The sequence below is a fragment of the Chenopodium album genome, chromosome 20 (assembly GCF_948465745.1).
Source record: "Chenopodium album chromosome 20, dcCheAlbu1.1, whole genome shotgun sequence".
Taxonomy (NCBI): domain Eukaryota; kingdom Viridiplantae; phylum Streptophyta; class Magnoliopsida; order Caryophyllales; family Amaranthaceae; genus Chenopodium; species Chenopodium album.
In genome coordinates this window covers 22,302,211-22,374,299 of record NC_137853.1, presented here as the reverse complement: position 1 = coordinate 22,374,299, position 72,089 = coordinate 22,302,211, and the positions used below count along the sequence as shown (strand labels likewise).

The window sequence follows — 72,089 nt, the reverse complement described above, 5'->3', positions numbered from 1 at the left end:
ATTACCCATGGTTTGATTTTGGCTCCTTTGTTGACCATAGTTATCATAACCTTGATTATGACCCCCATGTCTATGGCCATGACCATGACCATTACAACTATGATGGTTATAGTTCCCATGAACCCCCTGGTATCCATGATTTCTACAACCTCCATTTTGGTTATAATTATCATGATTCATATGATAATTCATATTTCCAACATTCCTTTGAACATCAATTCTAGGTTCACAAGCATGATCATTGATATAATTCACATGTTCCATTTCACTTCCATCACATTCATTACAAGGAACATTTGGGCACATAGAAGCATTATGATCATTCATTCCACATAATTCACAAGGCCAACATTCCACAATCATGCAACAAGAAGAAAGATTAGAGTTAGAGTGAGAAGATGTACCTCTCCCCTTAATTTGGGAGGGAAGAATTGGAGCTTGGAAAGGGGGCTTCTCAAGCTTTTCTTTGAGAGACATAACTTCTTTCCCTAAATCCGCAATCAAAGTAGTCAAATCATTGATGGCACTAAGTTGTTCGATTGAGTAACCCTTGCTTGTTGGTTCTCTCTCCACTTCTTGCCAATTCATGTAATGACGAACCAATTCATCAATTGCATCAACCACTTCTTGTTCCGTTTTGTTCATGATTGGGCCTCCGGCTCCGGCATCCAAACTTGCTCTCCCATGAGAACTCAACCCACCATAGAAGATATGTATGATTTGATAGGTAGGAATCCCATGGCGTGGAAACTCTCTTTGATAATCCTTAAATCTTTCCCATGCTTCATAGAGACTTTCATTTGGCTTTTGCTTGAACCCTTGAATCAAAGCTCTTGCCTCCGTCGTCTTCTTTTGAGGATAGAAACGGAACAAGAAAGCTTTGGTGACATCATCCCAAATTCTCAAAGAATTGGGCTTCACTTCTTTGTCTAGCCATTCCAATGATCTTCCTATGAGAGTGAAAGGGAATAACTTAAGACGGATAAACTCTTGAGACACTCCATTGACCACGATTGTGTTACAATATTTTTCAAACTCCTTAAGATGGTTCAATGGGCTCTCATTCTTAGCCCCACTATATTGTCTCCTCTCAATTAGGCTGATCATTGCAGGCCGAATTTCAAAGTCAATTTCTGGTGTTGTAGGTGGAGCTATGCCGCTCTCATACCTATATGCACCGGGCACTCCTAGTTCCTTAAAGGCAACTCTTGTATTTCCTCCCATGGATTGGGATCTATGCATACAAAACTCAAAGAAAATATTAGTAGCACGGCTACAAGTGTAGCCTTAAGTGTAAAATCTTTTTGTATTTTGCAAATAGAGTGGAATAGACACAACAATAACATGCACTCAAAGCACCATTCCCCGGCAACGGCGCCATTTTGATGGGATGAAGAACGGTAGGTCGTTGGGCTACCACCCCACCCAATCAAACAAAATTTGTAACTCAACAAACCCCTATAAAGTGTAGTGGTAAGTCAAGGTCGAACCCAAAGGAATGGAGGTCGAATGTATATTGCCTAAGTCAAGCTATTCTGAAGTCTAGTAAGGGTTTATGGTAGAAACTAGAGCTAAGCTAGGCAATGCAAAAAGCTTGTACTAATCAAATGCAAAGGCACTAGGGGAATGGATCCACATGCATCAACAATGAAGTTCAATCAACTTGGGGAATCAACCAATCAAGTCAAGCAATGTGAGGGAAAACCGAAATTGCAACCAAAAGAGCACATCATGCTATTCTCCTAGAGGTCTAATTAGCGCCAACTACATCAAACACTAGCTAGGAAACATCACAAGATATCTCAATCGAGTAAATGTAAGCCACAAATCAATGGTCCGTATAAATGTGAACTCACAATGCAATCTAGTGTGAATAATAAGGGTGATCAAGCCTAATCAAGCACACACATGCACAAAATCAATCAACCAATTTAATCACATTATCAACTCAATCAGTTTCCCCCAAATTAATCTCAATTCATCATCAACACATGTTTCACCACTACCCTAGCAATAAAACTACTCACAATCCATGAAAAACATCAAAATCAAAGCTAAACTAATCATCATACCCAAATTCATCAATTGAAATCAACAAATTCAATCCAAATCAATCAAACTATTAATCATCCAAATCAAACAATAATACTAATGAAATCAAACATTAAATTGCATTAAAGAGTAAAGAATCCTTACAAACTTGATAGAAATCAAATTAAATGTAGCAATCTTCAATCATCAATCATCAAACCCACATTTTCTCTCTCTAAAAAGCTAAGAACTAGTGTTTTTCTCTCTCTAAAATCTAATCTAATCTAATTCTCACTAATGAAAAATCTAATTCTCTCTCTAAAATTGGAAAGAAATAACTATCAATACAAAGGGGAAGTTAGGATTGACGTCCAAAAATAGACCCACGCCGGTGCGGGCGCTCGGAGGAGAGAGAGAAGTGCGCACGGGAACACACCCAAAAAGGTGCGCCCGCACGCACCTGGTGAGGACAAGGTAGGCAGTAACTTTCTTGAAATTCTTGAAGGATATAGGCTATGATAAGAGCATATGCAAGGCCTTGAAGCAAGCTCCTTGGATCCCCCTTTGACTTGAAACTCCTTGCACAAGCTTTAGGCATGAAAAACAATGAAAGATCATGGAGAGGAAGCTCGGGAATCCTTGGACAATCAATCACAACCTACAAACAAAGGATAAAAAGCAAGTAAAAGAGAAAAATAGCAAGTAAACTAGAAAATGCATAAAATAAAGAAACTAACTACAAAAAGCATAGAATGAAAAAAATAAGAATAAAACTAAGGATAACTAAAGAAAAGAGTAATAAAATGAAATAAAATTCATCCAAAAAGGGACTAAATGACTGCCATAAATGCCACTCATCAAAAGATCAAAACTTTAAACCTAACATGGTACTAACATGAAATTAGAAAAGAGTAAAAGCACCCTAAACATAATACTAGAAAGCATAAAAACATCCTGACATGATACTAGAAAGCATTAAAAGCATCCTAACATGATACTAGGAATCAAACAATAATAACATGCTTTCTACATTGAAAGAGAGTAATAAGATTACATACTTTGAAGCCTCGTACCTCTTTCTAATAACAAAATACACAAGTTAGTAAACTTCAGTGAAAATAATAAAGAATAACTAAATAATTAAATTGAAATCAAATTAAATAAAGTTTTGACTAGATTTGGACCAAACCCTCAGAAAATATTAAACCTTGCACGTCTAGGGCGAAGGCAACTTCAAACTTGGCTAAGAGATTCTAAGTCTAGTGAATGCGGAATATTGTATTTTGTAAAAAGGTTGGTTTAGAAGAGAGAGAGAGATTAAGAATTAAGTAATTCTTGATGAGAGTTGATGAAGAGAATTGATGAATAAAAATAGAGGTCGAGGACCCTATTTATAAGAAAACAGTCCGGAAAATCATAGAATTTGATAAGGAATAAAACTCCACGCTGTCGCCAGAAAACTAGACCTGTCGCCAGAAATTTATCTTGTCGCGAGGCGACAGAGACAGTTTTTGCGGATTTTGTTTTTATCATATCTTTAGATCTAGAAGTCCAAATAAGTCATATAATATGTCGTTGGAAAGATCTTGAAGCCCACTTTCTAATATTAGAATCAGATTAAAATCTTTTGTAGATAAAAAGATATGGCCGAAATAGTGAAAGGGTGTCAATTTTGGATAGAGTTTCGTATTCCTTTCATATCTTTTTCGTTATAGCTCGGATTTAATATTATAATATATCATTGGAAAGATAATTTCAAGATCTATTCAACCATATAAAATTTGGATAAAAAATATAAGGGACGAAAATAATATCTGACTATCTTTGAACATCTTTAAATCCGAATAGAATTTGGAAAGTTTTAAAAAATGAAAGTTTATATTCAAATCAAATTCCATGATCTTATCTTTTCAAAAAAGGATAATTAAGATATTTTAGAAACTTATAGAAGATTCTAATCAATCCTAATTAGTTTAGGAATAGGATTAAACCTTTGGACCCTCCACATGATCATTGGGTCATAGGTAAAATCCGGTTTGGGCCCAATTTAGTATTTTGGCCATAACTTCCTCATTATTCATCGGAATTGGGCTTATAATATATCGTTGGAAAGGTCTTTTCAAGCCCCACCCAAATACACCATTATTTTACCCTTATAATGGACCAAACTAAACTGGATTGGACGTTTTCATAAAATAGAGTGGGTTTTCGAAAACAAAAAGAAAGATTTTTAATAAAAAACTACCGCAACACAAGACTTTTCACACTTTCACCTCATTCGATTATGGTTCGACGTGACATGTATTCATCGCTGGGTTTGGTTTTGGGGAGACACAAATGGGTGTCTACACATACCTTAACAGGAAGTTGGATGTTAATTTCTCTTAGAATTTGGTTTAATATGGCTAAATTCGACCATGAAACCTCTAGATCTAGAGATTTCATGGTCGAATTTAACCATATAAACCATTAATATAAAGGAAATAGAGAAGATTAGAGAAGAGAGAGGAGATCCGTGAGGAAAATAGAAAAGTGAGGAGATCCATGAGCTTAAATACCGTGAGTTCTTTAGAAAATAAGGAAGAGTAGAGAAGAGGAGAAGAGAGAGGAGATCCGTGAGTAAAGAGAAGTGAGGAAAGAGAAGGAGAAGAGAGAGGAGATCCGTGAGTGAGGAAAGAAAAGAGAAGATGAGAGGAAGAAAGGAGAAGAGAGGAGAGGAGAGGAGAGAGAAGCAAAAGAGAGGCGGTAAGAGGGGGGGAGAGAGAGAAATCAGAAATAAAAAGGGGGAACGAGCGCCATATTAATTAGGGTTGTGGGGGGATTTGTTGTTGTTTTTTTTTTTAAACTTAAATTCCGTCGGAAAAAGGTTAAATTCCGTCGGTAACTTCTGATGGAAATTAAATCCGTCGGAAATTTCCGAAGAATATTAAATCCATCGGAAAATATAACATTTCCGACGAATTTTTCGTCGGAATTAAAGAATTTTCCGACGGATTACAATTTCGTCGGATCTTCGACTGAAATAAAATCTGTCGAAAATTTTGTACTTTTCAACATATTTTATTGTCCGTCGAAACCGTTCCGTTGGAAATGACCTGTTTTGTAGTATTGTAGCATGTCACTAATAAAAATTAAAGCTTTATCCCTAACATGATACTAGAAAGCAAATAAAGCATCTAACATGATACTAGAAAGCAATAAAAGCATCCTAAACATGATACTAAGAATTAGTAAAATCTAAGCATGTTTTCTAAAAATGCAAATACAAGTTCATGCCCTAGATAAACGAATTTGGTTTATCTAATGCATTTCTTGTAAATTGTTGGGAAAGCATGCCCCTTATTTCAAGAAATTTGTACAGTTCACCATTTGCACTGTTAGGCAATATTTGGATGACAGGTTCAAAGCCCGTTGGTTGCTGTTAGTTGCCATCTGACGCTTGTTAACTATGGTTAGTTACTGTTGCACATTTCAAATTTTAAGAAGAGCAATAATATATATTGTTGTACGGGTGAGCTAAAGAGGAGAATTGAAGTTGAGCCCCAAGTAAATTCATCATCATATCTCCTTTCTTCATTTTCTTTCTTGATTTTATTATGGTTTGATGTATAATAAGTTGATTTATCTTGTAAGCTAATTAGAATTACTCAATTTTTATTGTAGGTTGAAATGGTATAGCCTCTATAGCGATTATCAAGGCCCAAGTAAGTTCATCATCATATCACCTTTCTTGATTTTCTTTCTTGATTTTATTATGGTTTGATATGTAGTTGATGAGTCTATTTTTTTTATATATTTTTATTCCCCGTCCCACGGTCATATTTGTGCTTATTTGAGTTCTACGAATATAATTTTATTACTAATATACGTTTTCTAGTAAAACCTATATTAGTAGAGTTGGTATTATTTTGTAGGAAGTTACAGATTTATGACAATTCCCGAGCGTATTAAGTCACTTCGAAACATTGGAGTCAGATCGTGTTTTATGATCGTAGATTTAAAGTCAGCACTGAGCTAAATAAAGTTAGTTTGGTGATTAAGGGCCCGATTAGAGGAGAGAAGGGTTCAAAGTTCTTACAAGAAATATGACCAAACTACTATTAGGAAATTAAACTCATTAAAAAGGGTCCAAATACAAGGAGGTGCAAAGCCCAAGTGAAGATGTTCAAAACCCGTACAAGAAAATGGAGCTGCAGGGCTTGATTTTTGACCGGGCCCGATCGGGTGGCCCAATGCCCGATCGAATGAGTATGCTGCAAGGTGTTTTGTCAGCTTTGATTGAGAGTTTTATAGTTAGTGGGATTTGTGGGCTTTTTCTTATGAATAGGAGTAGTAGTTGGTAGTATAGGGGAGGTTAGATTATTTTCTTTAAGCATTAGCTTTAGTTTTAGTTTTACACAAACTATTGGGTTAGTCCAGCCTGACCAAATAGTTTGTCAGTCCATCTATTGATTTTTGTAAGACATTAGACCACCTCCAATGGTGAGACTCAACTTTGAGTATTGAAATACAAAATGAGTTGTTTTTTTACCTTCAATGGTGAGACCATACCTACTTCTCAATTTAGCAACTCCAGTGATGTCTAAATTCCCAATGGTGAGACTAAAATAAAAGTTGAGTATCTAAACAATATTGTAGGATTAAAAAAAAAAAGCTAAAACATAAATAAATTACAAAATATATTAGAATATTAACATGGGACCCACACTTTTTGTCAAATGAGACTCAAAGTTGAGTATCTAAACTTAGCAACTTTCTTTTGGAGTTGCTAAGTTTAAATACCAACTTATTGGTATCCTTTGAAAAAATACCCTCTCTTTCCTAAAAATACTCACTTGAGTCTCACCATTGGATAGGGTCTTACAAACTTCTCACACCCTCATTTCTACTCACCACCACCAACTATACTCCCACTCAATCCTACTTCACTTTCTCTCTCCTCCCTCACCTTTAACCCACCCCTATTTTCTCTCTCCTCAACTTCCTGCTAAATTACTCCATTTTATTTGTTCATAGTTCATGTTTGAATTAAAAATGTGAAGAGGATGGTAAGGATAGTGAAAATAAATATTGTTGATTATATTTGTTCATGATTTATGCTTGACTTGACTTGACAATTGATTGAGATTCTCGGATTTTTCGAAAATAGCCTAAAAAATAGATTTGGGGCTTTCTGTTGTGATGTATAATTGTCTAAATTAATTGTTCTATATGATTGTATGTTAAATTGTAAGGGTTTTGATAACAAATGCATGTATTTTGGTTGAGAAATGACCATGTTATGTTATATCTATGAGCTTAGTACGGGACTATAGACACCCATTTATGTCTCCCAATACCAAACCCAGTGACGAATACCTTTCGCGTCGAACCATAATCGAATGAAGTGAAAGTGTGAAAAGACTAGTGTTGCAGTTAGTTTTTATTAAAACCTTTCTTTCTGTTTTCGAAAACCAACTCTATTTTATGAAAATAGCCAATCCAGTTTAATTAGGTCCATGATAAGGGTCCAATAATAATGTTGTTGGATAGGGCTCGCAATGAGCTTTCCAACGATATATTATAAGCCCGATTCCGATGAATATTGAGAAAGTAATGGCCAAAATACTAAAATGGACATGGTTTGATCCTTACATGCGGCCCAATGATCTAGAGGAGGGCCAAATGTCCATTATTATTCGTAAAGCTATTAGGATCGATTATAGTCTTCTAGAATTCTCTAGAAGGATCTCTTAAATCCTAATGGATTGATAATGGTGTTTTCATGAATTTTACATGAAATAAAATATTGTTTTATGTAAAATTACATTTTTAGCCTTCGTACGGACTCTTCAGATTAATTTTGATCACTAGGTGGACTCCGTGTGGAAAGCACGTGAAAATCTAAGCTGTCGCCAAACGACAGGCTTGTCGCCACGCGACAAGGCTTGTCGCGTTGGTTTTCTAGCGACAGCGTAGAGTTTTATTCCTTATCAAATTCTACTTATTTCCGGACTATTTTCTTATAAATAGGGTCCTGAACCTCCGTTTTTATTCATCAACAATCAATTTATTCTCTCCAAATCTCTCTAAGTTATCTCTCTCTAGTTTTTTACAAACACAATACCGCACTCACAAGATCTAGAAACACCTAGCCAAATTCGAAGTAGCTTTCACCCTAGACGTGAAAGGTTGATACCTTCTCAGGGTTTGGTCCCAAATCCAGTCTAAACTTTTTAACTCTTTCTTTCAATTCTTTGATTTAATTCTTTGATTTATTATTTCTATTGAAGTTTACTAACGCGTGTATTTTGTTATTAGAAAGAGGTACGAGGCTTCAAAGTAAGTAATTAGCTTACTCCCTATATATTTCAATGTAGAAAGCATGCTTAGATTCGTTTAATTCCTAGTATCATATTAGGATGTTTTTATTGCTATCTAGTATCATGTTTAGGGTACCTTTCCTTCTTTCTAATACCATGTTAGTATCATGTTTGGGCTAAATATTTGATCTTTATTGTGTAGTGACATGCTAGGATTTGTTATTAATCATGTTAGTATCATGTCTAGGATCTTACTATTATTATTAAGCTTTATTACTATCATTATTGTGATGATGATTATTATTATAATTATTATCATGTTACTTGATATATATTATTGTTATTGCTTGATCACGCCTTTTATGCATGTTAAAGGGAATTTGTACTTGAAATTACGCTTAATAAGATAATTAATAAATTGGTTTAGGCTAATATGATTTTAATTCAAGTGATCGCCAATAATAGTTTTATTTGTGCATTAATGTTCAACCAACATAGAGTAAACAGGTTTAGGATTAATCTAATGATTGCATATTAGTTAGAAAGCGCACATGAATACGAGTAGAACAAAGTAGAAGCCTATTTTATAGGGCGAGTCCTTTCTTTTGTAGATTGGATTCGTACCCTCATCCCCGAACCCTTATTGGTTCCAGACCTTTTGGAGTTGACGATCTCATGGATCGTTAAGGGGTGTAACCTTCACCTCGTGATTGGTTTACAAGTTCCTAAAACTTGTTGGCGACTATTTTGCTGTCTTTTCCTTCCCTTTTGACGCCACCATACTTAAGTGTATGATCACAGTGGGGTTCAAGCTTGGGGTTAATGCTTGAAATATTCCCTACAGTGGTGACTCCACCGGGGAGGATATCTATTTTAATTCCTGAAATTTATTTTGGCAATGATTTAGAATGAGCGGATGAGACTCGAAAAATTCTAAGTATTTCATGTGCGTAATTTTAATTAACATTATTGTCATATGCACAAAAAAGGTCCTCATAGGATAGACCATCCGAAATGAGTCAAAAACATAGGATTTTTACATGAAGGAAATTTGAGAAATATCTTTCACAACTAGAATCGAAATAATACTGCAAAATCTGGAAAATTCTACGAACGTAGATACCTGCTGAGGTATGTAGGAACTAGCGCCTAGAAAACAGTTCCTGTCGCCTGTAAAGAGCTTCTGTCACCTGGCGACAAATCTGTCGTTTGGCGACAGGGGTTCTTTTGCGGCGACAGTCCCTGCAGTCTGGTGCCAAGTTCTTCCAATACCGAGCCAGAACTCTGCTTTCTTGTTTTGACTAGTTCTAGCACTGTTGGCTCGATTCTACTTCCTGATTCAGTTTTTCTCTCGTTTCTGAAACCCATATGTGTTCTACATATGGACATAACCTTCTGGGGGTTCACTCTCCATCTACCTAATCGAACGCTCTTGGCAACGACGGGTACATCCGAGTTTGTGAATCCACCAAACCGTGGAAGCAAGTTTTTTAACTTACGGGGTCCCATCCATACGCGCCAACCCTTTTAAAGGTAAGGCTTCCGCGCGATGCATCTGGACTCATAACCATGGACCCTCTTTGACTAACCCATATCCTTGAACTTTAGAGAACTAGAGCCATGGTTAGGTTGCAAACTCATTCCATCATGTTGTGACTACTTGAACTATTTGTGCATCTTTACTTGTGCATACTCGTTATGTGACTAAAGTAAACGTTTGGTTTTACTTGTGATCATGAATAAACAAACCAATGACTAAAAGACATTGCCAAATTAATTGATTAATTAATTTGAACTAATGAATAAGCCTTAAATCGAGTCATAGTTCCTTTAAGTCAACCCGGATTTTTATTCCCGTATACTGCACAAGTGTCAACTTGTTTTGGTCATAACTGGAGTTCTAGGAAGAATTACGAGTTGTGCAGCCAATGGATCTGTAGCCCTGAGTTTTATCTTTAATTTTGCGTTGATGTCGTCCCAATCAGAGTCACAGATCAAAAGTTATGACTAAATACCAAAGCCTGTCCAGTTTAATTCATATACGTAAAGTCTTAACTTAGTCTTTGCTCGAGTCTAGTCACATAGTCTAGCCACATGGTCATGACACAAGTCTTAACATGTCACCTACAATCACTAGTCTTAGCACACACTTTGTGTATCACCATGACCATGTCTTAGGTTCATGCATGAGTCGTTTTTTCCGTCATTTGAGTTGAGGGTCCATTCCATTTCTATTCCCTTTCATGTTCTCTTCCTACCTATTGCATGTTGAATAAAGCTTGAGTCAAGATAATAAAAAACTTACCCCTAATTTCCCTTTCCACAATACTTAGTCAAGGAGAGAAGGGCGATTAATCAAGGACAACACCTTTGTTCAAGTACTACTTTTTGATAAACCAGTCAGCCGAAAGAGAAAAGTTTGGAAGATAATGGCAACTAAAGAAGAAGTCAACGAACTCAAGGGACAAGTGGCTAACATGGCTGAAATGTTGAAGAATTTGACTCTTCAAATTAATGACCCTGTGCAACAACAACAATTGGAGCTCATGCAAGAAAGCTTGAGCAAGATGTCTAATGACTATAGATTCCAGGACATTAGCTCCCAAGGGGTCTTGGTGGACAAGGATCTCCTTCCGTAGAAGATCAATGCCAACGACATCCCAAAATTCAAGGCAATAGATAGCCCTTATTTTCATTTAAGAGCCTTTGAGACTTCAATGAATATTAAGGGAATAGGCAAGAAAGCTTTTCATTCTTCGTTCTCACTATCTTTAGAAACCGTTTGTCAACATTGGTTCTTCTCTCTTAATAAAGAAAAAATCTCTACTTGGGATGGAGTACAAAACGCTTTCATTGATAGTGTATAGGATAGCTCCCGCTGAACTATCGCCCAGCCCCCAAGGTGCGCATTCACTGCCGAGGGAGCAGCTAAAAGGGGCCCATCAGCCCGATGGAGTCAGCCGCAGGGCTGACCAGGCTGAACTCTCCACGAAGGAGATAGTACACCTATAAATAAAGGGCAAAGTACAACGGAAATGAGGGTTAGACACTCAAGTTATTATACTTTCTATATCTTTCTAAGTACACTTTCTCTCTCTAAAACACTCACTTACTTAGGCATCGGAGGGGTGTTCCTTGGAACACCCCCGAGGGCAGTTACGTGTGCTGCCGTGTGCAGGTTATTGACGGGAACCAACTAACCCAGCAGAACCCTTGGATCCATACCTGGAACAATTGGCTCTAGAAGGAGGGGAAGGATCATCTAACTTGAGGTTCGCCAGCTCAGTTAGGGACTAATTGACAAACCACCATGGCCGGAGAGGAAGCTGTGCAAACACCCATACCCAAAGCCAATGAGACCAACCAAACATCACAAAAAACACCGTCGGTAACCCTCGATCCAAAAGGATCCGCCGAAAAACCTAGATCCTCTATCTCACAAAAATCCAATGTCACCGGATCGACGTCTGCTGCACCCAAAGCAACAGCAAAACCAGTTGATCCGATAGGATCCAGTACAATTTTCAAATATGGAATGCCGTAAACAGGCGCGAACAATGAACCCATCGTTTCAACACCAGCAACCCAGAAACCGCAGCCCGTAAACATGCCAGCCATCCTGCAGATTCTCTCTTAGTGCAGCTAGGAACAGTTGGCAGCGATGACATCAGTCCTCACTAACTTTGGCAAGGGGACGAGGTCGTCACCAGTAGCAAGAGCTACAGAACCAGAGGTAAAAAAAGGCAACAATTGCAACCCTCACTCCGGAGCAGATTGAGCTCGTTCACTTGAGGAAAAAGGTGTTGGAACTGGAGGCTAGGAACCTAAATCGAGAATGGAGCGTGGAAGAAGTATCCCAAGCTGGAGGTAGTCCGGAGAAGCGAGTTCCACGCAGTAGGTCACCAATCTCTCAGTGGGGTCCGAGCCCGGATATGGAGAAGCGAGCAAAGATCCAAGTTATTCCGGATGATTCCCCATTTTGCCGGGAGATTCAGGAGGAGCTGATGGAGAAGATAAAAGTGCCAAGCCGCAAGTATAATGGAACCACAACACCTAAGAATCATATCTCGGCCTTTGAGAACCACATGTTGCTCTACACCATGACGGATTCAGTCTGGTGCAAGGCATTCCCACTAACCCTGGAGGGGGTGGCACCGGAGTGGTATGGAGCCGTCCCAAAAGGTTCGGTATATTTGTATAATCAGCTGAAAAGGATGTTTATGGAGCATTTTGTCACCTTGGTAGACCCAACTAAGATGACGACTAAGCTGATGCCACTAGTTTAAGGGAAGGATGAACCCTTGAGGGAGTTCACCACCAAATTTATCAAGGATGCAACAACCATACCTAATATGAGCTAGGAGGTAGCATTACTGGCAATGCAGAGCGGTTTACTGCCAGGCTCACCTTTCAGAGAGTATATGGGGCGTAAGTGCCTCAAAACGCTAGTTGAAGCGCTACGTAAAGCGCATGAGTTCATTACAGCAGATGAAACTGACAGAGCAATGCTGAGTAGGAAGGCACCAGGCGACTCAATTAAGCGGGCAGAGGTCACCTGGGCAAAGAACACACCAAGGGATGACCATCCGAGCAGAGCTGAGCAAAACAGCAGAGAAGCGGATAGAGCCGTAGGGGTGGGAAGGTCCGATCCAAAGAGAGGGGAAGGTCTGGAAGGTTCGACCAATATACCCAACTAACCCACTCAAGGTGTCATATCTTCAGCGTGAATAATGACGACGATAAGTGGCAGAGACCACCAAGAATGGTCAATAGGATCGTGATACCAGCAAGTGGTGTGACTTCCATAGGGACCACGGCCATACCACCGATGAGTGCACACATTTGAAGGATAACATAGAGAATCTAGTCAGGAGAGGATCGTGAATCAGTTTAAGCAGCGCGACGATGATCCTCCCTGAAGAAGGGACGAGGATAAGACAGGCCGCGATGACCGCACAGGAGGTCATAGCGGTCCCACTGGGGACACGGACAGAGATAGTAAGCCAGAAGGCAGAGTATATGTGATCAGTGGAGGACCGGTGCATGGAGGAACAATGAATAAAGCACGGGCCGACCTGTGGGCAATGATACATCAGATAAACTTCAATGAGAAGCGCAGATGGCCACCCCTTCCCCCGTAGCCACGAGCTACATTTGACGAGTATGACCAAGAAGGCATAATTTACCTTTGTGATGATCCTCTGGTAGTGACAATGAGAACTGCAAACTGGGAGGTGGACAGGGTATTGATAGATGGAGGCAGCTTAGCCAACATCATATACATCAGCGCGTTCATCAAGGTGAAGTTGGACATGAAGGATCTGAAAAGGGTGAGTTATGAAGTCGCCGGGATTAATGGATTAGGGTTGACTCCGAAAAATATAATTGAGCTCTAAGTTCGAGTGGGGGAAAGGTAAGAAAGACGTGATGTTCGGGCAGAGTTCCTCGTGATAAATTCTCCTTCGCCCTATAACATGATCATGGGAAGGCTGCTCATCCACAAGATAGGCGGAGTGGTATCCACCTACCACCTTGCCATGGCCTACACGACTAATGAGGGACGATCAACAAAGCTCAGGGGAAGCCAGAAGACAGCTCAATAATGTTACATAACTGCCTTAAAGCAGCCTGCAACGACCAGACAGCAGCCAACCTCAGAACAGAGGTCCATTGAGCAGGCTAAGAGGAAATCAAGAAAAAGGAAGCGCGAAGAATATCACAGGGAAAAGGATAAACAGAAGTTAGCAATGCAAAACTTTGAGCCGGCAAAAGAGGAGATGGCTAGACCACTTCCTAGTGGGGAGCATGTCACAGTTGAGCTCACAGAAGGTGACCCCTTGAGAATGGTAAAAATTAGGAAAGACATCGATCCTGGAGTAAGGGTACACCTCATAGAGCTACTGAGACAGAACAAGGATATTTTCGCATTCTCCGTATATGAGATGGTTGGAATTGACCCTGCAGTCATGGTCCATAGGCTGAATGTGAAGGAGAATATTAAGCCGGTCAGGCAGAAAAAACGAAGCTTCTCCACAGAGAATAATCAAGCATTCTAGGTTGAAGTGGAGAAACTTTTGGAGGCAGGATTCATTGAACCTTGCGATTACCAGAGTGGTTAGCCAACGTGGTCATGGTGAAGAAAGCAAATGGCCAGTGGAGAATGCGTGTTGATTTCACAAATCTCAACAAGGCATGCCCAAAAGATTGTTACCTGCTGGCACGGATTGATCAGCTGGTGGACTCAACCAGCGGGCACCACATGCTTAGCTTCATGGATGCCTTCTCAGGGTACCATCAAATCAGCCTACATGAACCAGACCGGCAGAAAACCGCATTCATCACCGAAGGGGGAGTGTACAATTACATAGCTATGCTCTTCGGGCTGAAGAATGCAGGGGCAACCTTTCAGAAGACAATGGGCAGGGTGTTCCTACACTAGAAGGGTAGAAATGTTGAAGTATTCGTTGACGACTCAATTGTTAAAAGTGTCACGCAGGCAGGGCATATCATAGATTTGGATGAAACATTTGCAACCCTGAACAAGTACAAAATCAAACTCAACCCAAAGAAATGTGTCTTCGGAGTGAGCTTGGGAAAATTCTTAGGTATCCTGATCAGCAAAAGATGAATAGACGCAAAATCCGGAAAAGGTCGAAGCAATCCTAAGCCTACCGAAGCCTAAGTGCATTAAAGACATCATGCGGTTGACAAGCAGAATGGCCGCGCTGACCAGGTTCATCAGCAAGTCAGCAGACAAGGCTCTGCCATTCTACCAGCTACTAAAAGGGAACAAAGAATTTAAGTGGGGAGCTGCAGAAAAAGAAGCTTTTGAGGCTATTAAGGAGCATCTGACTAAGCTGCCAACAGTGATAAGCCCAGAGCTAAGGGAAAAATTGTAGCTGTATATTTCTGCATCGATTCAGACAATCGTAACCGTTCTACTAGTAGAAAGACAAAAGCAGCAAAGGCCATACTTCGTGAGCTACGTACTGACTTAAGCAGAACAAAGGTACCCATTGTTAGAGAAGCTGTCCTTCACAGTGGTAACAACAACTAGGATGCTGAAACCTTATTTTGACGCGCACGTAATACAAATCCTCACAAAATCACCCGCTCGAAAAAGAGTTACAGAAAATGGATGCATCAGTCAGACTCTTAAAATGGGCCATCGAGCTTTTTGAGTACAAGTTTGAGGTCAAACCTAGGGCAGCCATCTACAAGCCTTAGCAGATTTCATTGTGGAAGCCTCTTATGAGGAAAAAAAAGATGCCATTGGGATTTGGAAGGTAGAAGTAGATGGGTCTTCAGCCCAAATAGGGAGCGGAAAAGGAGTCATAATGACATCCCCAGAGGGAAATATATTTGAGTATGCCATAAAGTTCAAGTTCAAAGCATCAAACAACGAGGCAAAGTACGAGGCAGTGTTGGCAAGCCTGTGTATGATTATCGTAGCCGGAGCCTGAAAAGTACATCTGCAAACTGACTCTCAGCTTGTCGCCAGCCAACTGCAGGGGGCGTATGAGATTAGGGAAGCCACTATGTTGAAATATGTAACTAACATAAAGGAACTGGAAGCTCAGCTAGTCCACTTCCAGATAGACTTGGTTCCCAAAGCAGGAAACTCCAAGGCTGGCGCTTTGTTAAAGTTAGCCAGTTCTACCCTGCTGAGCCTCACGAGGACGGTAATGGTAGAAGTCCTGGACGAAAGCAGTATCGCCGAAAAAGAGCAAGTGAACTGCATCGGGTAGCAGCGAGTTTGGTACACAGACATTCTGGCAGACAAAGTTCATGGCTCGTTTCCAGATGATGAGGTGCAAGCTAAAAAGGTTAAGAAGGATGCCAACTAGTACGTGGTAATGAATGGGGAGCTTAACAAGAAGGGCTTCTCGAAACAACTGCTGAAGTGTATCCTAGCTAGAGTGGGAGCAAGAGAAGATCATGGAAGAAGCACACTCAAGGATATGTGCCAACCACATTGGTGGAAAAGCATTGGGAGTAGAAGACCTCATAAGAGCTGTGTACTGGCCAACTCTGACGCAAGACGCAATGGCATATGTGAAAAAGTGCGACAAATGTCAAAAATATTCCCCAGTCATAACCAACCAGCAAATGATCTGACACCGATCCTCAGCCCGATCCCGTTCGCTCAGTGGGGAATGGACATATTAGGACCTTTCACCACTAGGTCAGCGGGCAGGAAGTATCTCATTGTGGCAGTAGATTATTTTACCAAGTGGATAGAGGCTGAACCCACGAAGTACATAAAGGCAGTCCAAGTAAGGACATTCATATGGAAGAACATCATCACAAGGTTCGGTGTCCCACAGTGCATAATCTTTGATCATGGATGTCAGTTCGACTGTGACACCATCAAGGATTACCTGGATGAAATGGGCACCAAGTATGCAATTGTCTCAGTCTACCACCCGCGGAGTAATGGCTAAGAAGAAGTAGCGAACAAGCTGATCTTAACAGCCCTACGGAGGAAGCTGGAGGAACATAAGGACCTATGGGCTGACCTAGTCCCAGAGGTGTTATGGTCAAATAAAACCACTGAGAAAGAATCTACTGGTAAAAGCTAAAAGCCTTTTCACCCTAGCCTATGGAGCTGATGCAGTTGTCCCAGTAGAAGTACAAATTCCCATCTTGAGGATACAACACTACGAACCATAAGGAAATGAAAAGCGCATGCTGGAGGAGCTAGACTTCCTGTCGGAAGTGAGGCTAAAAGCAGCCCTCAAGCTAGCAGCCCTGAAGAGTAGGATTTCCAAAGCTTTCAACATAAGGGTCAAGCACAGAGAGCTCTTGCCTGGAGATTTGGTCCTCAGAAGGACAGCAGAAGTAGGAAGAGGAAATCAACATGGAAAGCTGTCAGCAAACTGGGAAGGTCCTTTCATCATCCACGAGCAGGTGGGACCAGGTGCATTCCTCCACGCAGATCAAGAAGGTCAGGTCTAAAGAAATAGCTTCAATGCTGATGTGTTAAAAAAAATATATTTTGTTTAAAAGGCATGAAATTAAGAAGGAACGGAGATAGCTGTTTCAATTTTGCAAAATCCTTGTTTAGTTAATGTTATGTTAACTAAGGCATTTGAGCCATTTTAATTCAATGAAATACAAGCCTCTACGTGAGGAGTATATTGCATAAACTTGTCTGAATGTACCATGCTTAAGCATCACATACTAACGTGCAAAAGTAAAAAAAAAAATAAAAAAAATAACAAGCAAAATGTGCTGAAAGGGAAAACACTTTAGCATGACGAAGTAAAACAACGCAAAACGGCAAAAGATCATCCCTCCCTAAAGTTTCACCTTCCCTGCTCAAAGTAAAACAGACCTTGGGGACGCATGGGGGGAGGCCTAGCACGTTCAACTTGAGCAGGGAGGAACAGTAAAACGGAGAGAGATAAGCTACGCGGGCAACACTAAGGTTCTCTTAGTCCCACCCAGCTCACCTCTTTGTGGGGAAGAGGAGGAGGAAATAGACATATGATAAGCCCTTACGAAGAGAAGTAAGTGGCACAAAATAAAAAGTCGCAGCATAAACAAGCTGAACGACATAAAATAAGTCACAGCAAAACAAGCTGAATGACACAGAATGAGCAGCCAAAAAGCTGATCGACACAAGTAAGTCTCAGCAGAGCAAATGAATAATGCCCAGACAGGCAACAATCTGAAAAACTAATTAACATGCAAAGCAAACCTCTATCAAATTTAATAGATTACATAATGCATAATCATCTAGAGCAAATAGAGCAGGAAGAGTAAAGCTCATCGAAGTTCCTACTAAGCATAGCGGAGAACAAGAAAGCAAGAGAGCCTTCAGCAACCAAATCAGGAAAACAGGGAGGCCCAACCTACGAGGTTTCACTGAATGCAACAAAGAGACTACTGTGCTAAGGTCGAGGTACTGCTACACCTTGGCCCAGCAGCAATTCCAGACAAACGCGCAAGCTACGAAATAATCAACAGACAAAGTAGCAAAAAGATCACCAAATACATACAACATAAAGCTGAACCCCTGCCCACCAGGGCAGAGTAAACATTCAGCAAGTTAATTAAATATATGCAAGGCTGAGCCCTCGTCCACCAGGACAAGGAAACACTCGGCAGAGAAAGTTAGAAAAATATAAAGTCAGGTTAAGCTGGACAGGCCAAACAACAAAAGATAAAGTATTCAGCAAAAGCATAGGAAAATATAATCTTTGGCGGCTATACACCCCAAAGATAGCTACAAAAATTACTTTGTTACTACAGATCTGGGTGAGGGAAACTCAGAACAACCACTTGAGTAGGAGGGTGACAACCGCCATAGACTTTATTGATCACCAGCCAAAGACTCCACTCTAATAGCCGCAGCAACGTTAAGGCAGAGAGGAACTTCCAAGTTCAGCACAGCTTGGTCAGGAACCTTGCAGCTAACAACACGAGGATGATCAACAGGGAGCTTAAACAAACGAGCATCGCCTACAGCCTCAACCTAAGCCCAGAAGGTGTTGAAACGAGCCTGCTGCTTTTCACCTTCACCATACAAGCTGCTCACACACTGAGATGCAGCCTCCCATCCACCAACATGGCGATCAGCCAATAACTTAGCAAAAGCAGGGAAGAGCGCAAAAGCTCTGAGTGCCTCCTTCCTGGAAGCTTCTAGCTCGGTTATGTGTCCAGCTCGCAGATCTGCAATCTTTGCCTCCAACGTCTGCACCCTTGCCTGAGAGGTCCCCAATTGCTCTTTGCAGCTTTTTAATTTGGTCTGAGTGAGCTGAAATTCTCCCAACTGGAGCTGCATGGCGTCCACCCTCTCCCTCAGAGGAGTTACCTCACTGGCCATAGCATTCCTCTCGGCCTGAGCCTGCTGAACCTCCAAATTCTTTTGAGAAAGAATTATGCCCTGATTCTGATACTCCTTCTCCACTGACAGCAAGGCATTGGATAAATCTCTAACATTCCTGACAAGCTGCAAAAAGGGCAGAGAAAGAAAGGAGTAAGTCAAAACAGGAATCAATTGAAAATAAAAATAAGACAAGGCAATAATAAAGGACTAAACAAAGAAGAAAGAAAAACTAGAAACAGAGAACAAAGAAAAGCAGAAACTAAACTTCTACAAGTCATGACAAGCCGTAGCAGCAAGAAGGGTGACTAAGATGCGCGTAGAATCAGCTGGAAGACAAACTCCCTGTGTAAGACGGTACCCCAAAGTACCACCCTTCCGGGGGTCATACATGAACAGAAATTAGTTAGCCCTCACATTCATCTCAGGCCAAATGGAGCTGTTTCGGGTGTACTTCGATGGGAATATCCGAACCATTGACTGCACTTTCGGAGTCTCGGGCTGCCTGCTGGGGTCTTAGGCTGCCTGCTGGGACCTAGGGCTGAACCTCAAGAAACTCCTTCAGCACTGCTGGGGGACCTACAAGAGAGAGAACGTAAACTGCCCTCAGGGGTGGTTTCGAGGAACCCCCCTCCGATGGCTAAGTAAGTGTTTGCCTTTTGGGAGAGTATAAAGCTTAATAAGCTTAAAGAGAGAGAGAGAGATTGATCCACCCCTTTTATGTGGCATATGTGAGGGTATTTATAGTGTATGATAACCCTAATTTCAGTGGTCAGCCTGTGGCCGACTAACTCTGCTGGGCTGGCAGCCGGGAGCTTGTGACCGACTTACTCTGGTCGAGCTGGCAGCTGGGAGCCTGGAGCTGACTCACCTTGGTCGGCTGGCAGTCGGGAGCCGGGAGCTTGGAGCCGACTTATCCTGGTCGGGCTGGCAGCCGGGAGCCTAGAGGTGACTCACCCTGGTTAAGCTGGCAGCCGGGAGCTGGGAGATAGTTCAGCAGGAGCTATCCTATACAACTAGCCCCTCAAGAGGTGGTATGAGTTCACTCATGCCGACTCTTTGCTTGTCGGAACGTTCTTTTTGACTGAGCCCAGCTGGAAGGAATAGCTCGGCGGGAGCTATCCCCTATAACTAGCCCCTCAAGAGATGGCATGAGGTTCTTTTCATGCCAGTTGTTCTGAGCGTGTAGCCTTATCGGCCGTGACTCAACGGATCGTCTGGCCGAATTAACCTGCACACTCCTAGCCCCTCAAGTCTCTATGGTGTTGATGCGCTCTGGAGACTTGGGAGGTCAGGTTCTGTTATTGTTGAGTCTATTGTCATATTGTTTGTGTGGTGACGTTGGCTCCAGTCTTGAGAAATTACGAGCTCGCAGAGAGGAATTTGGATCACTCCCACTGAAGTCTGATAAATGACGAGATTGTAGAGAGGATTTTCGATCAATCTCGCTGAAGTCTGAGAAATGATGAGCTTGCAGAGAGGATTTACGATCACTCCCGCTGAAGTCTGAGAAATGACGAGCTTGCAGAGAGGATTTTCGATCACTCTCGCTGAAGTTTGAGAAATGACGAGCTTGAAAAGAGGATTTTCGATCACTCCCGCTGAAGTTTGAGAAATGACGAGCTTGCAGAGAGGATTTTTTATCACTCCCGCTGAAGTTTGTGAAATTATGAGCTTGAGCAAGGAATTTCAATCACTCCTCGCTCCAGGCTGAAAAAATTACGAGCTGAGCTTGAGCGAGAAATTTTTGTCATTCCCCGCTGCATGCTGAAAAATTATGAGCTGAGCTTGAGCGAGAAATTTTTGTCATTCCCCGCTGCACGCTGAAAAATTACGAGCTGAGCTTGAGCGAGAAATTTTTGTCATTCCCCGCTGCAAGCTGAAAAATTACGAGCTGAGCTTGAGCAAGAAATTTTTGATCACTCCCCGCTGAATGCTGAAAAAAATTACGAGCTGAGCTTAGGCGAGGAATTTTGATCTCTCCCCGCTGAATGCTGAAAAAATTACGAGCTGAAAAAATTACGAGGAATTTTGTCTTGGCCGTGACCTTTTGCGTATGCTCCTTACTTAATTTATGTAAGGGCTTGTGCAATGGTCTTCTTTCAGTTTGTTTTGGTTGTGACCTTTTGCTTGTGCTCCTTACTTAATTTATGTAAGGGTTTATGCAATGGTCTTCCTTCAGTTTGTTTTAGTTGTGACCTTTTGCTTGTGCTCCTTACTTAATTTATGTAAGTGCTTATGCAATGGTCTTCCTTCAGTTTGTTTTGGTTGACATGCTGAGGAATCGAGTGGAGCAGAACCAAGAGTGCCTTGGTACCATTCGACTCTATCCTTTTTGCCTACAAGAGTGTCAAAGAGAAGTACCTAAGAGATCCTTGGTACCCCTCACTGACTCTCTGCGATGTGTGACCGAATAGCTATCCTCCTGCTCGCACTTAGTTTAGGGAGTGAACTTTGAACTAGAGCTGACGAAACTAATAAGACATGACAATAGGACATGACCCAGACACGAAAAATCGGGTTAATTTAAAACACAGGTATGAACATGACACGACACGATTGTTGCTGCTTGTTGTTGTAGACTTCTAGAAAATACTTGTCGTCCCCTTTACAGAAGCGAGAACAGTGAGGAATTGTTGCTGCTTGTTGTTGTAGACTTCGATCACTGAGGTGGACTTGGTTAAGACCAGGTCTTGGCTGAATTTTGACATGCTCATGCTGGACTTGATTAAGACCAAGTCTTGGATACTTTCTTCATTTTTCGCTTTATATTGAGCTAGAAATTCTTAAGATCCCCACTTTGGTGAGTAAGAATTGATATCATGTTTCTCACTTTGATCTGTAGGTTTCCATTTCAATTGTCACTTGACTTGGTGCTCTTTTCAACACTATGTCACCCAGTAATCCTTTATATCTGTTATACACAAACATTTGGCATAAAAGAGAATTAGTGTAAATAAATTATAGAGAACTCAATGAGCTCCTTTTTGAACTTTTAAGGAAAGAAGCAGCTCTGTATAGCTTAAGTTGTTCTTTTTTGGAGTAGAAGTAGTGTTTTCGAGCAGGATCGATTGTTGTAAGAACCAGATCTGCTAGTGATATGAATCGGAGGGAGTCATTCCACATAAGAAAACCCTCAGAAGATGGAGCACTGTAGAGTTGCTCCCCTACTCCTAGCCCCCCAAGTCTTAGATATGCTACAACGGTTCTAAGACTTAAAGGAGGTTGATGATTTGTGGCAGCCTGGAGTTGCATTACTCTCTTCTTGCTAGTGCAAAGTTAGATTTCTTGGCTAACTGGGAAAATTTAGACTATCTTGCTGAAAACTCTAGTTTTTATTGAAAAGTCTAATTGGCTTGCTGAAGATTTTCTGAGACACCAAGTTACTATGCTGAGATTTTGATTTTTTCTACTGAAAAATCTTAACTGCTTTGATGAGAGTTGTACTTTCTTGCTAAAGCATCGGAATATCCTTCTCGCTTAAAAAATTCTGATTTCAGCTGGAAAACTCGATGTATCTGCTAAAATTTAAAATTTTTCTAGCTGAAAAAATTTGGCTGACTTGCTGAATAATCTGATTCTTCATGCAGAGGAACTTTGTCCTCTTGCAAAAATTTCAAATCCTCTTCTGGGAAGCTTACAACCTCGCTGAAATTGTTATTTTTATGTTGTAAATGCTGATTTTTTCTGTTGAAATTTTGCGAGGATATAACTTTTTTTTCTTGAAAATCTTCTTGTTTTTTGAAACTGCTGATTATCCTGCTTGCTAAAAAGTTCTTAAATCCTCTTGAAGCTTTGATTTTCTTGCTGAAAAACCTGACTGACTTGGTGAAAAATCTGATTTCTCTTGCTTAGAAACCTTACTGCTTGGCAAAATTCATGAATTGTCTTCTGAAAAGCTCACGAATTTGTTGAATTACTATTTTCCTATTGGAAAAACTGAGTGCTACTGCTTAGATTTTCTGGCAGTATTGATTTTTCTTCTGAAATTTCTGATTTCATTGCTGAGAATTTGTAGTTTCCTACAGAAAATTCTGATTTTTCCGTTGAGATATTTTAATATTTGTGCTGAAAAATCTGTTTGCTCCAGCAACAATTTTGAATTTCCTACTGAAAATTCTAACTATTTCCCTCTTTGATGGGTTTAGATTGCTTCTCTCCTGATCATTCATTCTTGAAATGCTTGATAATTAGAGACTTGTTGTTGTTGATGTTTTCTTCATGCCTTCCTGAGGTGCCGAAGATTCTCTTTGTTCTTTTCCTTCATTTGAAGTCTTCTTTGCTTCATTTTGGATTTGCTGATGAACCGAGCTGCTGCTCTTCATGAGGTATCTTATTATCCACTAGAAACGCCGAATGAAAACCAGTCCCTTCTGAGTTCTGTGCCATACAGCTTGCTCCTAGTCTTCAGCTGCTGCTGTATGCTCACAACAGTTATTGCCTGAGCTTGCTGTTGCAATAGTTATTTTTTTTTTTTTTTTTTTTTTGCTGATCATATAACTTCTCATAATTTGTTGTATAGCTTCATTTGCCTTCGGACTTACTGTCACTGCTCCAATTTCTTGATTTGTGCGGATTCCTCTGTGCTTTTCATCCTCTCCACTAACTATTATACAAAATTTTGTATCAAGCCAAGTGGGAACCTACTGCTGCAAAGCTCAACTTTGTGCACTGAGACGTTATGCTGGCTGGCAGGAAAACTCTTACAGCAGACTACTTCTGTCGATCAGAATAGAGCAGGTTGTAGGTACCTTTGTTTTCAGTCTTCGCGATCATGACATCCTAGGGGGTCAAGTATCGCTTTGACATTTAATCAAGCAAAAATATACTCTTTCTTCTACAAAAATAGCTATTGAAAGAGGTATAAGCTCTTGTAGAAAGAGCTGATCAGAATTTGAGGGCTCCATAATTTGTAGAATTGGCATCATCATTGGTCTTGGCAGTAGAAATTTTCTCTAATCTGATAGGATACAGTAAGTATCACATCTGGCAAGCAACTTTATTAAGGAATTGCGACTGTAAGCAACAGGATCTGCAAGCTTTATTGGTCACATTTTGCTACTACAGCTGCTTCTGTATGCTGCTCTTTAAGATCGCTTTCAATCGTCTTGCCATGTTGTAGGTGAATAATTCCCGAATCTTACAGCAACTCTTTTCTTTCCCGATATCTTATTGATCGCAAAATGTAAGATTGTAAGGTTTTATTTGCAAGATTCTTTATAAACCTTCTTTGCTAGAACTCGCAACAACTAAGTGGGAGCTTGATTACGCTCAGATAAAAAGCAACTGATATATCCATTCTCCCTCAAAATTCTGGTTATCCACCAGCGATAGTGCGCTCATTGGGAGCTTGCCTTCTTGCTGACACATGCTGCTGCAGTATTTTGCTAGGCTACTGCAGGGACTGTTGTTAGGCACCTTGCGCTGACTAGGAGCTTCTCTAGCTCACAAAGTGACAATAAAATTTATTGTACTGTTCACTCTGCCCAGATTCATCATCAAATATTTATTTTTATTTCTCATTCTTGTCTGAAATGGACAGACTTCCTAGGCCGACACTTCAGCTTGGCTAATAATCCATGTGCGGAGCTTTTTCATGAGTTTTGACATAGCTTCAGCTTTCAAATTTTTGCCAACAGAAGTCACGAATCGTTGGTCAAGGCCAGGACATATAACAAACACTACTCTAGGCCGAGTGATTATACTTCAAAAGTCTTAGTTGTCGAGCTTTTAAATTTATTTGCAAGACTCATTCACCATTGCTATTATTACTTGAACTAGCTGCTGCAGCTCTTCTTGCTGATCTGAGATCTTCTCAAACTGCCAGAAATTTTTATAGATGAATATAATGACTTGGCTCTGTGTGCTTCAGACTCCATGCTATTGTTTGAAGATGAATAAAATTCTCCGGCGCTACAACAAGGAGCCGGCTTTGGTGGGCCAAAAATGTGTGCGCCCGGCTCTGTCTACCAAAGCCCGGGAGCAGATTATGGAGCCGGAGTTTCTCAAGACTACAACTGAGCCCTTAGGGGGATGGGTCTCACATAGTTGTACCAAGAAATTGGATCCCCCATCCGGATTTTTTCACGGACGAGAGATTCTTGTCCGCCTGCGGGCTGAGTCCTATGTTCCCACAGGGTAGATTCACTCACCCAAACGGCAGTTTGCTATCTGCATTTTCACACTTCAATGATTTTTTGGATTATTCTTGTTCTAATAACTTTTCTTGTTTTTTGCAGAGGAAGCCAAGAGGATGGTTGATCCGGATAAGACTCCTGCAAAGTCTGCCGCACAACTCCGCAAGGAGTCGGTGCTGGCAAAGAAAGCCTCCATCGAGGCTAAAGAGGCCAAAAAAACCGGGGTAAGATCATCTTAGCTTTGCCTTGAATTTTTCAAGTTCTTTTGATACCGGATGACTAAAAGTCAACTTGTTTTGCAAGCTTCTACTGGCCTCCTTTCCCGCTCTGTCACAAAGGTCTTAAAATGAATTGGGGATGAGCAACTAAAAACACCGGCTGCTTAAGCCGGGAGGAAAAGCTCATCGGTCTCCAGCTCTGCTGCCAAAGACCGCCCAACAACCGGAGGCAAGGGCCCTGCCGCCATGGCGTCTCTGAATGAAAGCTCGGAGAAGGCTGGCAAGAAAAAGCCGGATGCCCTAGAGGCATCGAAGAGTGGCGAGCCACTCAAAGCTGCAGGTGGTGCTGCAGCCGGAGGAGAGGAGACGGCGAGAGTCGACTCCAAAGGTAAGATTGAGATCCCTTGGCCGCTTGATTTTATGCGAGTCAAGACAATGGTTGACCCTTCCAGGGGTTCAGTAAGCAGCTGGCAAAGAATGAATGTCAAATACGCTGCTAGTCTCTCACCGAGTCCTTGTGGTGCAGATGCTACTTCTGGGCCCCCGGACATGGCGGGGTTCGCAAAAAGAAAGGTGAGGACTCTCACCCAGTCGGAGGTAAATGATGTCGACTTTGACTAAATTCTGGGGCAGCTGGCAGAGGTAAGTTGGACTTGCCACTTATCTTTCATTTCATTTCATTCTTCTTCTTTTTTTTTTTTTTTTTTTGCTAAGTGTTTGATTTCTCGGATGACCTTGCATAGGTTATGGTCCGGGTGGATGGGGTTTGGGTGCCGTTCCGAAAAAAACAAGATGAGGTAAATGATGCCAAGAAGAGGGCTCAACAAAACCTCAACTCTGCTGAATACGCATATTATATGTTTGATCTTGCAATTAAAGCAGTGGAGGTGAAATAGGAGGAGCTGGTCAAGACTCTGACGGCTGCCAACGATGCGGCTAACACCGGATCAATGACCTCGAACTTCAACTGAAAAATGTCGGCTCGGACCTTAAGGCCTTGGAGGGAGCTAACAAAGAGAATGCTGATCTCAGGAAGGAGAACTCACGGCTGGTTGCCGAGGTTGTCAGCCTGCAGAACAAGCATAAGAAAGAGCTCAAGGCTGAACAGGAACGGCTCGTCTCTGAGAACGAGCGGGATAATGAGGTCCCCCTAAAGGTGGCGTGGCGACTCCTATACCTAGAGGTAGAATTTGACGTCTACAAACTTCGGTATGACTACGCCACTGCGGCGTGTGATTCCAAGGTTCTCGGGGATCCAGCTCCGCCTCGGTTCAAGGAATGGGCAGCTGAAATGGGCGCTGAGGTTTCGGATACAGAAGAGCCGGACCTTGACAAGCTGATGGGGGAACAGGGAGATAAGGATATCCAGCCTGAAGAGGCTGTTGTTCCGTAGGAAGTTCCCCCCACAAGCCAAGACTAGCCGGAGCAGCCCACTGAATAGCTCTCCTCAATCTCTGCGGTAGTATGCCAACCAACCATTTTTTTCTTTTTTCAGCGGCAGTATGCCAACTTTCTTTGCTTTTCCGGCCTGTGCACCGAGTATGTGTTGTAGTTTACCGACTAAGGAATCGGGTTGACAATGGTTTTTTTTTCTCTGTATACCGGATATCTATCCGGCTAACAATGATTCTTGTCCTTGGGCCATTTAATCTATGAAGTATACCGACTCAGTCGGTTTTTCTTATACTTGCACAATTTTTCAATTTTTTCACTTTTTCACTTTTGCATATATACTTGATATATACTTGTGATTTTGCCTATCTTATGAAAAGCATGCGGCAGGTATAAATCCGGCTGTCCTTGCCCCTGGGCGGCTGTGTGGTTGATTTCATCTGAAACGGATTGATTGCCTTGGAAACTTCTCATACTTAAAAGAGTATGAGATGTTTGTAAGACAATCAATCACAATGGTGATTGCCCTAAACCAAGTACCCAGTCGGACAAATAACAGGCATACAACCTCTGCCCCAGACGGTATCGAACCGTCTGGGTGTTCCATTATAGCCATTATGCGAAAAGTTTTGCCCCAATAGAGGGAGTGCGCAGCTTAAAAAATGAAATAATCCCAAGTAAAAGCTTGTTATAGTACTCCGGCTGATGTCTGAGGACATCCGGAGTTTCACAGTCTTAAATCATTCTTAGGAAATGTTCGAGTCAGACGGCTATGAGTTGGCTAATTTAGCCGTTCAATCTTTGCCGCCTGCATTGGTACGTATAACGAGCAGGTAGGCTGTTCTCTGCAACGATTGCACCCGGAGGGGTGTCGCCGGACGCCTATATCCATGTTGGGATAGACGAATTTGTAAAAAAGACAACCATTTGGCCATTGGCCTCTGGTCTAGTTGGAGACCGACTGCATAGCCACTAGGTGGTTTTGTGCCTAGCTTAAGGATCTGGCCATTGGCCTCGTGTCACTATGGACATTTGACTTTGAATACTAAGTATCAAACATAGTTTGTTATCCGGCCATTGGCCTCATGTCATTTAGACATTAAATTTGCTACTAAACTTTACAATACTTGTAAGGAAATAAAAAGACAAACATAATTGAAACAAAAAGCACTTTTCATTAATACTCCTTGTTATAAAAACTTTATAATACTTAGATGTAACACCCCCAAATCTCCCTCTACGGAAATACCAGTATAATACGTATAATTATATCGTAGAGATAGACTTGGGCGTATTACCGCCACGTGATTACGCAAGACTACTCAAACTTACTAAATAAAACCAATACTTTGCAGCGGAAACTCAACTTTCTTTAATTAATACTTATAAAAATAGTAACATTGTGATGAGTATTATAAATAAAGACAAGACCAACATTCCTAAACTAGGTGAAGCAAATCCCAGGACTCCCATATGCTCATTCATGACTCCACCTGAAAATAGTCAACGCTGCTTACCATTACGATAAACAGGGCGAACGAAAACAAATAAGAAATACGTATTAGCAAATTATGCTAAGTACGATAAGTGCAAGATAATGTAAACTCAATTTATTTGCAAACATGCTTTTAAAATCAATTCCAATAATTAATCCAATAATTTCAAAACTCATGATTCAAAACCAATTCCAATGATTCAACATTCAAAATAATTGATAAACCAATTCCATTAAAAATCCCAAATTCCTTTTTGAACCAATTTCTTTAAATCCAATTCCTCACCCAAGTGTGCACACCCCCCAAGCTAGTCTCCGTATATTACAAGGCTATTCTTGAGGAAATACTAGGTCATACAAAGTCCATAGTCTTATCAATAAACCAAATCCGCATAGTGGGATTACTAACATGCTTATAAAGCTTTAATAATCTTTCAATGGTTCAATAATAAATCCTTTTAATATCCAATAATTCCAATATAATTCAAACTCCTTCCAAATACTTTCAAAATCAAAATCTTTTAAATAAATACTTGAGAATAAAATCTCGTATTAATACTTTTCAAAATCAATAACTCTTCTTTGAAAACCTTTTCAAATCAAATCCTTTCTTTAAACACGATAAGTAATTCAAACCATTCAAAACATGATTTTAAAATCAATCATTCAAAATACTTTTATCAATACCTCCAAACATAATTTATATAATAATCACAATTCAAATCAATTTAATTCAATCACCAATCAAATCATATAAAACATGTTATTCAAACCAATCACTTTCAAAGGTATCTAGCCACCTAACGTACCTTGATCCTTGCTTAGCAAACACACCAAAAGAACCTCATAGAGAACCTCAAGAATCTTGATAGAACACACCCTACAAATAAATATAACCTTAATCAATATAAGGTTAACAAATAATTAAAAACCCCCAACTATATGTACATGAACCTTTTAATTAATTTCTCATAAATATCATTAAAATATGATTTTATATAATTAAAACTACTCATAATAATTTTTATAAATCCCCCATAATAATAATAACAATAATACTTGAATGAGAGAAGAGAAGAAGAAAGGATAAGAAACCGAGGAAAAGAGAAGAATTGGATTTGCGTAGGAAATAATAGGCAGAACTTGCAGAGGCTATACCTCCTTCGATATAACTCCGAATTGGGTGATTCTTGAGCCTAACCTCAAGGATTTTTCGAGAGGAACAATCTTCTGTGAAACGTAAATACCCCAAAAACTGACCAGAAGTTCCCGAAAATTGGCTTCAAAGATAAACGGGATTATTTGTGTAAAATTGAGGAAAAGAAAAGAAGAGAATTGGTGTGAAGAATGTGAGAGGTATGAAGGGGTATTTATAGGCTAGTATAAGCATGAATTATGGTAGGAAAATGTAGGAAGAATTATGGTAATTAGGGTTTAAGAGATTACTTGGAGAAGTGAGTAAAGAATTAAGGAAAGTTTGGATATTAAGGTCATTGTGTATACTTGAATATGGAATGTATGTATGTCATGAAAAATAATAAGGAAATTAGAATTACTTGGGGAATAATCAAGAGGAACAAAAGGCTAGAGAATATGATGATTAGATACTAAAAAGATGGAGAATTAGAATTAAGGAAAATAGGAGATTCCCTTACTAGTATTTAGAAAGATTTTGCTCGGTTTAAGGAATAAAAATAATTGTGTAAATAATATAGAATAATTAAATAAATAATTAACTAATTAAATACCAATTATTCACCAATAATTAACTAAGAAAATCAGATTTTCTATACATAGAAAATCCAAATTTCCTAGCTAAATAAATGGGGATTTTCGGCCATTTAATATAATTAATAAAATATAATTTTGCTTTAATTAAAATATCCGAAATATGTAAATAATCCGATTTTTAAGATAAGATAAATGGATAATAATTCTTATCCAAAATAATGATTAGTTTTCAAAAATACTTTTGGCGCCAAAATTCAAATATTATTTTGGCTCCAAATAATAAATTTACTAAAATACCCTTTTTATAAAATAGTTCCTAATTAATTAATTTGGAAGATACGTATGAAAATACGGGGTATTACATTAAAAGTAGTACTTTTTCAAGTTATCCACATTCCAAGTTCTAGGCAGGCGTCTACCGTCTGGGGTTTCCAGGCGGTATGTGCCATTCCTAACTTCTTCATAAATCCGATAGGGGCCTTCCCAATTTGGCGTTCGCTTTCCAAGCTCATTGGCCCTACCGGTTGCCTCCATTTTCCGTAACACAAAATCGTCTACTTTTAAAGGGCGTTTGTGCACTTGTTTGTTGTAGGCTCTGGTCATTCTTAGATGGTATATCTCACGACGCAAGGCAGCATTGCCCCTGCAGTCCGGAAGGAAGTCCAATACCAACCGCATGGCCTCCCAATTTGCATCTTCCTCATAGAGCATCACTCTGAGCGTGGGCTCATAGTGTTCAATGGGCAAGACGGCTTCAGCGCCGTACACCATGAGAAATGGAGTTTCTCTGGTTGACCCTTTAGCAGTTGTCCGGATTGCCCATAGGACATGAATTAACTCTTCAGCCCATAAACCACCGGCTCTTTCAGTTTTCTTTTTAATTCCGTCTGAGATGAGTTTGTTGAATGCCTCAACCTGACCGTTTGCTTGAGGACGACCGACTGAGGCAAAGTAACTTGAGATCCCTTGATCTCCCAACCAAGTCTTGAGATGGGGCGTTTCAAACTGAGGGCCATTGTCAAATACAATACACATAGGTACCCCAAACCTGGTGATGATGTTCTTCTAGATGAAAGAGATGACATCCTTTGTCTTGATATTCTTAACTGCCTCCGCCTCCACCCACTTGGAGATATAATCCACATCCACCAAGATATAGCGTTTTCCGCCTGGTGCAGGCGTATAAGGACCCAAAATGTCCATGCCCCATTTAGCAAACGGGACTGGGCTGTGGATTGCCATCAGATCAGTAGCCAGGAGATTTATTAGCTTGCCTAACCTTTGGCATTTATCACATCTCTTCACAAACTCTTTGGCGTCCGCATCAAGGGTAGGCCAAAAATAGTGCCTATATGGGAGGCGCAATATCCCGCATGCAGCTCTTCGAGAACTTCTTTCCCCTTTTCTGGGGTAACACACTTCAACAAGGGCTTGAGAAATCCAGCCTTGAAGAGTTCTCCGTTTCTCAACTCGAAGTTAGCTGTTCTCTTCTTCATGACGGCTGCATCCTGTAGTGAATCAGGGAGCATACCGTCTGCAAGATACGCCGAGATGCCATCCATCCAAGTAGAACTTCGATCTAGAATTCCAATGGGCTCTTCATAAATACTTCTTTTTTCAAGAACATCCCAAAAGACTGACCGAGGCATATCATGGCAGGCGGAAGATGCCAATTTTGACAATGCATCCGCCGGGTGATTATCTGACCGGGGCACTTGACTCAGTCGGAATTCTTCAAGTGTCCCAGCCTCATCCTTGACAGCCTGGAGATATTTGATCATAGCCGGATTAGTTGCTTCATAAGTGCCCTCATACTGGGTAACAACCAACTGAGAATTAGAGTGGGCGTCAATCTTTGTTGCCCCTATTGCCTTACACATGCGGATTCCGACCAGCAGGGCTTCATACTCTACCTCATTATTTGAGGCCTGAAACTTGAACCGTAGTGCATACTCATATTTATCTCCATCTTGAGATTCACAGACAATGCCTGCACCACAGCCGTTCTTCGTAGAGCTCCCATCTACATACACCTTCCAAACCTGATCAATATTTTCCGAAGGAACCGGACGAGTCATTTCATCAATGAAGTCGGCAAACGCCTGACCTTTCACTGCCTTCCTTGGTTCGTAGATGATTTCAAGACTTTGCATTTCAATAGCCCATTTTAACATTCTTCCGGATAACTCCAGAGTAGACATCGGCCGCTTAAGGGGCTGGTTGGTGTAAATGACAACCGGATGTGCTAGAAAGTAAGGCTTCAGCTTTTTGAAGGCCATATATAAAGCAGGACCAAATTTCTCCACCATGGGGTATCGGAGTTCAACATTCTTTAACACATGGCTAATGAAATATACCGGGAGCTGAGCGTCGTCTCGCTCAGCAAGGGAACGGCACTGAGGGCATGGTGTGAGACGGCTAGGTACATATACAACTTTTCTCTAGGCAAAGGACTGACAAGCCTTGGCAAAGAGTGCAAGTGTTCTTTCAATTTATGGAAGGCCGCCTCAGCATCATCTCCCCATTCAAATCTAGTTTTCTTCCTGATTGCTTGCAAGAAGTAAAGTAATTTGTCACCTGACCGGCTGAGGAACCTCCCCATGCGGCCAGGCAACCGGTGAGTCTCTGTATTTCCTTGACAGTGCGGGGTGACTTCATGTCAATCACCGCCTGTATCTTCTCAGGGTTAGCCTCTATCCCCCTTTGATCAATCAGGAATCCGAGAAACTTCCCAGAGTCAACACCAAAGACGCATTTCTTAGGATTTAACATGACCTTATGCCGCCTGAGTGTGGTGAAGGTTTCTCGGAGATCAGCAAGGTGATTTTCCTGCTCCTTGGATTTGACTATCATGTCATAAATATATGCCTCTACGTTCCTCCCAATTTGATTAATGAAGACTGTATTAATCATCCGTTGGAACGTAGCTGGCGCATTCTTCAAGCCAAACGACATCACAGTATAACAGAATAACCCCTGATCAGTGACGAAGGTCGTCTTCTCTTGATCTTTTTTCCACAGGGGTATCTGATGGAAGCAGGAATATGCATCCATGAAACTCATCAAGGCATGACCGGCTGTTGAATCGACAAAACTGTCAATTTTTTGAAGTGGATAAATATCCTTTGGGCATGCCTTGTTGAGGTCTATGTAATCTACACACATCCGCCAGGTACCATTCGACTTCTTTACAAGCACAACATTCGCCACCCAGTCGGGGAAATTACATGGCCGAATGAACCTGGCATCCAGCAGCTTTTTCACTTCGGCAGCCGCCGTCTGACTTCTTTCCTAGCCATGATTTCTTTTCTTTTGCCGGATGGGCTTCATTTTTGGATCCACGGTGAGTTTGTGGTCAGCAAGATCTGGGCTGATGCCTGGCATCTCTTCCACTTCATAGGCAAAAATGTCTTTGAATTCTTTCAGCAGAAGGTGCAAGTCTGCACCGATAGCAGCATTAGCAACCGTCCCAACCTTAACAGTTCGCTCTGGACGGCTGTCATCCAGAGCAAGATCAATACTTTCACCAGCCGGTTGGGAACGGAGCTCCTCTGACCGTTCACTGTCAATGATTGCTATTTCTTTTCTTTTTTCACCTCCACCAGCTCTGCAGTTTTCCTTTTCTTTCCGGCTGCTGGTGGGGGTGAACTGGCATCCCTGACATTGTCAAGGTCTATTAGTTCCTTCCCTTGGCCATCTGCGGCCACAGTATCTTTGACGGCTGAGAGATAGCACTCCCGGGCCGTCTTCTGATCCCCGTTCAGGGAACCAACAGAGCCATCATCCCGCTCATACTTGATGAGCATAAGAGGCGGGATGATTACCGCCTTGGCTTCGTTAAGGGTTGGGCTCCCAAGAATAATGTTGTAGGCGGTCAACTCCTCAATGACCAAGAATCTGACGACAATATGTCGTCCCTGGCCTTTCTCTCCCAGCCGGATGGGTAAGTCAATTCTTCTGGATGGGTAGACCATCCCACCCCCAAAACCAACCAAGGGGTGGGTGACCGGATGCATGCTGCTGGTGTTATATTTCAGCTTCTGCAAGCACCGGAGGCTGATTATGTCCGACGAGCTGCCGGTATCAATAAGGATGCGTCCAACCAATTGGTTGGCGACCTTACATTCAATGACAATCTGGTCATCATGCGGTCGACGGACGCAACCCCTGTCCTTCGCAGTAATGAAGACGTCCGGGAAGGTGGAGCTCCTGCTCATCATCATCCTTATCCATCTTTCGAAGGTGGGTTTTGGTGCCCCGGATGGTAGGGCCACCACAAGAGAATCCGCCTGCTATTGTGTAGACCAGATCCTTATCGCTATCCGAGCTACTGGTAGGCTGGTGGGTAGTCTTGGAGGACTGACCCTTATTTTTCTTCTTTTCCCTGACTGGGGACATAGAAATATAGGACTTCAACATCCCTTTATTAGCCAGACGGTCTAACGCCCGCTGAAGACTGAAGCAGTCGTTTGTGTCATGGCTAACTTCCTCATGGAATTGGCAATACTTTACCTCCATGAGGATAGACAGCCGGTCCTTTACCTCCATGAGGATAGAGTTGCAGTCTTTGTTAAACTCGTGCCGGGGAACATACGGTTTAAACTCTTTTTTCTTCTTCTAGGACGGCTGCTCAGAATCACTAACCGCTCAGACTTTTTTTTCTTTTCTTGCTCTCTTCTTTTTTCTTTCCCGGCTGAGCAGACCGACTCTCTTTTTGCTTGTCAGACTTTTTGGAGTCCGACTGGCTTCCAGGCGTGCAGAGGTCGGTTGCTTGAATATAGCTTTTCGCCTCCCTCAGGGCCGCCTGCAGCATAAATGCCCCTTTTCTGACAAGGTCGAACTTAAAGTTCGACCCGTCTCTCAGACCCTTAAAGAGGTAGGTAAATGCTACCTCGTCAGACTGCCCCTGGACCTGAATCCTGACCAGGTTGAACCGCCTAACATATGAGCGTAGCCCTTCTCTCTCTCCCTACTTAATGGTGCTCAAGTCTAAACTTGTTTTCTTAGCAGGGATGTTCATTGAGAAGTTGGTGGCAAACAAGAAGGCTAGCTTCTTAAAGCAATCAATAGATCCAGCTGGCAAGTTGCCAAACCGTTTTTGGGCAATGCCCTTCAATGTAGCCGGAAAGCAACGGCACCAGGTGGCATCGTCCCAACCTTGTAAGCACATTAGGTTGGTGTATGCCATCAGGTGGTCTTCTGGGTTGGTGGTACTATCATAAGTACCCACCAACACATTCTTAACCTTGGCCGGCTGGGCCGCCTCGGTTATATTTGTGGCAAAAGCAGACGGCTGTTCGCCAAGCTCATCAGCCGTAGCTGCCAGTCCAGTGGCTGGACATTGTTATATGCCGCCTGACCTCCGAATGGGGGTGGATGCATAAACTGGAGGCCATATTGCCCATACTGCGCCTGGGGCAGCCCGCATCTTGGTGCGGGGCTGGGCTCGTGGCTGGGACATAGGGCCGGTCAATATCGGGAAGCTCGAGAAATATGGGAGGAAGTGGGTAAGGACATGTGGCACAAGTAGAGTATTGAGTGGGGAGCAAGTATGGTCCCCTACTCTCCATGTGTTCCTCACCAACCCATTTTACATGGTAATGCCACTTGTAGATTTATTATTAGTTTGCAATTTTAATTTAATTTAGCTTTAAATTAATTTGTGGAATTTCATGATCCCACGTTGATGGGATAGAAATTCCCACTCATACTTTCTTCTATAAACACCAACCTTGGGATTTGGAGTAAAGTGCCTGAGTGGGAGTTAGAAAGAGCATTCCATATTTTGGGAAAAACTCTTAAACTCCATTAACAATTGGGTTTTGGTCGGACCTTGCTAACTCCAAGGTAGCGGACCTAAAAAGTCGTGTTCGTCCTTTGTGGGTTGATACTGTTGGAGGCATGGCATTTGCGGTGCTCAAGGATTCAAGTAAGAGCCCGTTTTAAGAGGACGAAGCTCGCTTCAAGGGTATGATTCGTTCTTCCTTTTGTTGTGTTTATTTTTCTGGTTTAAGTTGCTAATTAGATTAGTAGCTCGGTTTTATTTATTTTAATCCCGTTTTTAATGTCGAATTTGGCCCAAAACCCAGATTTTCGCCCAAAACTAGTGAATTTTTGGTAGAAAAGGTGTTTAGGAAATATTTTTATCCTACAGGGATTGTGATTTTAGCCAAATCTGACAAGAAATGCCTTTTTCGAGGGATTTTTCGCTTTTGACGAAAAATTTAAAGTCTTTTCTAACCTTCAAATTAATGGCATAACTTGTTGATTATGTGGTTGATTATTTGCATTATTTTCTGCATTTTAAGTCCCCTTAAAGCACACTTACTTGGTAGTATTTGATGATTAAAGGTTGATTTATTTTCACATAATTGCAAACTAAATGCCTTTTAGTGTGAAAATTTTTGTTTTGAGGCTTCCTAAGTGTTAAAGATTCAATCTTTATTTGTGATAAGTGATTGAAACTGTAAAAGCCACTAAATTCCATGTTATTTTGTGTTAAACTTAGTTTTTTTAATCATTTTGAGTTGATTGGAAACATAAAGACTCAATTTTTGTGATAGAAATTTGGTTATCCTCATGTTGGAAGATATAATTTTCAAGGATTCACAAAATTTAGATGTTGGAATTTCCATTTGAACATTAAAGTTCATTTTTTTCCAACTTCCCCTTACTTTGTCAAATTCTCAAGTTTAATTTAAATTGATTAAATTAAAAGTGAGAAATTGCCTCAACTTTGTTATTGCACCAAGCTAAACCAATTTAATTAAGAATGGTTCTTGAAATTATTTTTGTTATTTGCACTTTGAAATTTTATTAACTTAGACTTGTTTAAAATTATTATTTTTTGCTCATTAAGTTAGTTCTGAAATTAATTAATTATGTCTTGCGAAATGGGATCAAATCTCGAGGCCATGGCACGCAAAACGAGGCAAAGAACCACCTTTGGCTAGCCGAGCTGCATAGCAGCCCACATGTGGCTGCCAAGGTGGCTGCCTCGCCTTGCGTGCGGCCACACGCGCGGCAGCAACACACGGCCGCAGCAGCCATGGCTACTTGCTGCGGGCCGTGTGTGCGGAATTTTTTTGTGTGTGCATATGCTTGGTGCGGTGAGGTGAATAGTCGTAGTATGCTTGGTTTGCATGAGCCGCGATTATTCGAGTTTCCTTGGCAAAATGCTTAAAGCGAAAGCCACTTGAAATGCGGTTGGCTTAATATTGCTTATCTTGCCGTTTTATTTATTTTAATTAATTTTGTTTATTTTAATTAAAATTTTGGGAGGCTATGCCTCTGTTTTGAGCAGCATTGGAAAAATTTTATTTTGACAAGTTTGGGTGCTACCGACTTTATTAATTGGATTAATTAAGGGAAATGCGGAATTTAGTGGGAGCTTCAATTATTAATGACGTCAATTATATAATCGGTTAAACAACTTTGACCATTTTTAATTAGGCGTGGTAATCGGATTAACCACCTAGATTAGTTACTAGTGCGCGCGTTGTTTAATTGCATTTTACTTGTTTGATATTATAAATTGAATGAGCCATTCAAAAATTGTGAATGGATGAATGGAATGTATATTCTCTCACACAGGTTTAATGAAATGGCAACTAGTAGGACCCGACTAGGGTAGAAAACACGGACTACGTGCCGTTATGTATTTTGTAAAACAAAATACGGTCTACGCACCGTTAAGTATTTTGGTACCTTAATATTTAGATTATTCCTAGTAGTAGACACTAGTATTTGCATAGTTTGGTTAACTCTTGAAGACGACGTATCTTGAAAGACAAAGCCTTGAATTGCAAATGAAGACCTTTTGAAGATTTGAAGAATTCAAGGGGTCATGCTAGTTGCCAATATGCATCTATAATTTCGCTTTATATTTTATGCTTATATACATGTGAATTATTCGTTAGATGCATGTTTAGGTTTTCTTTATTTTGCGATGATTAGTTAAGTTCACTTAAATCAACCAACATAGAAATTCTAGGTCCCTAATAATATTGAGTCAAACTTTCCTTTCCAAAACAACACTTACCAACCGAACGAGGGTGATGGTAGGCTACGCCAAAGCCATCACTTCTCCAAGGCTCATAAGGCACACCGGGTGTGCACGTTGGTTTTGGTTTAACTCATCGGTATGAGTGAGGAGTCCTCACATACCGTGGCAAAAGAGATACATCGTCAAAGATGCATTAGATGCGACGATTGTCTAACCAAGAGTGGCTTAGAGCCATTAGCAAGCCAGTGCTTACCCTTGAAGATTGAGTGTTAGGACAAGCCAAAGCATGCTTAATCACTCTTTGTTTCTTCGGATCTTGGAATCGCCTTATTTTCACAAAATAGGGACAATTTTACGTCTAAATAAGACGCTAAATAAGTATTGAAAATTTGCATGAATAAAATTCAATCTTATTTAAGTAATTTTGAATGGTTTTTCATTAAAATTCTTTCAATTGTAGAATCATGTCTTCAACCTCAAACAACCAATTTTCATTACGCTCAATTCTCGACGAGGAGAAGTTGAGTAGTACAAATTTCCTTGATTGGCAAAGGAATTTGCATATCGTTCTTATGCTAGAACAGAAAGAGTATGTCCTTGGTGAGGAAATGCCCGAGGCTCCCAATGAGGAGGTAACTCAAGCAGCCCTTAACCGATGGCAAGTAGCCGATTGGGATGTTAAGTGCGTAATGTTAACCACTATGTCTCCTGAACTTCTAAAAACCTTCTTCGAGAAGGAATCGGCCTATGGGATCATTTCTGAGTTACAGAATATGTTTCAAGAACAGGCTCGAACTGAAAGGTTTGAAACCCACATGCAGATCCTTGAGACTAAGCTCAAGAAAAGAGAGCTTGTCAGCCCACATGTGCTCAAAATGATCTGATTATTTGAGAAAATGGGAAGGCTTGATGCGGGGTATTCAACTGAAATGGCTATTGACATCATTCTCCATTCCCTTCACAAAGGCTATGACCAGTTCAAGATGAACTACAACATGCATAGCATGGAGAAAACCCTCACCGAACTTCATGGGATGTTGAAGCAAGCTGAGCAGACGCTCAAGGATGAGGGAAGGCATGATATGCTCATGATTAAGAAGGGCAAGCCATTCAAAAGGGCGAGCAAAAAGAATAAGGGCTTCAAGGGGAAAGGAAAGAAGAACTTTCTGCCTAAGCCGATAGCTACCAAAGACAACAAGGAGAAAAAGGTAGCATCTTCTAAGTCTGATTCCAAATGCTTCTATTGTTAGAAGAAGGGACATTGGAAGAGAGACTGCGTCAAATTCAAGGAAGATAAGAAGAACGGAACCATTGCTTCTACATCAGGTATTTACGTTATAGACTTTAACTTCACTAGCTCGGCTTCATGGGTATTAGATACCAGATGTGGCTCACACCTTTATTCTAATTCACAGGCACTAAGGAACACTAGGAGGCTAACGAAGGGAGAGATCGAGCTCCGGGTAGGAAATGGAGCAAGGATTGGTGCTATATCCGTAGGATCTCTTAGTTTGTCTTTGCCCACGGGGCTAGTTTTGGAACTTGACAATGTTTATTGTGTTCCCAACATTACCAAAAACAGCATTTCAATTTCGGCGTTGGACACCAAAGGTTTTGAATTTCGAGTTAAGGACCAATCATGTTCATTTTATCTCGATAATGTTTTATATGGTACGGCACATTCAGAAAATGGTCTTTATGTGTTATCTCTAAATAGAGAAATTTATAACGTTAATAATCCTGCAAAGAAAGCTAAGACTACACCGTCTAGTCAAACTTACTTGTGGCATTGTCGTCTTAGCCACATTAACATCAAACACATCATGAAGCTTCTTCAAGAAGGTATTCTTGACTCATTTTATTTAGAATCCTTTGAGAATTGCGAAGGATGTTTATTAGGCAAGATGATAAAGCAACCATTCTCCAAGTTGGGAGAAAGGGCCGGTGACTTGTTGGGACTAATACACACCGATGTATGTGAGCCAATGAGAACACCCGCAAGGAGTGGTTATCGGTATTTCATAACCTTCACGGACGACTATAGTAGATATGGTTATGTCTATCTAATGTCGCACAAATCTGAATCGTTTGATAAATTCAAGGAATTTCAGAACGAAGTTGAAAACCAACTCGGCAAGAAAATCAAAGCGCTTCGATCGGATCGAGGTGGCGAATATTCTAGCCAAGAATTCGATGACCATCTGAAAGAACATGGAATACTTTCAGAGTTGACACCTCCAGGAACTCCTCAATGGTATGGAGTATCTAAAAGGAGGAATCGAACCCTGTTAGACATGGCCCGATCGACTATGGGTCTTAATGAACTTCCAATCTCTTTCTGGGGACATGCACTTTTAACTGCGGCATTTACACTGAATCGTGCTCCGTCAACGGTAGTGGAAAACACTCCATATGAATTATGGACAAATAAACCTCCAAGGTTGTCTTTGCTCAAGATTTGGGGATGCGAAGCATATGTCAAGAAACTTATTTCTGGCAAACTTCATCCGAAATCTGACAAGGTTTATTTTGTGGGTTATCCAAAAGAAACCAAAGGGTAATACTTCTACAACAAATCCGAGAACAAAGTGTTTGTTGCTCGTGATGGTGTCTTTTTGGAGAAGGAGCATCTCTCCAAAATGACAAGAAGGAGGAAAATCGAACTCGACGAAGTTCGAGAGGACGAGCAACAAGGACAAGTTGACAATCAAAGGGCTCACGAAGCATCTGTTGACATTGGTCAAAGTCAAAATATGCAAAGTCAAACCAACAATGCAAATGCTCAGTCCATTACCCTACGTAGGTCAACTCGGCCAAGATCTCAACCTGACAGATATCTCGGTGTTGTATTAACCGAAGATCAGGACATCCTAGTAATGGATGGAGATGAGCCGACAACCTACAAGCAAGCTATGACGAGCCCCAACTCTGCAAAATGGCAAGAGTTTATGAAATCCGAAATGGACTCCATGTTTGAAAATCAAGTATCAGACTTGGTTGATTTACCCGTAGGTTACACACCTATCGGATGTAAATGGATTTTTAAGATGAAAACCGACAAAGATGGAAATGCATTTATTTACAAAGCAAGGCTGGTAGCAAAAGGTTACAGGCAAATTTACGGCGTTGATTATGATGAAACCTTTTCTCCAGTAGCTATGCTTAAGTCCGTTCGAATTCTTCTAGCGATTGCTGCATATTACAATTATGAAATATGGCAGATGGACGTCAAAACCGCCTTCCTCAATTGAATTTTAAAAGAAACTGTGTACATGACACAGCCTGAAGGTTTTGTCGACTAGAACAATCCTAGGAAGGTATGCAAGCTTAAGAAGTCCATTTATGGATTAAAGCAAGCAAGCAGAAGTTGGAATCTGCGATTTGATGAAGCCATCACTAAGTTTGGTTTTATCAAGAATCCAGATGAGTCTTGTGTTTACAAGAAGGTCAGTGGGAGTGACATTGCCTTTCTAGTCTTATATGTCGATGAGATTTTGCTCATTGGAAATAGCATTCCGTTGTTACAGTCTGTAAAGGCTTGGCTCGGGAAATGTTTTTCAATGAAAGACTTGGGAGAGGCTCAGTACATACTAGGCATCAAGATCTATAGGGATAGATCAAAGAGGATGATAGGAATGAGTCAAAGTACTTACATCGATAAGGTACTAGCTCGATTCCAAATGGAAGGAGCCAAGAGAGGGCACCTACCCATGTCACATGGCATAACCTTAAGCAAAAATCAGTGTCCAAAGACACCTGATGAGCGAGAAAGGATGAGTCGTATTCCATATGCTTCGCTTATTGGATCGATCATGTATGCCATGATATGTACTAGGCCGAATGTATCGTATGCCTTGAGTGCTACGAGCCGATACCAATCAGACCCAGGAGAGGCGCATTGGACTGCAGCCAATTATATTCTGAAGTACCTAAAAAGGAACAAGGATAAATTCCTGGTCTATGGCGGTAAAGATGAATTGGTTGTTGAGGGATATACTGACGCAAGCTTCCAAACAGACAGAGACGATTCCAAGTCATAATCCAGATACATATTCTGTCTTAATGGAGGAGTATTTAGTTGGAAGAGTGCAAAACAAAGCACAACCGCTGATCCTAAAACTGAAGCCGAGTACTTGGCATCATCTGAGGCAGCCAAGGAGAAAGTTTGGATTTGCAAGTTCATTAATGAACTTGGTGTTGTACCCTCCATAAAGGGTCCAATAGAACTCTATTGTGACAACAATGGAGCTATTGCTAAGGCTAGAGAGCCACGAGAACATCCGAAGGTCAAACATGTCAAGAGGCGATTTCACATGATTCGAGAATGAAAGACAGAGGGTGAAATCAGAATTTGCAAAGTGGGAACGGATGACAATGTAGCCGATCCACTTACTAAGCCTTTATCTCAAGTGAAGCAGAACAAACACATTGAGGCAATGGGAATCAAGCATGTCGCGAACTGGCTTTGATTTCCATATTATAGTGTTTTAATTAAATTTTGGACAATGTGTAAAGAACTATGATGAACCATTCAGTTTTTGGAGTAATTAAAAATTTTCATGCAATTTAATTCACTCCGTCTCTATTTAATTGTGGTTTAGAATTAAATAATGAGTCCATTCGATTTTAATAAATATTCAAAATAGGGTATCAAGTCAATGGCTTGGATAAAGAAACACCTATTAAGTGAACATTGAATATTTTAATCGAAAATTATCCCTAATCAAGGTCATATTTTTTGTGGACGATTAATGACCATTAGAGATTAGTGTGTAGTATGATTTATAGCACTGTTTCTTGTGCTATAAGGATATAAATCTTTTGCACAGGTATTGGTTTTGAACCATACTAGATCGACCTATGAGAATACTATAAGAGATTTAAAAATCGTCATAAGTATTTTTCTCATTATTACTATCGGAACTCTTTTCCTTGACCATGAGTAGTGGGAGATCTCTTGTTTGAGTACTAGTCCGCTTTGTTATCCGCCAAACGTCTGCCGTAACTGGGGATTATAACGACAGATATCGGGCGGCTAGGTACTCTTAGTAAGAGAAGCTACATTACAAGACTGGAAATGTCCCCCTACTAACAATAGGGAACATGTCTTGTTGTTTACAAGGCCTGTCGAAGAGTGAGACTGTGAAAATGCATGGCCGTGCTCAGATGGATTTTAGAAATCATCTGCTTATTGGCAGTCAAACTCGGATTTCGAGAAACACTTCTGGACGTAACAAAGGTGACGAGTAATCATACTCTGTAGTTCATGAAGAGACATGAAGAGACATAGGAAAGGGGCTATACACTACTACAAAACTTGGAAAAATGACCCCCAATAAAAGACCCGATATTTAACCAACGGGTCTGTTTGATGTAAAAGATCTAATATTAATTATAACGGGTTTCTTATGTGTAGTAAACAAAGAGAGTGAGAAATGAGAGACCAGTTATAAATCCTAACGGGTCTCTTATTTTGTTAGGTCCCACACCTTTAATTAGAGAAGGGAATTGAAAGATCCGTTGACTAACATCACGGGTCTCTTAGCTTTGCTCTTAATCCTTACCTCCTGCTAGTAGAATTGGAGTCCTGACTCCTGACCATTTCATTTTCATCATTACTTGGCATTCACCTATTCTCTCTCTACAAAACCTCCTCCCAAGCCCAACCCATAATTAAAACCCTCGTCTTTTCCTTATGAATGCGCCGCCGTCAACTCTTCAATTCCCTTCTCCATTGAATCAATACTCTGTCATTTTTCTCCATTAAATCGAAATACTACATTTATTCTAAGAATGGTAAAATGGGCTCTTTCTCTCCTCTTATACATGCTTGCCTTTTATCCTCTTTTTTTTCCCAAGTTTGAGAAAATCGCTATTTGCTAAGTTTCGATGACGGTTCAATAATGTACTACATTTATTCTAAGAATTTTTGTCTAATTTATGACTGAAATTCCGATTATAATTAAGGTAATCGATCTATAAACTGAATTTTCAGTTTAAATTGTCTCTATATTTGTGGTTTGATTGTTATTAAACTTTTGAATTGTATTTTATATAAAGTTTCTTATCATTCATTCGTTTCAGAATTTTCTCAATTTAATTGAACAAATTTTATGAGTTCAAGTTTATGAAAAGTACATACAAATTTATTTTTTTTTTGTATTTTTTATGAATTACATATGATGCGGCTCTTAATTACACCTTATATTCAATTTTGGTTATAGTCCTATTTCGGGTCAGGTTTCCGGAGCTAAGTGTTGTATTTTTTTGCTGGTGTTCTTCACCATTCAGTCTTATTATACTCAAGTGGGTAACTTACTAACTATGTTATAATTGTTTTGGATGTAGTATATTGTTTTGTTAGTGAATTTGTTTTGTTTTACTTCGTATATCAATTTCATTAATCAAGATTTATTTGTCTTTTTTTTTTTGTTTTGTCAGGGTTTGTATGATTTCGTCATAGTAAATTCTCAAACAGAGGAGACTGGACATGGAGTATTCAAGCCTTGTTGTTGTATGGTGTTATTGTAATTGTAAAATTTCAGTAAATTTGTATTTTTTTTTTTTTTTTTTTTTGCAAATTTATGTTGGATTTTATTGTATCTCGCATCAATTTTAATTTAATCCGTTGCTATTTTCTGTGCTCTTAAAGTGTAATTTACAATTTATAAATAATTTGCCAATTTATAAATAGAATTTTCAAAAATCAAATAAAAAACCTCCAAAATCGTACCAAATAAAAAACAAAAATATTATATTTTTTTTAAAAAAAAAAAACTAAGAGGACAAAGATACCCGTTATTTGACATGGTAGGTCTATTCGGTACCACTTAACAGACCCCCTATCTCTTATACCGGGTTTCTTTTTCTTCAAACTTATTAAATTTATAACTCATGTAACAGTCCTGACATCACTTACAACGGGTCTCTTTGTCATAAAAAACAGACCCCCACTAATGACGGGTCTGTTTACCAAACAGACCCCTGAGATAAAGACCCGTTGTGAGGCGGTCTATCAGGCATATTTTAATGGGTCTCTTTGCCAATTTTTGTAGTAGTGATACACTAAATGCACACTTGTCTGGAAGGACAAGTGGGAGATTGAAAGGAATGGTGTCCTTCGAACAAGTGGGTTATTCTGATAGCGGGTTCAAAATTATTAGAAAGCTAATATATTCAGCAAGGTCAAGTGATCGGATTGCCTGGGTGGAGGCCGCTTTCGATCAGTAATATTAATATAATTAATATTACAGCTTAATCTTGACTGAACCCTTCGGGTCACACCCAAGCAAAATATACGAACCGACTTGACGAATTAATTCGGAAGAAATTAATTCGTCGCCCGAGTGTTAAATATTTAGACGTCGGTAATTCGAGCTTGGAGCGTCGAAACCGATCGTCGGAATTCGAGTCAAAGATAATAAAAAGACGAGACGCGCAAAATAATAATTGTATAGGGTAGCTCCCGCTGAACTATCGCCCAGCCCCCAGGGTGCGCACTCACTGCCGAGTAAACGGCTAGGTAAGGGCTCATCAGCCCGGCAGAGCCAGCCCGCAGGGCTGACCTAGCTAGAACTCTCCACGAAGGAGATAGTACGCCTATAAATAGAGGGTAAAGTACAACGGAAAGGAGGTTAGACACTAAAGTTATTGTACTCTATACATCTTTCTAAGTACACTTTCTCTCTCTAAACACTTTCTGACTTAATCTTCGGAGGGGGGTTCCTCGAGCCACCCCTGAGGGCACTTTACTTGTTCTGCCTTGTGTAGGTAGTTGACGGGATCCAGCTCACCCAGCAGAACCCTTGGATCCACACCTGTAACAATTGGCGCTAAAAGAAGGGGATAGGATCACCTAACCTGAGGTTCACTAACTGAGCTAGGGACTAGTTAACTTACCACCATGGCCGGAGAAGAAACTATACAAACACCCACGTCCAAAGCTAATGAGACCAACCTGACACCAAAAAAAGCACCCCCAGTAACTAACGATCCAAAAGGATCCACCGGAAACCCCAAATCAACCATCTCACAGAAATCAAACCCCATCAGATCGACGTCAGCTACTGCTAAAGCAGTGGCGAAACCAGTAGATCCGGTAGGGTCCAGCTTTATTTTCAAGTACGGAATGCCGTTAACTGATGCGAATAATGAACTTATTATTTCAGCACCGTGACCCAGAAACCGCAGCCTGTGAATATGCCAACCATTTTGCAGAACCACTCTAAGTGCAGTAAGGAGCAACTGGCTGCAATGACGGCGGTCCTTACCAACATGGGTAAAGAAGCTAATCCATCATCGGCAACGGCAGCTGTGCAGCCTACATTGAAAAAGCCGGAAGCCTCGACTCTCACCCCGGAGCAGAAGGAGCTCATTCAACTGAGGAAAAAGGTATTAGAGCTGGATGCTCGCAACCTGAACCGAGAATGGAGCGTGGAGGAAATAACCCCCACTTCGATCAGCCCAGAGAAGCGGGTCCCTCGCAGTAGGTCAACGGCCGCAGAGGGGGGACCCAGCCCGGAGAGAGACAAGCGAGCACGAATCCAGGTTGTTCCAAATGATTCCCCATTTTGCTGGGAGATTCTGGAGGAACCCATGGAGAAGGTGAAGATGCCGAGCTGCAAGTACAATGGGACTACAACGCCCTAACGCTACATATCAGCTTTCGAGAATCATATGGTACTCTACACCTTGACGGACTTAGTCTGGTGTAAGGCTTTCCCACCAACTCTAGAGGGGCTGGCAGCGGAATGGTATGGCGCCATCCCAAAATGTTCTGTATACTCGTACAACCAGCTGAAGAGGATGTTCATGGAGCACTTCATAGCCCTGGTGGACAGAACTAAGATTACAACCAAGCAGATGTCCTTGGTTCAGGGAAAAGATGAGCCCTTGAGAGATTTTATCACTAGATTTAACAAGAAGGCAACAACCATTCCGAACATGAGCCAGGTGGTAGTACTATTGGCAATGCAGAGTGGTCTACTGCCAGGGTCACCCTTCAGGGCGCATACTGGGCGTAAGAGCCTCAAAACACTCGCGGAAGCGCTGGGTAAAGCGCACGAGTTCATCAAGGCAGACGAGACTCACAGGGCAATGCTGGGTAGGAAAGAAGCTAGGGACCTAGTCAGACGGGCAGAGGTCATCCGGGCAGAGAACAAACCCCATGGTGGACCAGCCAAGCAGAGCTGAGCAAACCCGCAGAGAAACGGACAGGGTTGCAGGGCTGAGAAGATCTGATCCGCGGAGAGGGCCAAGGCCTGGGAAGTTTGATCAATACACCCCACTGACCCATTCAAGATCTCACATATTCAGCGTGAAAAAAGCTGATGATAAGTGGCAGAGGCCCCCAAGGATGATAAACAAAAGCCGTGATACCAGTAGGTGGTGTGACTTCCATAGAGACCATGGCCACACCACTAAAGAGTGCACGCACTTGAAGGACAACATAGAAGACTTAATCAGGAGAGGATATCTGACCTAATTTAAGCAGTGTGATGATCCTCCCAGAAGGAGGGAGAAGGATAGAGTGGGTCGAGCTGACCGCGGAGGAGGTTATAGGGGTCCAGCTGGAGACAGGGATAGAGATGGCAAGCCAGAGGGCAGGGTGTATGTGATTAGTGGAGGACCAGTACATGGGGGAACAGATAAACAAAAGTTGGCCATGGAAAACTTTGAGCCTGCAAAAGAAGAAGTGGCCAGACCACTTCCCAGCAGAGGAGCATGTCACGGTCGAGCTCACAGAAGGTGACCCCTCAAGAACAGTGAAAATCGGGAAAGACATTGACCCAGGAGTGGGGGTCCACCTTATAGAGCTACTAAGAAAGAATAAAGACATTTTCGCATTTTCAGCAGATGAGATGCCCGTAATTGATCCAGCGGTCATGGTGCATAGGCTGAATGTAAAGGAGGATATTAGGCCAGTCAGGCAAAAAAACAAAGCTTCTCCACGGAGAAAAATCAGGCAAACCAGGAAGAGGTGGAAAAGCTCTTGGAAGCAGGATTTATCGAACCCTGTGACTATCCAAAATGGTTAGCCAACGTAGTCATGGTGAAGAAGGCAAATGGTTAGTTGAGAATGTGTGTTGATTTCACAGATCTTAACAAGGCCTGCCCGAAGGACTGCTACCCACTACCACGAATAGATCAACTGGTAGATTCAACGAGCGGGCACGCCTTGCTAAGCTTTATGGACACCTTCTCAGGGTACCAACAGATCAGCCTGCATGAGCCAGACAGGCAGAAAACTGCATTCATCACTGAAGGGGGAGTGTACAATTACATAGTTATGCCCTTTAGGCTGAAGAATGTAGGGGCAACTTTTTAGAAGGCAATGGATAAAGTGTTCCTTCATTAGAAAGGACGAAATGTAGAAGTATACGTTGACGACTCAATTGTCAAGAGCGTCACGCAGGCTGGACATATCATGGATTTAGCGGAAACATTCGCTACCTTGAACAAGTATAAGATCAAGCTCAACCCGAAGAAATGTGTCTTTGGAGTGAGCTCGGGAAAGTTCTTGGGTTTTCTAATCAGCGAGAGAGGAACAGATGCCAACCTAGAGAAGGTCGAAGTAGTTCTCAATCTGCCTGAGCCTAAGAGCATTAAGGATGTCATGCGATTGACTGTCAGAATGGCTGCACTGACCAGGTTCATTAGTAAGTCAACAGATAAAGCCTTACCATTCTATCAGCTATTGAAAGGAAACAGGGAATTCAAGTGGGGAGCCAAAGAGAAAGAAGCCTTTGAGGGCATCAAGGAGCATCTGACTAACCTCCCGACAATGATCAGCCCGGAGATGAGGGAAAGGCTACAGTTATACATCTCAGCATCAATACAAACAATCGCAGCTGTTCCGCTGGTAGAAAGACAAAAACAACAAAGGCCAATATATTTCGTGAGTCACGTGCTGACCGACGCAGAGCTAAGATACCCCCTATTTTAAAAGCTAGCCTTTGCAGTGGTCACGACAGCAAGAAAGCTAAAACCATACTTCGACGCACATATAATAGAGGTCGTCACAAACCACCCGCTGGAAAAAGCATTACAACAGATGGATGCATCAGGCAGACTCTTGAAATGTGCAATTGAACTTTCTGAGTATGAATTCGAGGTCAAGCCTAGAGCAGCCATCAAGGCACAAGATCTAGCAGACTTCATAGTGGAAGCCTTTTTGAGGAGAAAGAAGACGACATTGGAGTCTGGAAGGTGGAAGTGGATGGGTCCTCAGCCCAAACGGGGAGTGGAGCAGGAGTCATAATGACGTCTCCAGAAGGTAACATATTTGAGTATGCCATCAAGTTCAAGTTCAAAGCATCTGACAATGAAGCAGAGTACGAGGCGACGCTAGCAGGCTTGTGCATGAGCCTTGCAGCCGGGGCTCGCAAAGTACTCCTGCAGACTGATTCTCAGCTCATTGCCAGCCAGCTGCAGGGGGCATACGAGATAAGGGAACTCACTATGATGATATATGTGACCAAACTGAAAGAACTGGCAGCCCAGCTAGTCCATTTCCAGATACACTTATTTCCCCGAGCAGGAAACTCTCAGGCTGATGCCTTATCTAAGTTGGCTAGCTCCACTTTGCAAAGCCTCACAAGAACAGTGATGGTCGAAGTGTTAGAAGAAAGTAGCATTGTCGAAAAGGAGCAGGTAAACTGCATTGGGAGTCGGAGAGCCTGGTTCTCTGACATCTTGAAATACAAGCTTCATGGCTCGCTACCCGATTACGAAGTACAGGCTAAAAGGGTGAAGAAAGATGCAAATTGGTATGTGGTGATGAATGAAGAGCTCAAAAAGAAAGGCTTTTCAAAGCCATTGCTGCGGTGCATCCTAGAATGGGAGCAAGAGGGTATCATGGAAGAAGCCCACTCCGGGATATGTGCCAATCACATTGGCGGGAAAGCACTGGGAGTGGAGGTCCTTAGAAGAGGGGCATATTGGCCAACTCTCACACAAGATACGCTGGCGTATGTTAAAAATTGCGACAGGTGTCAGAAATATTCACCGGTCATAAATCAGCTAGCAAACGATTTGATGCCGATCCTCAGCCCGATCCCGTCTGCTTAGTGGGGAATGGACATATTAGGACCCTGCACCACTCGGTCGGCGGGCAGGAAGTATCTTATTGTGGCAGTTGATTACTTTACGAAGTGGATAGAAGCTGAGCCCACCAAATACATAAAGGCAACCCAGGTCAGAACATTTATATGGAAGAGCATCATCACCAGATTCGGGGTGCCACAGTGCATAGTCTTCGATCATGGGTTCCAGTTTGACTGCGACACCATAAAGGATTACTTGGGAGACATGGGCACCAAGTATGCAAGTGCCTCAGTCTGCCACGCGCAGAGCAATGGCCAAGCAGAAGCAGCAAACAAGCTAATCCTGACAGCCCTACAGAAGAAGTTGGAAGAATACAAAGGACTGTGGGCAGACTTAGTCCCAGAAGTCCTATGGGCGAATAGGACCACAGAGAAGGAGGCAACTAATAAAAGCCCTTTCACCTTGGCCTACGGGGTCGATGCAGTAGTCCCTGTGGAAGTACAAATCCCCAGCCTGAGGATACAGCATTATGAGCAGTAGGGGAATGAAAAGCGCATGCTGGAAGAGCTAGATTTCCTGCCAAAAGTAAGACTAAAAGCGGCCCTTAAGCTGGCAGCCCAGAAGAGCAGGATCTCAAAAGCTTTCAACAAGAGGGTCAAGCACAGGGAGCTCCTGCCTGTAGACCTAGTCCTCAGGAGGACAGCAGCAGTTGGAAGAGGAAATCAGCATGGAAACCTGTCAGCAAACTGGGAAGGCCCTTTCATCATCCATGAGCAGGTTGGCCCCGGAGCGTTCCTCCTTGTAGATCAAGAAGGTCAGGTCTTAAGAAACAGTTTCAATGCTGATGTGTTAAAGAAATACTTTGTTTAATTAGCTCGAAATATAGCTGCTTTAAGCTTGATGCACTTTACTCAGTCTATGTCATGTTAATTAAGGCATTTAAGCCATTTCTATTCAATGAAATACAAGCCTCTGCGTGAGGAGTATGTTGCATAAATCTGTTTAAATATAGTATGCCCAAGCATCATATACTAACATGCAGAAATCAAACAAGAATGATAGTAAAGTGTTAGAGGTAAGAAGCACCCTAGCACAAAATAACAACACAAGGACATCCCACCTTAAAACCTCACCTCACCTGCGAAAAGCAAAACAGGGCACTTCCTCAGGGACGCCTGAGGGGGAGCCTGACACGTTCAGCTTGAGCAGGGGAGAGAGGAGGAAAAGAAGAGATAAGCTACATGGGCAACACTAAGGTCTTTTTAGTCCCATTCAGCACATCTCTTCGAGGGCGAGAGCGGCCAAGCTAAAAGCCCTTACAAAAGAAGTAAGTAGGTAGCGTAAACAAGCTGATTGACATAAATAAGTCTCAGCACGAATAAGCTGAATGACATAAACAAGTCTCAGCACGAATAAGCTGAATGACACAAATAAGTCTCAGCACAAACAAGCTGATTGACATAAATAAGTCTCAGCACGAACAAGCTGATTGACACAAACAAGTCTCAGCAAGGGTAAGTCAAACAACGCTAAACTAAGTATACTAGACAGCACGCAGACGAAACCTTTGGCCAAAGCCAAATGAAGTATGCAGTGCAGAAATACTTGAAGCATGAAGAAAAGGAAAGATAAAATTTCTCTTCTACGTCAACTGCTATGTGCTAAAGGCTGGTGAGACAGAGGAGAGTGGAATTTCGTGTGTAGGGGTGAAATCTGCAAATCTACGAAGGAAGGGTCAGATTAAAACCCCCCTTGGGGGGGGAAGGAACAAAGAGATTGGCTGCCCCTTGCTTTCTTTCCCTACCTTTTTTGGAGTCCGGGAAAAAAGCGGGGGCAGAAACAAGCAAGGTCTCGTACAATCCCATAAAAAAACAAAAAGCAAAGAAGACTTCCTCAACTTATTGAGACAAAACGAATGGCTAGCTTAGTCTTTGAACAAGGAAGGATAGAAATCACTTGCTTCTTCCTTAAACGTTATAACAAAGCCCCTGCTGAAACGCAGCAGAACGCAAAAGGAGCAGAAAAGCGCTAAACAACCAAATCGAAGGGATAGGGAGGACCAACCTACGAGGCCCCACCAAATGTAATAAAGATACTGCAGCGCTAAAAGATCTGGATATTGCTAAGAAACGCTTAGTTCCAAGAAAATGTGCAAACAATGAAATAAACAGCAGGCAAATCAGTAGAAGAATATCATAAAGAGCATACATTATAAAGCTGAACCCCTGCCCACCAAGGCAGCGTAAACATTAAGCAGAACAGTTACAGAACAAATAAAGCCGAGCCCTGGTCCACTAGGACAAGGAAACACTCAACAAGTAAAGTTAGGAGAATACAATATTTAAGTTAAGCTGGGCAGACCCAGCAACAAAAGACAAAGTATCCTGAAAATACACAGAGAAATATAATCTTTGGCAGCTATGCACCCGAAAGATAGTAATAAAAACTACCTAGTTACAACAGATCTGGGTAAGGGAAACTTAGAAGAACTAGTGGAGTAGGAGGGTGACAGCCGCCATAACCTTTATTGATCATCGGTCAGAGACTCCACTCCAATAGCTGCAGCAACGTCAGGACAGAGAGGCACCTCTAAGTTCAGCACAGCCTGATTGGGAATCTTGCAGCCCGCAGCGCGAGGGTGATCAGTAGGGAGATCGAACAAACCAGCTTCAACCTTAGCCCAGAAGGCGTTAAAGCGAGCCTGTTGCTCTTCACCCTCACCATACAAACTGCTGACACATCGAGCCGCGGCTTCCCACCCTCCATCATGGCGTTCAGCAAGGAGTTTGGCAAAAGCAGGAGAGAGCGCAAAAGACTTGAGCGCCTCCCTCCTAGCAGCCTCCAGCGCAGTAGCGTGCGCAACCTACAAGTCTGCCACCTCCGCCTCTAACGTCTTCACCCAGGCCTGAGAAGTCCCCAACTGCTCTTGGCAGTCTTTCAGCTTGGTCTGAGTGAGCTGAAATCTCCCAATTGGAGCTGCAAGGCATCCGCCTTCTCTCTCAGAGAAGTCACCTCAAAAGCCATAGCATCCTTCTCAGCCTGAGCCTGCCGAGCCTCCAGAGTCTTCTGGGAAAGGGTTATGCCTTGGTTCTGGTACTCCTTCTCCACTGACAGCAAAGCATTTGACAAATCCCCCACAGACATAACAAGCTGTAGTAAAGGCAGAAAAGAAGAGTTAGCCAAAGTAAGAGCTAACAGAGGAAGTCAACAACGAAAAATAAAATATGGTAACTAGTAAGGAAAGACAACAGCTGCAACACAAGCAAAGAAAAGCTGAAACAAGAAAAAGAGAAACAAAAAGCAGAGACTAACCTTCTGCAAGTCATGGCCGGTAGTAGCCACTGGAAGGCTGATTGAGCTACGCGTAGAATCCGCAGGGAGACGAACCCCCTGAGTCAGACGGTATCCCAAAATACAACCCTTCTGAGGGTCGTCTACATATAAAGACTCATCAGCCTCACATTCATCAAAGGCCGAAAAGGAGCGTTCTCAGCTCCAGAAGGGCAGAGTATAGGGCGCAAATGGATGTCAATGGGGACCTCAGCAAACTCAATGGCCCCAGTTGGGCGGAAAGTCCCTCCAGCAGAAAGAGAGGACGCAGAAAGAGGGTTCTCAAAGGCATCACCCAGGAACTGGTGAATGCAGCGGTTAAGCTCACTGGAATTCTGAGTATCTCCCCCACCAATGTTCCCACCTGGGTGCCCAGTGTTGGCAGATGTGAAAGCAAAAGGGTTTGGGCCAGGAGAGATGCGAGCCTTCTTCGCCTCAGGCTCATCCCTGGCAGGGGCAGAAGACATACGATCGTCCTCCAGGTCAATCACTGGACGATCTTGCTGAAGAGAGCCCGTAGCCCGAGAGAGCCCACCCCGGGTGGCGCTTCGGAGCCGCCCCTTCAGCCCGTAGGGACGCGGCGGGATCCTTGGAAGCTCCATGGCAGCTTCATCAGGGAGCTGAAAATTAGTAGCTGCAGCTGAAGGGATTGCAGCGTCCTTCGCAGCAGTAGTATCAACAGTAGAAGTAGGATAGAGCAGAACATGCTCAGCAAAGGACACGGGTTTTTCACTCGCAGCAGTGGTCTCAATCCCCTTAGATGGAAATTGGAGAACACTGTCAGCAAAATCATCGGCAGTATCATTTGGTTCTTCAGAAGCTTGTTCACGTTGCCTTTTGACAGCAGAAGTTTTAGGTGCCACCCGGCCGGAAGCCGCGACAGACTACTTATAAAGGGAAGTAGTAGGCGCCACTAACGCCTCAGACTCAGAAGCCACCTTTCGAGGAGCAGGGCGAGTCTCACGCCTACTCCCAACAATAGAAGACGAGGGCTCTGGCTCAGCGCGGCTGGACCCAGCACGCTCACCAGTGGCCACAGTACCAAAAGTAGCCCGCAGCTCGGCGGGAGCCAAACGCGCCTCACCCTTCTGGGAGCCCGCATACACCTCCAGCGTATCAAAGAGCTGAGGAAGGTTCTCAGGGGTGGCAGTGATGGGGTCCTTCTAGTTATCAGCCAGCCCGAGCATGCCTTTGTCCAACTTGTCATAACCTAAAAACACAAAATGACAAAAAGTCAAGAATAAAAAAAAGGAGAAGGAAGGAAGAAAGAAAAGAAGGAAAACAAGAGAAAGACAAAAGACAGAAAGAGCTTACCAGACTCATGTGTACGACACAAACGCATGGCAGAAAGTTGCTCATTACCCACAATGTAAATGCAGTTAGGCAGCCAGACTTTGGGAAATTTGGAGTCACTTGTCCCCGCTCCCTGCAGAGCCTCAAATGCCTCTGTCTCACGAGCAGGTTTGGAAGGAGAAACTGTGACCCCAGCCATGTTGGTGCGAATGTCTCTGAAGTTGCGAGGAGCAGCAAAGTTGGAAGGCACCTTCACCCAGAAAAACTTACCAGTCCAGTCCCTGAAACGCCCAAGTTTTGGATAGGACAAGACTCTGCTCTCTTTGGGAGCAACATAATACCACCCTGACTCAGTCCCGGAGGCTGATCTTTTCAGGCTCATGAGAGACTTGAACAAATGTAGATACTCAGGGTACCTCCGAAACCTCAGAAACCACAGCAAGCAAATCAGAGTGTGGAGGGAGGCAGGATGAATCAGAGATATACAGATGTTAAAAGCAAGCAACAACTTCTCTAAAGTAGGGTCTAAAGGGAACCTCAAACCCAAGTCAAGCTGTGAAGCAAAGACAGCAATATGACCTGGAAGAGGGGCTGATAACTTAGCACCATTACCAGGCAGAACCAGCTCGTAGCCCTCCCCAAAAGCGTAAAATTTCTGCCCAATAGCAGCTAGGTCCAGTCTCTTAGCGTCCTTACGCCAACCGGAATCTAGCACGCAGCTCTTAGGCCCCTAGCGCTTGTCGTCAAGGAAGAACTCAATTTTTCCCTCCTCTACGGGCTCAACAACGTAAGTAGGTTGGCAGTCGAAGTATGAGCGATCACCAGGAGATTCAGCCATCCTACTTGATTGAATTTCTGTGGAGGGAGAAGGTGTTGGAGTCCTAGTATTCCCACCATGCACTACATAATGATCAAACCGATGCATGTCAGCCATGTCATCAAGCCAAGCATAACTGTTTAAGGGCTGAACATGGGGAATGAGGCTAACAAGGGACATATCAGGGGGATTGGCCTTAACAGCATCAGCCAACACTTGATGGCGCATTGCGCGCATCCTTAGACGGGTAAGATGGGATAAGGGAACCCCGTCCAGCGTAAGCACCCGCTCACAGTAAGGATCAAAGAAATCGGGACGGGGTCTACACCGGAAAGGGTGAAATGCACTACCCTCAACCGGACGACTACTACCTGACCTAGACGCAGCAGCGGGAGTCGCAGCAGTACCCATCCCGCTCGCAGCGGGGGAAGGATCAGAAGGCAAAACAGTTTGTAAAGGGGTAGGAGAAAAAGAAGAAGTGTGCGCAGGGCGCTCACCTGAAAGAGAAGATCGGGAAGAGGAGGAATCTGACCCTGTAGCCGTTTGAGGCTCACTCATATTCTGGCTATCAGAGGCGTCAGACATTATGAAATCTACAAAGGAATGCAAGCCCGCAAAAGGAGAAAAAAGCAATGGGGCACCAGAAAATCAACGAATCAGTTTAGAGGCAATGAAGGAATAAGTAGGAAAAAGCCAAGAATGCAAATACAACAACAAAAGAGAAAAAATGGGAACAGCCACAATTGGAAAGAATCAAAAGGCACAATCTTGTGAAGAATAAGAAAAAAGAAGCAAAATTGGGTATATACAAACAACAAAAGGTACAAAGTAAGTACCTTTAGGGAAAAAAGTTGCAGAAGCAACAGAGTACAACAACAATGGCGGAGACAAAGGCCCAAGCAAGATGAAAATTCAAGTCTGCAGTTAAGAAGAACAAAGAAGGAAGAAGTCAGTAAAAGAGAATGAATTAAAGGAGAAAAAGCAAGTAAAGCGAAAATTAAAGCAAAAACAAAGATGAAGAAGCAGGAACTTACCACAACAATGGAGGATCGAGGACGCTTGACAGAGGAAGACCAAAGAGCAAAAATTTTGAAATGACGAAATAATGAAGAGGGAAGATGAAAAATTGGGGGCGTAAAAAGAAATAAGTTAAACAGGGGGGACAGTGAAATTAATACGGAGTAGATGGGCAGCTAGACTAAAGGCAAAGCCAAACCGCCATGTCACTTCAGTAAAATCAAACTGACAGCCCGGATTGCCAACACGTGTCCCACTCATGCAAATGTGATTCCCGCCCAAAAAAAAAATCCTTAAACCCATTTGAGAAGAGAGCACTTCAGCGGGAGTGATCGAAAATCCTCTCTCCAAGTTCGTCAATTTTCAAACTTCAGCGAAAGTGATCAAAAATCCTCTCTACAAGCTCGTTATTTCTCGGACTTCAGCGGGAGTGATCAAAATTCCCCTCTACGGGCTCTTCACTCTTCAAGTCTGGAGCAAACGTCACCATACACGCGATAGGGCAGCAGACTCGTCAACAGCATTACCTGACCTCCCAAGCCCCAGGGCACGCTAACACCCTAGAGGCTTGAGGGGCTAGGAGTGTCAAGGTTATTTCAGTCAGACGACTGATGTGTGTCATAAATGGCACACATTTGATGAGCATTTAGGTCCTTTTTATCCTCTTTTCATAGCTTTCTTGCTCAATAAATGTTCGATTTTATGCTTTCTCTCTCTATTCTACCTTTCTTCTCTTATTTTACGGCTTTTGAGCATTTCTATGGTTTGCTAGTATTTTCTCTTTTATTTCTTTTATTTTTGTTATTTTAGTTGTTTTCTCTTTATTCTAGATTTTATAGATTTAGTTTTATTTTACTTTAGTTTATTTGATTTTATTTTCATTTCATTTTCTTTACTTTATTTTATTTTCATTTTATTATATTTTCCTTCCTTTATTATTTTCATTTTCATTTATTTCTTTTACTTTTATTTATTGGTTTTAGTTTTATTTCACTTTATTTTATTTCTCGGTTTTATGTGTGTTTTGTAGGTGTTTGTTCCAAGTCCAATTTGGTGCTAGCTACTGCATGGTTGAGCCTTCATCACCATCATGGTGATGATGGTGATGGTGATTACAGCAGGCAGGAACTTCTCCTTATTTCCCCTGCTCCTCAATCCAGCTACAACTCCTCACATCAACAACAATTACTCTCCTCATAGCTGCTGTCTCCACGCAACAACATCAGCTCCACCAATACTCACCCCTCAACGCACACTCCACCACCACACAAATCAACCCTGCTGCCCCTGCTCCACACACGCAGCCACCGTCACCGCAGCCCCCTATTTCAGCCACCAATTTCCTCCATTTGCGCCACCTCTTCCAGCAAACACCAACAACACCAGTCAGCCACCAGTAGCAACCTTCGCCACTTCCCCTGCTCCCGCAACACTCACCGATTGCACCACCATTTCCCCTGTTTTCCTAGCCACCGCAACGCCACCAATCGAACCCCCAAATCAACTCAGCCACCCACGCATCACCGCGGCTCCCGCATCAATCAACAGCCACCAATTCCACCTTCTACCTCACACAACAACAACAATTGAAGCAACTCCAAGCAGCGGCGCAGCTCCAGCAAGCTTCCGTAACAATTGCGCCACCTATCACCTCCGGCAGCACCACCGCAGCTCCGACTTCATTTGTACCTCAGCAGGTGTGGGCGCACATTTAAAGAATGCGGCCGCACATAGCTGGGTTTGAGTTGAAGCATTGATTGATGATGAAGCGTTCAGCTGGGTTCGATTTGGGTGCACATGGGATTAATTCCCATCCTTGAAGCTCAGTTTCGATTTGCTTGAAGGGAATTTTCATTTCTTAATTTCCCTTTTATTTTCTATTTTTCTTTTTCCCTTCCTTTTCTTTTCTTATTTTTATTTCTATTTCTTTTCTTATCCTTTCCTTTTATTTTTATTTCCTTTTCTCTTTTATTTTATTTTCTTTTCTCTTTTATTTTCTTTTAATCCTTGTATTTATAAATACCCATCTTAGGGTAGAGAGAGGAACAATTAGACAATTAGAGAATTAGATTAGATTAGATTTTAGAGAGAGAAAAACATTAGTTCTTAGCATTTTAGAGAGAGAAAATGTGGGTTTGATGATTGATGATTGAAGATTGCTACATTTGATTTGATTTCTATGAAGTTTGTAAGGATTCTTTACTCTTTAATGCAATTTAATGTTTGATTTCATTAGTATTGTTGTTTGATTTGGATAATTGATAGTTTGATTGATTTTGATTGAATTTGTTGGTTTCAATTGATGAATTTGGGTATGATGATTAGCTTAGCTTTGATTTTGATGTTTTTCATGGATTGTGAGTAGTTTTATTGCTAGGGTAGTGGTGAAGCATGTGTTGATGATGAATTGAGATTAATTTGGGGGAAATTGATTGAGTTGATAATGTAATTAAATTGGTTGATTGATTTTGTGCATGTGTGTGCTTGATTAGGCTTGATCACCCTTGTTATTCACACTAGATTGCATTGTGAGTTCACATTGATACGGACCATTGATTTGTAACTTACATTTACTCGATTGATATATCTTGTGATGTTTCCTAGCTAGTGTTTGATGTAGTTGACGCTAATTAGACCTCTAAGGGAATAGCTTGATGTACTCTCTTGGTTGCAATTTCGGTTTTCCCTCACATTGCTTGACTTGATTGGTTGATTCCCCAAGTTGATTGAACTTCATTGTTGATGCATGTGGATCCATTCCCCTAGTGCCTTTGCATTTGATTAGTTCAAGCTTTTTGCATTACCTGGATTAGCTCTAGTTTCTACTATAAACCCCTTATTTGACTTCGGAATAGCTTGACCTAGGCAATATACATTCGACCTCCATTCCCTTGGGTTCGACCTTGACTTACCACTACACTTAATAGGGGTTAGTTGAGTTACAAATTTTGTTTGATTGGGTGGGGTGGTAGCCCAACGACCTGACGTTCTTCATCCCATCAAAATGGCGCCGTTGCCGGGGAATGGTGCCGGGGAATGGTGCTTTGAGTGCATGTTGTTATTGAGTCTATTCCACTCTATTTGCAAAATACAAAAAGATTTTACACTTTAGGCTACACTTGTAGCAGTGCTACTAATATTTTCTTTGTGTTTTGTATGCATAGATCCCAAGTCATGGGAGAACATCCAAGAGTTGCCTTGAAGGAACTAGGAGTGCCCGGTGCATATAGGTTTGAGAGCGGCATAGCTCCACCTACAACACCGGAAATTGACTTTGAAATTCGGCCGGCAATGATCACCCTAATTGAGAGGAGACAATATAGTGGGGCTAAGAATGAGAGCCCATTGAACCATCTTAAGGAGTTTGAAAAATATTGCAACACTATCAATGTCAATGGAGTTTCTCAAGAGTTTATCCGCCTTAAGTTGTTCCTTTTCTCTCTCATAGGAAGATCTTTGGAATGGCTAGACAAAGAAGTGAAGCCCAATTCCTTGAAGACATGGGATGATGTCACAAAAGCTTTCTTGTCCCGTTTCTACCCACCAAAGAAGACGGCGGAGGCTAGAGCCTTAATCCAAAGTTTTAAGCAATTGCCTAGAGAGAATCTTTATGAAGCATGGGAGAGGTACAAGGACTACCAAAGGGAATGCCCTCACCACGGAATTCCAACATACCAAGTGATCCAAATCTTCTATAGTGGTTTAAGCTTTCAAGGTAGATCGAGCCTAGATGCCGGAGCCGGAGGACCGATTATGAACAACACGGAAGAAGAGGTTGTGGATGTAATAGACGATGTGGTAAGGAATTACATGGATTGGCATGATGTAGAGAGGGAGTCGGCAAGCACAAGTTGTTCAACCGATCAATCTTATGTCATTAACGATTTGTCCACAATGGTCTCGGAATTAGAAAAGGAGGTGAATTCTCTCAAGAACAAGCTCGAGAGTCCTTCACAAGCTTCTAGTCTTCCCTCCCAATTTAAGGGGAGAGGTACATCTTCCTACTCTAACCCTCTTTTTGCTTCTTGTTGCATGATTAGAGAATGCTTGGTTTGTGATATGTGTAGAACGAATGATCGTGATGCTTCTAATTGCCCCAATGTTCCTTGTGATAGATATGATGGATATGAGAATGTGCATGTGAATTGTGATGATAATAATGATTTTGGACCTAGATTTAATGCTCAAAAGATTGTTGGGAATAGGAATTATCACAATAATGGGAGCTATGATGATTACAACCAAAAGAGTGGTTATGGTAACCGTGTGACCCAAGAATTTTGTGGTAACCATAATAACTTTTGTTGTAATGATCAAAGCCATGGCCAAGAATATGGGGATCATAACCAAGGTTATGGTAACCGTAATCAAAATTCCGGCCAAAATCATGGTAAGGGTAATTGGAGTAATCAAGGTAGGGGAAATTTTCAAAATGATGTTCAAAGAGATACCCCACCCCAAATTACTCCAAAGACTTAAAGCCAAGGTGATGATTTCTTTACTCAACAATCCCAATTGAATAGGCTAGAAAATTTCATGATGGATCAATTTAGGATGTTGAATGAATTCACATTGTCTTGTAATAAAATGTTTGAGGTCTTATTTACTCATGGAAAGATGCTTGAGAACCAAATTGTTCAACTAGCCAACCGTTTGAAAGATTGTGCTAGTCCATCTCCTTTACCCTCACAAGAAGTTGATTCTAGGGAACCGATGTGTGCTTTGACCACTAGGAGTGGTAAGGTCCTTAAAGAGAGTGCTCCTAGGAAGAGTAAGGATAGTGAAAAGGAGAATGATTCGAGTGAAGAGAATAAGAATGAAGAGCCTAACAAGATGAGTGAGGATTCCAATGATAAGCCTAAGGAGAAAGAGCGGAAGCAAGATGAGGTTTACAAACCTAGACTTCCTTACCCCCAAAAGCACAATAGGCATAAATTGGATGAGCAATTTGGGAAATTCATCGACATGCTTAAGCAACTTCATCTTACTCTTCCCTTTACCGATGTTGTAGAACAAATGCCAAACTATGCTAAGTTTCTTAAGGAAATTTTGAGCGGTAAGAGAGATTGCAATTTGGTGGAACCGGTGAATCTAGGGGAGTGCTTTAGTGCCTTTACTCAAAATGACCTACCCCAAAAGTTGAAGGATCCCAGAAATTTCTCCGTACCTTGCAAAATCAAAGGAAAATTGTTCCAAAATGCTCTTTGTGATCTTGGTGCTAGTGTTAGTATCATGCCTTAGTCCGTTTTTAAGAAACTTAAGTTAGGTGAACTCCTTCCATCCAATATGACCCTTCAATTGGCCGATCGGTCTATTAAGTTTCCTAAGGGGAGAGTTGAGGATGTTCCTCTCAATATAGGAGAGTTCACCATTCCCGTTGATTTCATTGTGCTTGAGATTGCGGAAGATGACCATATCCCTATCATCTTAGGAAGACCTTTCTTAGCCACCTCGGGAGCCTTGATAGATGTTAAGAGAGGTCGTGTTACCTTGAGAATTGGTAAGAATGAGGAAAATTTCCATTTGAAACCAACACATGAGTCTTTGTCCCTTGTAAAAGAAATTATGTGTGTTAATTTCCCTCGCCCTATTGATGATGTATGCACTATTGATTCTTCACATAACAATTTTCTTGAGAATTATGATGATGTGCTTTTGAGTTGTGATTGCAAGAAGGTTAGTGAAGATAAAGCGATGATTCCCGAGCTTATGGACGAGGAGGAAGTTGATATTCCTCATTGGTTTGAACTCCATCCTCAAGATGAAGGTGATGTTTCTATGAGTTTAGATGGTGAAGAACCATTTACAAAGAAAAACAAGGCAAAGAAAAGAGCACGAGCTTCTAAGAAAAAGAGAAAGAGAAAGAAGTTGAGGAAAGAAAAGCTTGCATTTGAAAGGTCTTTGTATGAAAGCTCATCGAGCAACAACGAGAAGTTGCTAGAAGTTGAAGAGGAATTTGCTCTTTCTACTACCATGAAGAAGGTGGTGTTCTTTGACCCTCCATGATTTGGAGGAAGGGTCGAGCTTAGGACCTTAAGCAAGCGCTTCCCGGGAGGCAACCCGGAGATTCTAACTTTTCTTTTTGATTTTTGAGTTTTCTTGTTTTTGTTTCTTTTATTACCTTTTCTTTTCTTTCACTTTTCTACTTGTTTGGATTTTTAGGATGAATTTTGCGGGATTGGATTTCTTCGAGAATGCATGGTGAATGGAAGGTGTTTGCGGCACTTATCATGAATGTTTTCGATTCCGATCGAAATTTGAGGTAAAAGGGGTAAGAATTTTAGAGAGGTAAGATAGGAAATTCATATTTTCAAGGTAGGAGAAAGTTGATACTTAGTGAATTCTTGTGGTGAGCACATGAATCTTTATCTTTGGGCTCTTTAAAAGTGTTTTTAGCTACTGCCTATGGTGTTCCTCATCACCATCATGATTCATGTGCGCACCCAAATAGGCAGTAAGTATCAAAGAAAAGAAAAAAAAAGAAAGGGAGAAGCCAGGCAGTGTGCGGCGGCACACCAGCCTTGTGCGGCCGCACATCCCTGCTCCGTGTTCCTTTTAATTCCTCTTCGTTATTCTTTCTTTCATTCCCCTCATTCCTCATCTCCTACCTCACGCACTCCCTCTCAAACCCTCCTCACTCGTGCGCATCTCAATCCCTCCTCATTCTCCATCAAAATCCTTCAATTTTTAGTTTAGTTCTTTAGTTAGTTTAGTCACTTTCTTGCTTTCTTAGTTTCTTTTCTTTTATTCTTTTTATTCTTTGATTAGTTTAGCTTTTATTTCCCTTAGTTGTATATACTTTTTGCTTAGTTTAGTTTCCTTTTATTTGTTGTTTTCTTTTCTTTGTTTTGAAGTTACTAACCATTTTCTTTGTTTATAGTTTCTTTTATTTTCCTTTTCTCACTTGGTTTGTTGAAGAAGCTTTTGGATATATGGAATGCAACGAGGTGGTTTCTACTTGCTTCGTTAATATTTGCTAAGCTTGGAGCCGGTGAGATCTTTCTTATATATTTTTCTCTTTTTTTTTCTTGGTTGCATAGAATAGGATTAGTTTAGGGGAAGTTGAATGGTTCGAGGATGGATGCTTGTCAACACGTAATGTGTTTGGGATCGATGACGATGATGTCGATCGATCACTTGTTTGTCGATTGGGATTCTTATGTCTTTAACTTGCCTTCTAGTCCATTTCATATTATTTCTCCTATTTTCCTTTTCTATGTCTCCATTACTTTGCTTTTATTTTCTTTTATTTTCCCTTTTTTTATTTTCTTTCATTTTTCTTTGTGGTATGATTTTGAGGCCTTATTTTTCATTTTTCTTTTGAATTGGACTTTGTACATTGGACTTTGTCTTTTGCATGATTTTCTTCCTAGGTTGTAAAGGTATGCACGATTTGAGACTATGTTTGGTTGACTCTAGGATAGGTGTATGCTAGGGTAGTTGGTTTGAACTAGGAGGATCGTGAAGCTGGATTCTACTTGTTTGTGGCATGCTTGGTAGTTGCTCCCTATATAGTCAATTTGACACCATTAGTGAGTTTTTGCCACATCCTTGTGAGGTTACTTGTTTTTCTATCCTTCAACATTCTTTGTATGAGCGGCGTGGATCCTTGACTATGCAAACCTTATCTAATAAAGCTTGATGTATGATTCTCATACCCGAGACCGAACTATCTAGGAAGGACAAAGGCACATTTTTCGGGGTGGTATTTTTCATTTTTGTTATATTTTGTTATTTTCTTTATTTTTGGGTTTACATTTGCCTTCTTGCAACCATTTGAGCCTTATCCCTTCTTTTCAAGCCACATCTTTAGTTATTTGACCTTTTGTTTCATTTTCTACTTTTCTTGGTTTTTGTGAAGCATTATGATCATTTGAGACGGAGTTTGTGGTGGATGTGTTGGAGTTTTGGTTTCTATGGATGTAAGTTTGTGATAAGATTTTCTTTGTGAATAATGGCAAATATTTGTGAAAAAGCCGTCCTACTTCATAAAAGGCATGGACTAATAAGTTGCATATAGAAAAAGCCGTCCGAATTAAGTAAAAGGCAAGGACATTGCAATTTCGTATAAAAAAAAAACAAAAAAATTAAAAAAGTGAAAAATTTCAAAAATATTTTGATGTATTCTTTTCTCCTTCTAAGCATTGAGGACAATGCTTCATTTTAGCTTGGGGGAGAAGCGTGTACGCTTTTTGTATATATTTCTTTGTAAATATAGCTTCAAGTAAGTTTGGGGGTTTTGTTTTTGTTTGGTGATAACTTAGTTTTGGTGTAAAGAAATGTGCAATCTTTGCTTCACTATTAGGAAAACCACCAAATTTTAAATTTTAGCCTACCTTCACCCTTTATGCCTTACGTTACAACCTTGGGGAAAGACCTTTCGACCTAGATAGTTGAGTCACTATTCGGGGGAGGGCATCATGGGTCATTGCCTAAGGAAAGGGGATGCATAGTCAAGATTGTCGAGTAGCCTAAAAATAATTCTTTTTCCGGTTCCTTCGAGGAATCATTGGGATACTCACTAAGGGGAGATTTGAGACTAGTGGGGAGAACGCGGTAAGATTGTTTGGGATGAACGTGGATTGTGATGACTAGTTCCTATTCCTAGCATACCCTATGTTTCAATCAACCTTAGATATCTTGAAAAGTGCATACCTTAACTACTTGAGAAAGATTGTCATTCATTTGCATTATAGTCTTAATGTTAGTTCATTTCGCAAAGGTTTGTTTTTATTTTATTTTCCTTTCTTTTTATGGTTTGCCTCATTGATGTTTGGTGGAGAGTTATGGGTTAAACTCTTAGGATACCCTTACGAGACCTCACTCGTCCTCATAAGCGACTTTGGGGTTTAAAGGGGTTGTTGTAGCTAAAAGCAACTGTGATTCATATGACAGTGAGTCTTAGTGTATATTCTTATCTTGAGTCTTGTTTAGTTTGTTTTAATAAGCTCGTCATTTCTACTCCCTTGGTTTTGTTTTGCTCGAGGACGAGCAAAAGGTAAGCTTGGGGGCATTTGATGTGTGTCATAAATGGCACACATTTGATGAGCATTCAGGTCCTTTTTATCCTCTTTTCATAGCTTTCTTTCTCAATAAATGTTCGGTTTTGTGCTTTCTCTCTCTATTCTACCTTTCTTCTCTTATTTTACGGCTTTTGAGCATTTATATGGTTTGCTAGTATTTTCTCTTTTATTTCTTTTATTTTCGTTATTTTAGTTGTTTTCTCTTTATTCTAGATTTTATAGATTTAGTTTTATTTTACTTTAGTTTATTTGATTTTATTTTCATTTCATTTTCTTTACTTTATTTTATTTTCATTTTATTATATTTTCCTTCCTTTATTATTTTCATTTTCATTTTATTTCTTTTACTTTTATTTATTGGTTTTAGTTTTATTTCACTTTATTTTATTTCTCGATTTTATGTGTGTTTTGTAGGTGTTTGTTCCAAGTCCAATTTGGTGCTAGCTACTGCATGGTTGAGCCTTCATCACCATCATGGTGATGATGGTGATGGTGATTACAGCAGGCAGGAACTTCTCCTTATTTCCCCTGCTCCTCAATCCAGCTACAACTCCTCACATCAACAACAAATCAACCCTGCTGCCCCTGCTCCACACACGCAGCCACCGTCACCGCAGCCCCCTATTTCAGCCACCAATTTCCTCCATTTGCGCCACCTCTTCCAGCAAACACCAACAACACCAGTCAGCCACCAGTAGCAACCTTCGCCACTTCCCCTGCTCCCGCAACACTCACCGATTGCACCACCATTTCCCCTGTTTTCCTAGCCACCGCAACGCCACCAATCGAACCCCCAAATCAACTCAGCCACCCACGCATCACCGCGGCTCCCGCATCAATCAACAGCCACCAATTCCACCTTCTACCTCACACAACAACAACAATTGATGCAACTCCAAGCAACGGCGCAGCTCCAGCAAGCTTCCGCAACAATTGCGCCACCTATCACCTCCGGCAGCACCACCGCAGCTCCGACTTCATTTGTACCTCAGCAGGTGCGGGCGCACATTCAAAGAATGCGGCCGCACGTAGCTGGGTTCGAGTTGAAGCATTGATTGATGATGAAGCGTTCAGCTGGGTTCGATTTGGGTGCGAAACATGGGATTAATTCCCATCCTTGAAGCTCAGTTTCGAGCCCTGCTTGAAGGGAATTTTCATTTCTTAATTTCCCTTTTATTTTCTATTTTTCTTTTTCCCTTCCTTTTCTTTTCTTATTTTTATTTCTATTTCTTTTCTTTTCCTTTCCTTTTATTTTTATTTCCTTTTCTCTTTTATTTTATTTTCTTTTCTCTTTTATTTTCTTTTAATCCTTGTATTTATAAATACCCATCTTTGGGTAGAGAGAGGAACAATTAGACAATTAGAGAATTAGATTAGATTATATTTTAGAGAGAGAAAAACACTAGTTCTTAGCATTTTAGAGAGAGAAAATGTGGGTTTGATGATTGATGATTGAAAATTTCTACATTTGATTTGATTTCTATCAAGTTTGTAAGGATTCTTTACTCTTTAATGCAATTTAATGTTTGATTTCATTAGTATTGTTGTTTGATTTGGATAATTGCTAGTTTGATTGATTTTGATTGAATTTGTTGGTTTCAATTGATGAATTTAGGTATGATGATTAGCTTAGCTTTGATTTTGATGTTTTTCATGGATTGTGAGTAGTTTTATTGCTAGGGTAGTGGTGAAGCATGTGTTGATGATGAATTGAGATTAATTTGGGGGAAATTGATTGAGTTGATAATGTGATTAAATTGGTTGATTGATTTTGTGCATGTGTGTGCTTGATTAGGCTTGATCACCCTTGTTATTCACACTAGATTGCATTGTGAGTTCACATTGATACGGACCATTGATTTGTGGCTTACATTTACTCGATTGAGATATCTTGTGATGTTTCCTAGCTAGTGTTTGATGTAGTTGACGCTAATTAGACCTCTAGGGGAATAGCTTGATGTACTCTCTTGGTTGCAATTTCGGTTTTCCCTCACATTGCTTGACTTGATTGGTTGATTCCCCAAGTTGATTGAACTTCATTGTCGATGCATGTGGATCCATTCCCCTAGTGCCTTTGCATTTGATTAGTTCAAGCTTTTTGCATTACCTAGCTTAGCTCTAGTTTCTACTATAAACCCCTTATTTGACTTCGGAATAGCTTGACCTAAGCAATATACATTCGACCTCCATTCCCTTGGGTTCTACCTTGACTTACCACTACACTTAATAGGGATTAGTTGAGTTACAAATTTTGTTTGATTGGGTGGGGTGGTAGCCCAACGACCTACCGTTCTTCATCCCATCAACGACCCGTTAAGTTAAGGCTGATAAGGCCACATGCTCAGAAAAGCTGGCATGAAAAGAACCTCATGCCATCTCTTGAGGGGCTAGTTGTAGGGGATAGCTCCTGCTAAGCTATTCCTTCCAAGTGGGCTCAGTTGAGAGGAACGTTCTTACAGGCAAAGAGTCGACATGACCTCATACCACCTCTTGAGGGGCTAGTTGTATAGGGTAGCTCCCGCTAAACTATCGCCCAGCCCCCAGGGTGCGCACTCACTGTTGAGTAAACGGCTAAGGAAGGGCTCATCAGCCCGGCAGAGCCAGCGCGCAGGGTTGACCAGGCTGGAACTGTCCACGAAGGATATAGCACGCCTATAAATAGAGGGTAAAGTACAACGGAAAGGAGGTTAGACACTAAAATTATTGTACTCTATACATCTTTCTAAGTACACCTTCTCTCTCTAAACACTTTCTGACTTAATCTTCGGAGGGGGGTTCCTCGAGCCACCCCCGAGGGCAGTTTACGTGTGCTGCCTTGTGTGGGTAGTTGACGGGACCCAGCAGAACCCTTGGATCCACACCCGGAACAATAATAAATCAACCATATTCCCAAAATGCCCCTAGCATCGGAGTGCCCCGAGCATCCGAATGCTAGGGGCAAAAATGTCATAGCATAATTGGCTAGCAAGCGCACCAAGATCAGCCTAGCATGGCTGGCTAGGTGCGTACTAGCACACCGTGCTAGCAGCCACGCACAGCAACAGCTAGCAGCCGTGTGCACGCACTAGCAGCCACGCACTAGCAGCAAGCCCGCACCAAGTGCGTGGCTTGCGCGCATAGCAGCAGCCTGCATCTTGTTCCACGCACTTGGTGCGGGCTTGCTGCTGTGCGCGGCTGCTAGTGCGTGCACTACTAGCACGCCTACCTTGCGGCAGCTAGCTGCCGCACGCACCACGTGCACGCGGCTGCTAGCTGCTGCTGTGCGTGGCTGCTAGCACGCACCTAGCCAGCCATGCTAGGCTCGGCTTGGTTTAATTGCTAGCCACCTATGCTTGGACATTTTTGCCCCTAGCATTCGGATGCTCAAGGCACTCCGATGCTAGGGTATTTTGGGAATATGGTCGATTTATTATTATTTTGCGTGTCTCGTCATTTTATTATTTTTGACTCGACTTCCGACGCTCGGTTTCGACGCTCCAAGCTCAAATTACCGACGTCTAAATATTTAACACTCGGGCGATGTATTAATTTCTTCCGAATTAATTCGTCGAGTCGGTTCGTATATTTTGCTTGGGTGTGACCCGAAGGGTTCAGTCAAGATTAAGCTGTAATATTAATTATATTAATATTACTAATCGGAAGCAGCCTCCACCCAGGCATTCCGACCATTTGACCTTGTTGAATATATTAGCTGTCTAATAATTCTGAACCCGCTATCAGAATAATACACTTGTTTGAAGGACACCATTCTTTTCAATCTCCCACTTGTCCCTCCGGACAAGTGTGCATTTAGTGTATAGCCCCTTTCTTATGTCTTTACATGTCTCTTCATGAACTACAGAGTAAGATTACTCGTCATCTCTGTTACGTACAGAAGTGTTTCTCGAAATCCGAGTTTGACTGTCAATAAGCAGATGATTTCTAAAATCCATCTTAGCACGGCTATGCATTTTCACAGTCTCGCTCTTCAAGAGGCCTTGTAAACAACAAGACATGTTCCCTATTGTTAGTAGGGGGACATTTCCAGTCTTGTAATGTAGCTTCTCTTACTAAGAGGACCTAGCCGCCCGATGTCTGTCGTTATAATCCCCAGTTACGGCAGACGTTTGGCGGATACCAAAGCGGACTAGTACTCAAACAAGAGACCTCCCACTACTCATGGTCAAGGAAAAGAGTTCTGATAGTAATAATGAGAAAAATACTTATGACGATTTTTAAAATCTCTTAAAGTATTCTCATAGGTCGATCCATTATGGTTCTAAACCAATACCTGTGCAAATGATTTATATCCTCATAGCACAAGAAACAGTGCTATAAATCATACTACACACTAATCTCTAATGGTCATTAATCGTCCACAAAAAATATGACCTTGATTAGGGATATTTTTTGATTAAAATATTCAATGTTCACTTAATAGGTGTTTCTTTATCCAAGCCATTGACTTGATACCCTATTTTGAATATTTATTAAAATTGAATGGACTCATTATTTAATTCTAAACCACAATTAAATAGTTTTGTGGAATATTTAGAAATATTTTATTCCACTATGAAACTTCACAACGTTTCATCTTATGATAAATGGTCTTTCCTAAATGTTTTAAGAGTAACACTCTTCATAAAACATTCATAGAAATCACACTCATATTTGATATGCTTAATTTCTTTCATGCAATTATGAATGTTGTTGTTCACTTATTGCATAGGTTTAGTTATAATTACTTTGCAAACCTTAGCATCTTCATTATCCGCCATTTCCATAATAAGATGATAAAATTTTGAGAGTGTTGATGGATTACACGTGATTCAGGATTTATTATCCAAGCAATGGCTCCCACTCATTTTTATGATTTGAGACCTTCTACTTAACAACCTACAATCATCAACGTTCAACAAAGAAATTTTCCATTTAACATCTATCTTATTATTGCCTTTAAGGCAACAATATTCTCAACATATGTTTTAGCAGACTCTCCGATGATGCCTTGCACGGATTTCACTCCAAACGATTCACATTGATTTGGAATACTCAAATCACTTGCGAACATGAAAATTTATCTTAAATTTCCGCACATTATACATGGATGCATATCCATGTTACCATTCTCAAGCCACGACACTTCTTGCCTAGTGCTTATAAATGGCATCCTTGCTAAAGATCTAATTCTTGTTAAGGTTTGTGCTTGCAACATCAAAACTCAAATTATATTTGTTACCATGCGTCAAGAACTCATCCAACTACTTATTTAAGTGCTATGGATTTTCTTGACTATAATATAATGATCTAATACTTAGATTAATGTCGACTGGTATTATATACGTACTTCATATGCTCTAAGCAAGTAAGTCGTCTGTCGATTCCATATCATAGCTTTACATGATGGATTTAATTCTAGAATGATTCTCAATTTTATTCCATCTATGTGACATTTAGCTTATTCAGTTACACTAAGTTGTGCCAAATTGTTGGCTATGTGATATGGTTGAAAGTCTCTTACTAGAGTCTTTCTTGGTTGACTCAGTATTTAGCCTAGCTTATACTTAGTTCAAACATTTACTTAGCTGTATACATATGGGTCGAAAGCTTTTCAAATTCCTTCAAGTTTAACATGGTAAATTCCTTTACTCATTTAAACATTTAATTAAGTCTATACCATAGAAATTAATTCCCAACATGTACTAAGTATCGTCTTTAGTTTGGTCCATTGTCGAAAAAATAGTTTCTAATTTAAACATTTAGCATTTGATAGTTGTTTCACAATAGAGTTCGTAAACTTCTCGTTGGACCTTTACTTTTGCTCCCACTAAACTTCTTATTCATCAGAATTTCTATGTTTCTCCATAAGCCAATCCTCTTATTAACTCTATGATAAAACCCGTTCCAATTCCTTCATGCAATGCTTCCTTTGATCCCATGACGGATCCCATGTGCTTGCTTTCAAATCTAGCATTTATTTAGATTTTCAAAAACCCTTAGACTATTCCATAGTCACTTCCAAAATCCTATTTTGGGAAGGCGGTTTTGGTATCTATTTTGCCATATTTCATATGTGCAATATTGCTAGATCAATCACGAAATGACTTAAGCATTCCGATTGGTGAATTTTATTAAAATCAACTCCTTGAAATTAATTATATCCTTTACAACCAATCTAGCTATGTATGCATATACATTTCCACATTTGTTAGTTTTCTCCTTGAAAACTTATTTGCAATCAATGGATCTTTCATCCTTCATGCAAATTAATCAAGTTTCGAACATGATTTTCAAACATGGAGTCCATTTCGGATTTTGATGGCCTTTGACCATTATTCGGAATTTGGATTTGTCATAGCTATCTTACAAGACATTATTCCTTTACTATCTAATAGTAAATAGTATTCTTGTAAGTCTTATGTTTGTTTCTAACTTAATAGAAA

At 41.3% G+C, this 72,089-nt stretch overlaps 2 protein-coding genes and 2 non-coding genes across 4 annotated transcripts; 3 read left to right on the top strand and 1 right to left on the bottom strand.

The window, feature by feature from the left end:
* Positions 1–733: 733 nt before the first annotated feature.
* LOC145599904 (small nucleolar RNA R71) lies at positions 734–839 on the top strand. Its single transcript, XR_014104151.1, has one exon. It is a non-coding gene; the product is annotated as a small nucleolar RNA R71 (small nucleolar RNA).
* A 45,979-nt stretch (positions 840–46,818) lies between these two features.
* On the top strand, positions 46,819–47,334 carry LOC145596898 (uncharacterized). Its single transcript, XM_081653088.1, has one exon. The coding sequence runs from the start codon at positions 46,819–46,821 to the stop codon at positions 47,332–47,334; it is 516 nt and encodes a 171-aa protein (XP_081509214.1).
* Positions 47,335–49,401: 2,067 nt separating this feature from the next.
* LOC145596896 (uncharacterized) lies at positions 49,402–51,167 on the top strand. The gene is made up of 2 exons (XM_081653087.1): positions 49,402–50,111; positions 51,062–51,167. Exons 1-2 carry the CDS (start codon positions 49,402–49,404, stop codon positions 51,165–51,167), a joined length of 816 nt encoding a protein of 271 aa, XP_081509213.1.
* A 9,036-nt stretch (positions 51,168–60,203) lies between these two features.
* On the bottom strand, positions 60,204–60,309 carry LOC145599927 (small nucleolar RNA R71). The gene has a single exon (XR_014104173.1). It is a non-coding gene; the product is annotated as a small nucleolar RNA R71 (small nucleolar RNA).
* Positions 60,310–72,089: the final 11,780 nt, after the last annotated feature.

What these genes read in the sequence shown, in the direction of transcription:
- LOC145596898 (XM_081653088.1), top strand. Translation starts at nt 46,819, where the DNA reads ATGGTACTCTACACCTTGACGGACTTAGTCTGGTGTAAGGCTTTCCCA.
- LOC145596896 (XM_081653087.1), top strand. Translation starts at nt 49,402, where the DNA reads ATGACGTCTCCAGAAGGTAACATATTTGAGTATGCCATCAAGTTCAAG. An exon ending in CTCACACAAGATACGCTGGC is followed by an intron (nt 50,112 to 51,061) that starts GTATGTTAAAAA and finishes TTGTTTAATTAG; the next exon opens with CTCGAAATATAGCTGCTTTA.